This window comes from Mercurialis annua, linkage group LG7 (assembly GCF_937616625.2).
Source record: "Mercurialis annua linkage group LG7, ddMerAnnu1.2, whole genome shotgun sequence".
Taxonomy (NCBI): domain Eukaryota; kingdom Viridiplantae; phylum Streptophyta; class Magnoliopsida; order Malpighiales; family Euphorbiaceae; genus Mercurialis; species Mercurialis annua.
This window is the reverse complement of record NC_065576.1, coordinates 5,315,456-5,372,212: the sequence shown is the minus strand read 5'-3', so window position 1 is coordinate 5,372,212 and position 56,757 is coordinate 5,315,456. Positions and strand designations below refer to the sequence as shown.

Below are 56,757 nucleotides of genomic sequence, written 5' to 3'. Positions count from 1 at the left end.
CACGTCACTAAAATAATGGCACTATCATAATTTTATTTATTACTTGTCTACACTTTGGATAGTAATATCTAGTGCCATTATTTTAATGACGTGTCAAAATGTGATAGGTTAGTCTACAGACGACATGGTGAACTGAGTCTATCTAGAAATTTTTTTGTGTAGGTAATAATTTCTTTACTTAATTAAATTGTAGTAACAAAAAACCCTCTCTCTAAAATTCATCTCTCACTATTCTCTCTAAAAACCACATATTAAAACCATTAGTTTGAGGAGTGGTTTTTCGACATCTTCGACTAGAAAACCACCTCCTCTACTCTTTTTTTATTTATTTTTCAACTTAATAAAATTTATTTAAATAATCTTTTTAATAAATTTTATTTTTAAATCTCTCCTTCTTAAAAGTTGAAGAAACATATTTTTTAGAGGAGATGATTTTTTTAGAGGAAAAAACCACATCCTAATTGTATCTTGTAAATTTCTTCTAAAATCTAAAGTTTCTTTTGATTTTGAAGAAATTTAATTTTTTTTAAAGAAGGTAGTTTTTTTTTGGAGTTAAAAGCCACCTTCTAGCTTTAATTTGTGTTTCTTCAATTTGTTTGAGTTGGGTATTTAGAAATGTTGTACTTTATTTTCTTTAAAAAATTTAAGTTGGTGGCTAATAATGATATTTGTTAGATATAATTTCGTGGATCCACTTTGAAGTAGCGGATAGAGTTTAGGAGCAAGCGGTTTCATTGCAAAATAAAACAGGTTTTTTGGATTAAGACGCCGCTCTCTTGAAAAAGAGCGCCATGTTAGCAAATTTGGCGGAATTCCGGCTTAATCATTCTCTTTCGATTAAATTTTACTTGTACTCTATAGTTTCATTTGTTTTTATAATTATCTTGCTTGGTTTGCATTTGCAAAGATCATATATTTAAATTTTTGTTATATGACTTTTATTACCATATAAACTTTCAACATATTAACCCATCTTTCTATTTCGGGAAAAAAAATTGTAGTGTTATTTAGGCAAATTTAGAGTGCACTTAATTTTACATTCTTACTTTTTGTCTGTTTCAGTTTTATTCTAAAATTTATTTTATCTTTAAATATTACTTTATTTGATATAATTAATTCCATAAAAACCACTGGTCTAATAATGTGGTTCATGTTTTTGCTTCCAAAGCGCAACCCTCAAATTTCATTCAACACGTCAAGTATCTAACCCTTGCTTATGTTCATGACAATACAAATCTGCAAGTTTTAAGTTTAGAAAAAAAGTTTAAAACTATTAAACTCAAATATATAATTAATTGCTAATTTACTATTTCATTTCAATAAATTGATTGACTTAACTAGTTATACATATATATTTTGTATTAATCAACGTACGATCAATAAACTTTATAAACGTAACATATAATTTTATAAGGTTGTTGTTAGTCCAATTTTCTTACAAGCTTTAAAAATCTTTCTTTGCGAGTGATAAAAGAAGAAATAATTTAAAATTTACTTAGATTTCAACGGATTTGAGGAAAATTAAGGAATTTTAGATTTGAGCGTAGTCACTTCCGATAAAAAAAACCCCAAAAAACTAATTTCGTATTAATCTAGAGTTCAATTGTTTTCATTGAATTTGATAAATTTTTTTTTGGTAAGCCCATCCGGTTTTCAAGACTTCGCCCTGAATTTGATAATTTTAGCTTCTAAGCTGAGTTACTGTCTATCATTAGTGGGAGTGTGTATTATTGGGTACACGCATACATTTCTTTTTACTAAATATACCTTCTAATTCTGGCGAAGCAATTTTGCACGTGGCTCATGTAACCAATTAATTTCACATGCTCCAAGTTATGTTTTGTTAAAAAGGCTTAATTCCTTAAAAAACCCCCACCTTGTATTTTTTCTTCGTTTATACCCTGACCTTGTAAAAACACCATTTGTACCCAATTTTGGGTTTTTATGTTTCATCTCTACCCAAAAGCATTAAATTGTACTTTTTTCATTTGGAAAAGAGTTTAAAACATATTTTTTTCTATTTTAAAATATACAAATAAATCCTTAAACTTAAAAAATAATCAAATACATCCAAATAATTAATTATTTTTTTAATTTGATAAAATAATAAAAAATTAAAAAAAAATATTATTATTTTTAATTTTTTTGTCGGAAATATTTTTAAAAAAATTAAAAAAAATCGAAATATTTTTTAAAAAAATTAAAAAAAATTATTATTATTTTTAATTTTTTGAAAAAGATGGTATTTTTGTACTATTAATAACATTAATATATAATTCGTATATAAGTTAAAAATGAAGGATTGTTTTAAACTTTTTTTCAAATGAAAAGAGTACAATTTAATACTTTTGGGTAGAGATGAAACATAAAAACTCAAAATTGGGTACAAATGGTGTTTTTACAAGGTCAGGGTATAAACGAAAAAAAAATACAAGGTGGGGGTTTTTTAAGAAATTATGCCTGTTAAAAAGCAAAGCAGATTCTAACCTACAATCCGGCACCTATAACAAATGAACAAAATAAGCACCCACATGATTTATCTACATCTCAATAGAACAAAACTATTCACATTTAGAATAAAATTATAAACATTATTTTCGATCGTTTAGCTTTTATAAGTACGCAGTTGATCGTTTCGCCATTGCCACACTCACAATCGGGTATGGATGCGTTTAAATCGGGAACAATCGAGCTTGAATATTTCTAAAAAGTTCAAGTCTAAGCTCATCACAATTCCTGTTATAATTACATGATAGTTATTACAAGATTCTGGCTCATATATTTGATCTATGCAGACCAACTATACTTTCTATGTTATTATTAAAAATTAAGTAATGATAAAAACCGAATATGCATATAAATAGCATGTTAATACAATTTTAATTTAAGTTAATGTAAAATTAATTATCTAAATTTGGTTTAAGTGAACCGGATAAATTTAGACCAGACCTAATCATATCATTTTTTTCTTTTATAATTATCAATCTTTTTCTTAATTTCTGATTTCACAATTGATTTTCAGGATTGTTTGAAAATTAAATTACTTTCCTATAGAGATGGTGGACTAATTATCATCCTGATTCCTCCCATCTTGTTTCAAGGTTCTGCTAAGTAAAAAGTAACATATGAAAGGTGAAAAGAAAAAGGATAAAATTATAAAAAGAAAAGCAAAAGAAAAGACAATATAAGTGGTGGCACCAAGCTAGGCAAATTAATAAAAGGCAATTTCAGTGCCTAAATTTATATGATAGAGTCAATATTTTAATGAAAGAAGGACAATATCTCTATTTTTATATCGATTAATTTTCAAATTGTACATAATAAACGTGTTTAGCTTTCATAATTAATTTTAAAATAGAAAATATTATCTCAATTTAATTAAAATATCAAATATTTTCTCAAATCTACATTACCTTTTCTTTTATGCTCTTTTTCATTTCATGTTTTTTTATCTCTCTAACTTGAAACTTCAATTTCATTAATTAATTTCAGAATCTACTTTTGTCTTGGCATCAATCTCTAGAACAAAACTTGTTCATTGGTTCTCAAAGTTAGCAGTGGAATAATAGAATTAATGGAAATACTCAATTATGAGATTGAAAATGAAAATTGCATGCAACAAATGATTGAATAATTTCTTACGGGCTAATTTTTGATTTGGTTAAAGATAAGTTTTTCACACAATAATTGACTGAAATTTAGTGAGATAAAACATTAAAAATATATTTAAAAAAATTAGAGTATGTTGAAGATCGAAAAAAAATCATGACTTGCTTATCAAACAAATAGCAACTCAATTTCTTATATTCACTACTATAAACTATCCACCTAGATATAAAATAGATATACTCATGTAGAAATTTGTATATCAAAATCAATAAATTATGTATGTGAATAGAGTGAACATTCAGTCAGTTTGGTTTATCTTAAAACTGAATTAGTTGGTCGACTGAAACCTCAAGGCCAACCGATCAAATAAAAAATTGACTGAAACTAAAATATAAAAAAAATTAGTGATGTTGAAGATCGAAAAGAAAAACCATGACTTGCATATAAACAAATAGCAAATCAATTTATCATATTCACTATAAAGTATCCACCTAGATATAAAATAGATATACTCATGTAGATATTTGTATTCAAAATCCATAAAGTATGTTTGTGAATAGAGTGAACATTCGATCGGTTTGGTTTATCTTAAAACTAAATTAGTTGGTCAATCGAAACTTCAAAACCAACCGATCGAATAAAAAAATTGACTGAAATCAAACCGATTTAATAAATTAAATTTAAAATCAAATCAAACTAAATATGTTGATAGTTTGGCCAGTTATGCTAAAATTGAAAAAACCTATAAATTATGTATGTGAATAGATTAAACATTCAGTTGGTTTGGTTTATCTTAAAACTAAATTAGTTGGCCAATCGAAATTTAAAAGCCAACGGATCGAATAAAAAAATTGACTGAAATCAAACCGATTTAATAAATTAACTTTAAAACCAAATCAAACTAAATAAGTTGATAGTTTTGCCAGTCCTGTTAAAATAAAAAAAATAAAAAATAAAGAATTTTTATTTGTTTGATCAGTTCAGTCAATTTGAATATTTCACCATTGGGCCAAAAGCCTGATGGCATCCCTTTGATTGTTGAGAAAATTAGGGAATACACTCCAATTTTGAAAATATTTATATAGATTACCTCCCTTATTAAAAGATATAAAAAATACTTCCTCTTTTATTGTTATTTGTGTATTTACTCCCACGTGTCATTTTTAATTATATTTGCGCTGTTTCATTATTATTTTACGCCGTTTTATTTAAAAGTTTTCTTTTATACTCTTAGGGCAGTTATTGCTCATTATTTCCTGTTTCCCTCTTTTCTCTTCTCTTCTATTCTCTCTCGTTCTCGTTCTATTTCACTCTTTGTGTTTTCTGATTATTTGCTCTTCACTGTATCGTTTTTTGATTGTTGTATCTTCCATTGTTACTGCTCTATCATCTGCATTGTTCATCGGTGAGTGATTTCTCTAATTTTTTTTTATTTTTAACGGTTATGCTTTTGTTATATCTTAATTTTTGTTGTGTTAGATGTAGGATTGTGTTTTTTTTATGATTTTATTAGTTTTTTTTATCTTACAATATGAATTGCAAATGATTTTGTATTAAAAATTTGTGAATCTGTTAATGCATGTACAATTATTTGATATTTTGTTAGTTATTATCACTGATTTTGTTTTTTTATACTTTTTATCTCCAGTTTTTATTATACATTATGTCTGATACTGATTTTGATCAAACATTATCGGAATTCTTGATTCAATTGAAGAATCCTGACATTGCTCCTAAAGAAATGGAGGAAGCTTCTGATTCTCCGGTCCGTATGAGTTTGAGGAAAAAGACTATTGGTAGTAAACCTGTTGCTCCTAAAATAGAGAAGAAAGCAATAAAGAAATCAAAATCTGTGCAGAAGTCTGTTGCTGGAAAAAGGAAAGCAAATTTTGTGGTACCTAAAAGAGATATTAAGAGGAAAAGGCTTGGTACTGATAATTTGGATAAGAATGATTCATTTCAGGTATTTTTTTGATTAATTGTACTGATAATCGAATGATAATATGATTATAACATGATGACAAGTTGATGATAACATGATGATAGCGTTATGTTAGTATAAATGTGTATACTGATAATATTATGATAATATGCTTTTTGTGATAATATTGTGCAACTTGTATGTGTTCAGTTGTTTGGTAATATGATGATAATATAAAATATTTGTTTCTGTTGATACTCTTATGATAATAGTATGTCATTTTGAGAGTGTTGTTTTTTTCTGGTAGTTGTATGTGTTCAGTTATTTGATAATATGATGATAATATAAAATATTGCTTTTATGTTGATACTCTTATGATGTTTTTAATAGTTTTTGTATAACTGATGACAATTTTATGACAGTATGATACCATGATGGTAAGTGTACTGATAATCGAATGATAATATGATTATAACATGATGATAAGTTGATGATAACATGATGATAAGTTGATGATAACATGATGATAGCGTTATATTAGTATAAATGTGTATACTGATAATATTATGATAATATGTCATTTTTTGTGATAATGTTGTGCAACTTGTATGTGTTCAGTTGTTTGATAATATGATGATAATATAAAATATTTGTTTTCTGTTGATACTCTTATGATGTTTTTAAATACTCTTTGTATAACTGATGACAATTTTATGACAGTATGATACCATGATGATAATGATGTTTTTTTTATAATAATATTTTTGTATAACTGATAACATTATGATACCATTTATAATACTCTTTGCATTTGTGTTTATTGCAGACATTTGATTTGTTACTTGGTCCAAAGGATCGATTTGTCGGTAAAGTTGGAAATGCTTCACAGAATGCAGTGCTGAAACATATTAAATCGAAGCTTAGTGAAGATCAGTTAGCAACGTTCAAGAACAGTAGGTTTGGTGTCTTTCTAGAACTTGACAAAGATGTACTGAGTCTTAGACTCATACATGCCATACTTTTAAGGGAAGTTCATCACAGCAATTTGTCAGAGCTTTGGTTTCATTACGGTTCGCAGAATATGCGATTCAGTCTATATGAGTTTGGTCTTGTTAGTGGACTTGTTTGTGTTGGTGATGAGTCAAGGTTTTCTGGTCATTTTAAGGACAGTAACTTTTTTAATAAATATTTTGGTGATGTGAGCAAGATTACCCGTCAGGTTATTGAAGCGAAATTTAAAGAGGCTGTGTGGGAGAATGATGAAGATGCTGTAAAGTTTGCAAAGCTTTACATGGTTCAGTGTTTTTTATTGGGTCATCTTGGAACTACTTTGGTTGACGATCGGTTCATTCACTTGCTTGACTGCCCTGATTATGATGATTTTCCATGGGGAAAATATTCATTCCAGTTATTTGTTCAGTCTACTAAGAACAAGCTGTGGACTAAACATAATGCATCAAGTCAATCTGCTTTCTATCGTTTGTATGGTTTTCCGCATGCTATTCAGTTTTGGTTTTATGAAACATTGGTTTCTGTGCCTGAGTATTTGTGTACTTTGAGCAATGCTGCTGTTTATCCTCGATTACTGCGTTGGAGTCCGAAGGATATTAAGAAAATGCAGAACTTTGATTTTCAGGTTTTTGATGATGGAACTGAAAAGGTATTATGATTCTTATTTAACTTTTTTTCTTTTATTGATTTGTGTGTTATTTGTGAGCTAATTATTTTTTTATTTTTTATAGGTCTCAGTGCTTTCAAATATTGTAGCAAATGAGTTTGAGTCAAGTCAACTTATTGTTACTGGACTAAATTATCAAGGTCAAGTTGTGAAGCGAGCAAGAACTTCTGCTTCTGATTCTGAAGATAAAATATTGGAAGTGGCAAGGTCTGCTTGTATTAAATTTGTCCATGAATTGAAAGCACTAATTTTTGATAACAAGGCTGATTATTCTGATGTGGAGTGTGACGTTCGAAAGCGCATTTGTGCTTCTGTGGTTAGTTTTGAAGAAAATCAATTGAGTGATATTTTTGATGACAAATCTGGAAAGGTATGTGTTTTTATAATAACATTACGATAATAGTATATTATGATAACTGTATAATAATGTGAAAATACTGATACTTATATGATATTTTGATGCTCATCTGATAATGTGATGATAATCTGATAATATGATAATTGTATGATAATTGAATGATAACATTTTTGCATAAAACTGTTACTGTTTTAATATTACATATTTATTGTTAGCATTGCAATGATACCTCTATGATAATACTTAATTGTACTGTTATTTTTATGCTTTTTCATGAGTTGTGTTTTGCTGTTTTGTTAATGGCTTATATGTTCATGATAATGTTTTTAATTAATGAGAATATGATGATACTTTTATGATAATCTTTTTTATTTATAATTATATAATCATTGTTTAATATAGGCTGATACTGTAGAAGAACTGATATATTCTTCTGACGGTGATTCTGAGGTAAATATTTTTATATATATTTTAATAATATGCATTATTCTAATTATTAATTTGATTAATTTTCATTTTTGCAGACTGTTAATGAGAATAACAGTGGCTCATCGGAGGAAACTGTGAGTGATGATGATGTGAGTCATAAGGTTTTTAAGGAGAGTGCTGCGATTTTAAATAATGAAAATGTTGTACCTGTTTCTGAATCAGTTGGAGGAAAGGTATTTTTTTTATTGTTGTTGATTTCTTTATAATTAACTGTACATTTTACTAATTAATCTTTTTCTGCTATTAGTTTGATGCTGAGGTAAATGTTGAGGAAGTGAAATCCTTGTCCAATGATAATCCTGAAATTGATGATTGTGGTGTAGAAGATGTGGCTGAAGATGTGGGAGAAGCTGTGGCAGAAGTTGATTCTATTGCTGATGATTCAGAGAGGAATTTTGATGTGGATGCTTTTTTTGATAGCAATCCTAGTCAGTGTACTGATAAATTTGATGTAGTTAAGGAGGCTGAGTTACCTGACATAACAGAAGAAATTGAGGATGCTGATTTAGTTCAAAAAAGGGATGTAATTGGGGATGCTGAGAATGTAAATGTAGCTGATGATATTAATCAGGCTGAGAATTTTAATTCTGTTGAGCCGTTGGAGCAGGTCGACAATGTCAATTTCGTTGAGCCGTTGGAGCAGGCTGAGAATGTTACTGCTGTTGAGCTGATGGTGCAGGATAAGAATATTAACGAAGCTCTGGATTCCGTTGCAACTGAGCAGTCTATTAGTACTGATGGTGTTCCAGACAAGGAACAATTGAGTTTAAAAGAAAAGGAATCTGACTTGGAGGTATAAGCATACAAGTTTGTTAATTTTTTGCTCTCTTCCTTTTTTATGATATTGTAATGATACTGTTCTTTTTTTTATTTTTTGAGTTGTATGGCTACTTGTAAGTTAATTACATGATACTGTAATGATAATGTATTATCTTTATACTGTTATGATAATGTAATTTTATTATTTTTTAATTGATACTGTATTGATAATATGGTGTTTATATGAGCTGATTTTTTACATTTATGTGATACTGTTATGATAATGATAATTACATGATAATGTCTTATTTTTTACATTTATGTGATACTGTTATGATAATGATAATTATATGATAATATGTTTTGATACTGTTATGATAATGTAATTTTTTTATGCATTGAGTGTGTCATGATAATTATATGATACTATATGATACTATTATGATAATATGAAATATTTTTGATTATTTTTTATGTAACAGAATGTTTGTAGTGCTGCTGGTGAAAAAACTGATATGCACAAACAAATTGAAGTTGAACTTGAGATGCTTGGTGAAGTCTGTAGTGATGAGTTTATGACACCTCCTGTTGAGCAATCAGATTTAGATGTTGCAAAGACAACTTTAGAGAAGAAAGTGGATGATAATTCTGATACTGAGATGGATGGTCTTGCTGCTTGTGAGCTACAAGTATCTTCTATTGTGGCATCTTTGTCTACCTGGATTTCGAATGAGGTATTTATTAAATTTAGGTTTTGTTTATTTTTCAATTATTTATGCAAGATAAGTTAACTGAACCTTCTGTTTTATGAAATAAGGTTCCTAAAAAAACAGTTATAAAAGAAGAGAATGTCATTGCTGAACAAGATATACAAGTTAAAACAGTTACTGCTCCTCCAAGAAGGAGATTGAAAGTAATGTTTTTAAATTTATTTTATTTTTAATTAGATGTAATATTTTTTGATATTGTAATGATAATGCAATGTTTTGTTTTCGTATTGTAACAGCTTCCCACAAGGAAAGCTAGTGAAAATTTGAAAAAGGAGACAACGTTGACAAATGTAAAAAGTTGGGCAATTCCATCTTTTGCTTTACTGGAAAAAGTTCGAAACTTAGACAAACCTGAAAAGGTTAAATCAGTTGGTTTGGTGTTTGTAAATCGCAATCCGTTGCTCCTAGAAAGTGTGTCTGATATGTGTAATCAAGCATGGCTTTCTGAATTTAATGATTGGATTTGTGTTGGCACATACAAGAGGAAAACAGAACAGTAAGCTTTCTGTCATTTTCTTATTTTAATATGTATATTTTTTTTATCTTGTTGTGTATTTAACACAATTTTTTTGAATTTTTGTAGCCATGAAATTTATTATCCAAACTATAAAATTTTAAAACCAGTTATAAGGCTTGGCGGAGAGGAAATTCGTGTGAAAGATTTCTTTTTCAAGCTTCATACACCTGGAGCTTATTTGGATTCAAGTGTAAGTGTATCATTATTTGGATAACAATATGATAATATAGATTGATAACATTATGATAATCACTGGTGATGAAAACAGTGGATAAAATAATGAGATAATGTTTTCTGATAACATTATGATAATCTAATTATAACATTATGATAATATGTGTTTTTATGATCATAAATGTTTTTATGATACTTCTATTATTAATTGGTTTGTTTTATTATTTTATTTTCAGCATATTGACTGCCTGTTTGCATATTTGAGGAAGAAGTGTTTGTTTCTGAACAATGGTTACAGTACATGTGCAAATTTCTTTGACCAGTATGTGCAGAATGGGTATTTAATCTATAAGGAGGTTGGCGTGACTGAAATACCGCAGTTCTCTGAATTGTATAATATCATTGTTGGTGAAGATGGTGTTTATAAGAGGGCTTGGGGAGATGTGAAGAATGTACTGTTCCCAGTTCATCTTAAAGTTGATGGTGAAAATCAGGATCATTGGATTCTTGCTAAGCTCAGTTTTGAATATAGGACTTTTTTTATCTACAACTCTCGCAGGAGTGAGCTCTATGACAAGCATACTGCTATTGCTATGAATGCATATGCAACATTGATCCCATTTCTATTGGATACTGTTGGATTTTATGATCGAAGGGACATCGACTTCAAATCTGTTTATTATATGGGCAAGAAAAAAACTGATCCATTCGTTGTAGCTTATGTTAACAACCTTCCTGTTCAAGAGGATGCGTAAGTCTCTATCTTTTGGTCTTTTTTATATTTTTTTGAAATAGTGATTTAATGAGATAGTTTCATAATTATTATACCACAATGCAGAGATTGTGGCGTTTACGTTGCAGCTTTTGCTGAATACTTGATAGAAGGGAAGGCTATTCCGAGACAAATCAGTTGTAGTGTTGTTCGTGAGCGATATGCAGCAAATCTGTACATTTATGGAAGGTGGAAGATCAAGAGTGGATATATATCAAATGAATGTTAATGTTTTAGTTTTTGGTTTAGGCGTTTCATTTTGTTATTCTGTAAAAAAAAATGGTTGTGTAGATTTTTTTTACTGTTAATGACTTTTATTATGATGTAATGACAATTGTTTGATCAGTTTTATGATAATGAGATGATAAGTTTGTGATACATAAATGATGATAAACTGTTTGTTCATTATCAAATGTTTGGTTTACTGTGACTCATATGATAATTGTATGTTTAATATTTAGATGATTTTTATATATTTTAATGATTAACATATGATAATATTTTATAATATTTGTATATGGTTGATAATAAGATGATAATGTAATGATAATATTATGATAATAACATTCATAAATGATAATAAACTGTTGTCCATTTATCAGATGTTTGGTTTATTGTGACTCATATGATAATTATACGTTACTGTTATCAAATTTATGATTATCTGATTTTATATATTTTAATACTTAGATGATAAACATATGATAATATTTTATCATAATGATATATGGTTGATAATAAGATGATAATGTAATGATAATATTATGATAATAACATTATATTACTCCATCAGATATTGAATGATATTTTTTTATTTATTGAAAAATAGTACTATTGAAAATCTCAAATCACAGTTTTCTATCTGTTTTTTGGAATATTTTTACAAGTTTTACGATTATGTCCATAATATCCACATCTGCTGCACTTGTTTTGATTCTTTTGTTCTTCTGCTCCTTTTATTCTTCTCTTTTTTGGTCTTCCTGGCTTAGTTCTCCCTATAGGAGGTAAGACAATGATATCCTCAACCTCTGCAGTGACTTCCCATGTTTCTTCTTTAGGAACTGGGTATACAGTTTGTGCATATGTAGCAAGCATTGCTTCATTTGTGAAGTACTTTGAGCAATATTCAGTTGGGTCTTGATGTTTGTAGTTTAATACAGCAGCAGCATGTTTACATGGGATCATTTCTTCTTGATATCTGTTGCATGTACAAGATTTTTCCTTGATGTTAACAGTAGAGGTATCACCATTTTCAGTAACAGTGTATATGTCATCATTAGATGGCTCTACCTGATATACATGTGATAATGTCAAAAATATTAAAAGATAATAGCATATGATAATAGAATGATAATAAACTGATAATAGCATATGATAATAGAATGATAATAAACTGATAATAGCATGATAAGATGAAAATATTTCTAACTGTGATAAGAATGAATCCGTACCTCTATTTTGAGTGAATCTAAATAGTTTTGCCTTAGGACAGCATCATATTTTGAAGACAATTTTGTAAAGGTTCCTTTAGCAATATTTCTGTTCTTGTAGCTCCACCTTTGAACCAAATTTCTCAAGTATTCCATAAGCATCGTAACTGGTAATTCTCGTGCTCTATTTACTGCTGCATTAAATGACTCAGCAGTATTTGAAGTCATTATGTTGTATCTTTTGTTCACAGAATGTGAAACTGCCCACCTTTCAAAACCTGCATCTTTGAGATAAGCTGTAACTCCTGGATTTACGTTGCTCATTTCTGCCATATGAGTATTGAATTCTTCCTTTGTATAAGCTCTTGCTGCTGCTTTGAACAGGTCTTTAATTGTCTTCTGATCCTTTTTAAATCTGCTTTTCACGTTACTTAGTAAATGATATAAGCAAATATCATGTTGAACTTCTCCAGCAAAAACACTTTCTATTGCATTTTTAATACTCATATGTCTGTCTGAAATTATACACATTCCTTCCCTTACACCAAAAACAGTTTTGATTTGTCTAAAAAACCAATTCCAAGATGCATCATTTTCTGAATCTGTTATTGAAAAGGCAAGAGGGAAGATTTTTCCTGTAAAATAAGAAGCAAAATAAAATAATGATATTACGATGATACTGTAATGATATTATAATGATACTGTAATGATAATATGATGATATCGTGATGATAATGATATTAATCATACCTGCTGCATCAAGAGTTGAAGCTGAAAACAGAGAACCTCCAAATGGTCCTTTCAAAAATGTAGCATCAACAACCATAATAGGCATACAGTGACTCCATCCACTTATTGATGCATTAAGTGACATGAATGCATAAAGAAAAGTATGATCCACATTTCTTTGTAAGCTTACAACTGATCCTGGATTTGTTTGCTTCACCATGTGAAGATATCTCGGTAGTAGACCAAATGAATTTTCTGGTTTCCCTCTTAAAAGCTCTAGTGCAATTTCTCGACATTTCCAAGCTTTCCAGTAATCCAATTTAATGCTATAATCATTTCTCATGTCTCTGATTATGTCATTAGGTGTGTAAATTGTCTTGATATCCAACAAGTTTGACTTTATTATTTTTGCTATGGTTTTTGAGCTGACAAACCTCAGGTCTCCCATTCTCATCTCCAAAGAACATGTATGATAATTGTTGAACTTACGTACCCGAAACATTTTTGTATGACCAATTTTCGAGGCATAAAATTTCCAATCACAATGGTCATCTATGCATTTTAATCGGTACTGTCTTGCGCATGATTTTTGGACCTGTAATTATTAATAATATACAGTATCAGTTTTTTGTGAAACTGTTATGATAATAAAATGTCAAAATCAGAATATTTGAAATGTACCTTGAACTGAAAGTGTTCTTTTAGTCCATATAGGCTCATCTCTGATATTAATGTTTCTTTATCTGTGAATATACCTCCTTCTTCTATTTTCTGATTTGCTTGATTGGTTGCAACATGATCTTCATCAAAATCTGTTTCTGGAAGATTTTCTTGAAGTGTGCAGAGAAGATTTGCATATTCAATCATATCCAAATTTGAATAAGACATTTCTGTTTCTTTAGAGTTTTGTTCATCCAGTTGCGTTATATTGTCTTCATGAACAAGAAGTGAATTGTTTGCAGCTTCTGATGATGATGTTTCCAAAAAAGAAGCAGATTTATTCAATATGATGCAGATTGGATATCTTGTGAAGTTAAGTTCACTCTTCTTTAACTGTATATAGAATCTGAGACTTCTTTCATCTGCTATTTTGACTGGAGGATAATCATCACTGATTAGATATTGAATATCTAATTCAGTTTCAGTATCTTGAACTTGCAAACTTTGATATACTAATTCGATAAAACTATTGAATGTGCAGTTCATTTCCAATAAAATTCCTGTCATTTTGATGTCAGTATACTTTCCATCTTCAGTCCATTGCCCATCATGTTGCATTAGTACTTGGATAAATTCCATCCTGAAAATGATAAACAGATGATTATCAGTTGAAATATTATCATATGTGTATCACAATAACATATGATAATCTGATGATACTGTATCATCTGATAATCAGACTGTCAGATACTCATATGATAATCAGACTGTCAGATAGTCATATGATAATCAGACTGTCAGATACTCATATGATAATCAGACTGTCAGATACTCATATGATAATCAGACTGTCAGATTATCATATGATAATCATATGACATTATCATATGACACTCACAGCTTCAATATGACTATCTGATTATCATATGACTATCTGACAGTCTGATTATCATAACAGTATCTGACAGTCTGATAGATAGTCAGATACTCATATGATAACTGTCAGATAATCATATGATAATCATATGACACTCTCAGCTTCAATATGACTATCTGATTATCATATGACTATCTGATAGTCTGATTATCATAACAGTATCTGACAGTCTGATAGATAGTCAGATACTCATATGATAATCAGTTTTTGTCAGATACTCATATGATAATCAGACTGTCAGATAGTCATATGATAATCAGTTTTGTCAGATACTCATATGATAATCAGACTGTCAGATACTCATATGATAATTAGTTTTTTCAAATAGTCATATGATAATCAGACTGTCAGATACTCATATGATAATCAGTTTTTCAGATAGTCATATGATAATCAGTTTTTCAGATAGTCATATGATAATCAGACTGTCAGATACTCATATGATAATCAGACTGTCAGATACTCATATGATAATCAGACTGTCAGATACTCATATGATAATCAGTTTTGTCAGATACTCTTATGATAATCAGTTTTTCAGATAGTCATATGATAATCATTTTTTGTCAGATAGTCATATGATAATCAGTTTTTGTCAGATAGTCATATGATAATCAGACTGTCAGATACTCATATGATAATCAGACTGTCAGATACTCATATGATAATCAGACTGTCAGATAGTCATATGATAATCATATGACACTCACAGCTTCAATATGACTATCTGATTATCATATGACACTCATAGTATCAATGACTATCACATTATCATATGAGTATCAGATTATATGCATCACAATATCATATAAGTATTTTTTTTTCACATTATCATATGAGTATGAGTATATCAAATTATCACAAGAGTATCATTTGAGAATCACATTGTGTCATAATCAGACTGTCAGATACTCATATGATAATCATATGACATTACATTATCAGACAACATCAATATGAGTATCAGATTATCAGATGAGGATCACATTATCAGATTTGCATCACAATATCATATAAGTATCAGATTGATTTTTCTTATAGGTTAAAATTCAAATATCATCATATTTTTATAATCGTATAATCAAAAGAAGATAATATAAAAAGCAATTTTATTCACAAATATAGTCAATTACCTTCAAGAATCTCCGTTTTTTCAAGAGCGAGCTGTTTTTCGAGCAGATTATGAGGAACGAACTATTTTTCGAGATCTGGAAGTTGTTACAGAGATCTGGATTTAAGAATTTGCAGAATCGGAGAAGATTTTTCCAAAACAGAGAGCTTGAAAACGAGCTGTGAGAAAATAGAGAGAGAAAATAGAGAGAGAAATTTGAGAGAGAAAAGGAAGGAACCTCGTTGTTAGTGAAATTAATGAGCTTATATAGTGGAAGTAAATTTATAATTATAAAAGTGAGGAGAGTAAAAAAATAAAAGGTTTAAATTCGTGATGTATTTTTTGTAAGATTTCCGCGCTGATGTATATTAACATATTATTTTTGTATTTTAGGTAAATATGTATTTTTCTCTTGATTGTTTTGAGCTGATCTAGATACATATACCTGCCAGGCCACATTTCATGATAGCAGCCCAATCCAACGGATGATAATTACTTCACTCTGTGAAAATTAGTTTAGTCACATAAAAAATAAATTGATTTTAAAAAGAACAGTTTCTATGATTTTATTAATTTTTTTTGTCAAAGATATTCTATTTTAATTGTTAGTGGGGTTAACGGAAGTTAATGCTAGACATATTTTAAATAGACAGACTGCCCGTAAGTGTTGAGGGTTGAAATCTCTTAAAGCTAAATTACATTATTATTTGCTAGCATATTATAAGTGAAACCAATTTTGATATTCAAATTAACTTAGAGACAAAAACTAAAAATTAGAAACCTCTTTAACATAGCTGAAAAAGTTTATTGTATAAAACAGCAGTAATATTTCTTAGTAGAACAAAATTAAGTTTACCCACTTGACCAATGCTTCCAATTTTTTTTAGTGTTGGAACATTAATGGTCTCCCGTGGTCCTTCTTCATGTGGCAGTGGCACTTAGTCCTTTATATAACACTTATATATAAACATAATAAATTTGATATGTCAACTTGTGATTAAAAAATTAAATAATTCACCTTTAATTATTTTAATTAATTATAAATATTTTTTTACTTTAAATCACGTAAAAATAAAACTATACAATATGAATAAAATTAAAGATTTAAACGACCTAATTTTTTTAATAAATCTAAAATTGAAAATATTATTTTTATTTAATTAAAATAGCTGAAATTAAATTATTTAATAGATTCCAACTTCAAAGGCTAGATTGATCATTTGCTTAAGTTTTTACTAAATGCATGCTTTTTCTTCTTATAATTATCAAATACTTTAAAATTATTAACAAGAAATATTATTATTTTAAATTATATTCAGAAATACCACTATACAGCTATTTCCATAAATATGATTTTGATAAGGCAGTCAAAGGTTGCCAACTTATCATCCCCTGCCACGTGGGTATGTTAGGACGTCTCACATCATATTTTCTCCGCCGTCTGATAGCTTGGACCACACTATCTCTATATCCCAACAGTAATTAGGGACCCTACAAATCAGACCACTTTTCTTTTCCAACGTCCTATTCAAATCATGGGGGCCACTGTTTTTGCATGGAGGTCCTTTTCTTGCAAACAGAAATGACAAAACGCAACGAATAGGTTAATACGACGTCGTATTAGCTGACAAGAAAAGCCAAAAAAGGCTCGGATTCCTAGCGGAGATTGCCAGAATCTGAGCTTTGTTTGTGTGTTGATGTTGTCGATAAAATTTCACAATGGCCACACCATTGTGTGCTTTTGGCTCCACTTCCACGCGTCCCTATATTTTGCATTTGGCTTGCACAAGAATGAGACCCGCCGAGAGAAACCCATCTCTAAATATTGGTGCCCAAGCACACACTATAGGTGCATGTTTTCTATTTTTTTATAATTTTCTTTATTATTTTTAAATTATGAAATTTATTTATGTTAAAGTGACTGATTAAAAAATATGAATGTTACCGATGATTTATTGGTTTAGAGACCAAGAGTAAGGTACTGAGGTATAAAAGGTCTTGCATTCAAAACTTATAAATAACAAAAACATACTTCTAAAAAATATTTGAAGACGTAAAGCTTGTTGGAAAGAATAGATTTGAAAAATTCTTAGGCAGATTACGTGATTCGTAAACTAAACCAATCATATTATAACATTTCGTTAAAACAATAATGAAATTGTAATATCATCTGAACAAATTTATTACATGTTTATTAGAATTTGCGATTATTTTGATGAGGTGTTATAATATGATTGGCTTAGTGTACATATGACGTGGTAGACTTAATTTATCTATAAAATTCTCTCAAATTTGATATATGTTTAATAAATGATGCGGAAGACGAGCGATTGATGTTCAACTAATCAGAATTCAATTAGCACGTTTTACTTTTGACGAACATTATTTATACGTGACTAATATATCTGACACTTATTCTAATTTATAATTAATCCTTAGAAATTTACATTTAGTAAATACTAATTGTTGACAATAAAATGTTTATTATTTTTTTTAAAAAAATGTGATCCTATATGAATAAGAATTTCCGATTAATAATAGTGTAACACAACATTTTTCTAAGTAGTGTTGTTTTGCTGCTGCTGATATGGTCTTGTACCACACTGCATTGGTCAATATTTTGGTTTGAAAATACAGTTCTTCATCCAATGGTACAATACAAGTTACAACAGCTACAAAATTATGAATTTTAATCAGACTACTTAACAAAATTTTAGCTTCCTTTGCACTCTTCAAAACCCAAAAACTTCTATTAAATGTAAGGTACACTGTTCAAAAGTTGCAGAAACAAAAAGAAAAAACCAGACTAGGGTTTCGTTTTACACACTGAGCTTTTCTTTTTCCTCTTACATTAACATTTCATCTGCCCATCTGCAAAAATGTTGAAAATGGAGTTTCTTCTCTTCACCATCCTCCTCTTCTCCTTTCTGGGTCTTTCTGGTAAGCCAAAAAAATTTGTAAAATGAAAAAATAGAGTATTTTTTTTATCAATTTAGTTTATTTTCCATTTTCAAATTTGTTTCCTTGTTTTTTTTTTCAGGTGCAGGTCAAGAAAATGTTCAACTACTTCACCTCCATGACACAAATCTTGAAGTTTCTCAAGAAATGTCTAACTCAGGCCTCTCTCTAGCCATATCTGTGAGCAATGATGATCTTAATGGAGTTTCTAGCAGTGTTTTAAAGGCTGAAAATTGGCTTAAAACCCATGTTTTAGCTTACTTTCCTGCCACAAAAATTACTACTATTATAGTGGGGAACAATGGTTTTTGTCATCAAGAACATAACTTTGGTATGAAAATGATACTACCATCTCTTAAAAACATTTATTATTCACTTACTAGGTGGGGTTTGGAGAAAGAAATCAAAATTTCTACAGTGTTTGATATCAACTGTTTTCACCCAAAAGATGAGAAATTTACTCAATCTTTACTTCAATTTTTGCATGGTACAAATTCTACTTACTCTATAAAACTTCCTTCAAATTTCTCACCTTTTTCAGATGAATCTCTCAGTTTTATCTCTTCTATAACAAAACCCCTCAAAAAGTTTGAATCTTTTTACCCCAACAAGATTAATTTGATAGTTACCAAACAAAATCAGCAAAAACAACTCATAAAAACTACTAGAAACCTCATTGAAACCTCATTGCAACACCCCATTGAATTTTCAGTCCCAGCCAACATAGCCAAAAACCCTCACCCTCCTCTATCTCAACCAACTTCTGCTCCACCGCCGTTTAATTTCCCTTTCTCGCCGGAAAACCAGCCACCGCCGTTTGTGGGCCCACCTTCAGAAGGGCCATTCGGGTACTGTCCGCCTTGTAATCCAGCAACAGCTCCGGCACCGGAGGTTGGGGTGGCTCAGGAGCTTTGGTGTGTGGCTAAACCTAATGTTCCGGCGGAGACATTACAAGAAGCGTTGGATTATGCTTGTGGGGACGGTGGTGCTGACTGTTCTGAGATTACGCCACGTGGAAATTGTTTTTATCCTGATACTGTTGTGGCTCATGCTTCGTTTGCTTATAATAGCTATTATCAGAAGAATAAGAGAAATGGTGGGACTTGTAGCTTTGGAGGAACTGCTATGCTCATTATTAGTGACCCAAGTAAGCTTTTTTTTTCTTTAATTTTTGCCATTTTAAACCTTGTTGATAGCTTAATTTTAATTTGGATTTAAAGGGTGAACATTTGGTCGTTTCGGTTAAAATTGAATGGAATTATCCATAACCGGAGTCATTGTAATATTTTATCTTTTTAACCAAACTGACCAAATTGACTGAGTTGAATTAATTGAATTTCTAAAATCTTAAAAATATGAAATCAAACATTAATTTTAGTCAGTTAATTTAGTTATATCGATAAAAATACAAAGAATAATATTAATAAACCGTACCCACCGAATTAACTGAACTAATAGAAGTAGATCAATAAATTCGGCTAATTTTGTTTTGGTTAATATTAATTTGTCACCTTAGCTAGGTATTTAATTTTAAAATTAACATTTTTATCAACTAATCCCTTGAATTTGTCACTTTAAAAAACTGTAAGGGTTAGTTTGACCAAAAACTTGGGTTAGTTTATCAAAATTTAGAGTAATAAATAAAAATTAACAAGTGTATGAGACTATTTGAAATATAAAGAGTTAAGTATGGTGTAAATTGTTCATTACGTACAATTTTACGCGGCAAACTGATATTTAAGTCCTTAATTATGTGTTTTAGTAACTTGATGTAAAATATATTCTTGTTTCAGGTTTTCTTCATTGCAGATTTCTTCTCAGCTAGAGATAGGAATGATTCCATGGAAGCTGGAGATTTATAATGTTAGGTCTGTTAATTCTTAGTATTAGTATGTAGTGATTAATTAAGTAGTTGAAATTTAGGAAATTTAATTTTCAAGAAATTTTGTTGTAATTCTTGTTATTAGTCAAGTTTTTGGTGCACAAAATGAAGGATTAATGTTCTTTTGACAGATTAAATTATGTCATTTTCAATCTATTAGTCTCAAATTTGCTTCTTTTTATATATTTGATCAATGATCCTTTTTGGTTACTACTTGTTTTTTAGTTTCATGAGTTTTTTTTTTTTGTGGTTCAGAAAAGAAAAAGAAAAATGCTTTTGGAGGTTAAGACTGTGTAGGCATTTAGTCCTGGTAAAATGTATGTTTAGTCCCTTTACGTATTTGATGTTATTTGTCAAAAAAATGAGAACAATTTAGATTTTCTATCAAATTTATGCTTTTATGATACGAATTTTAGCTTTATTATATTAGTTTTTATATTTTTATAAATATTAAGTTTTCACTAAGGAATTTTAAAAATTAGAAGCTATTGTTTTTTTATAATACACAAAAATTACTCATTTAAGAGTGTAGGGTATATATATAACTTATATTTTATGATGGTATATTTAGCAATTTATGATTTGAAATTAAAATTGAGAAAAAATTAATATAACATGGTTAAAAAAATTGGAATTTATGTAAAACTTAATTTTAAACAGCAAAACTGTAAAATTATGAGGTATTTAATTTTCAAAATAGCTATTAAACAGTAAAACTCCAAAGATGTTATAACATTTTTTATTAAAAAATATTGCCATTTACACCCTCCGTCACTAAAGAACATAACCTATATATATGAACTCAATTTCAACAAATATGAATGTTTAAGGATTTAATATAAAAAATACGATAGTATAGGAACCTCAATGCGCATTATGTCTTGAATTTTGGGATCGCGTGTTGTGCTAAGCGCGTGAGATACAGAAAACGAAAAAAAAAATATCAAAGCCAGGTTTCGATCCTGGGACCTGTGGGTTATGGGCCCACCACGCTTCCGCTGCGCCACTTTGATTGTATAACTAATGAATGTTTTCTATTTAATATATTGTATAGTATATATTATTCTTGATAATCTCATTTTGTTTTCAACACTTGTTTTTATCAACTATCATTTAAATTTTATAAAATATTAAATTATTAACTTTTTTAATCAAAGTGACTTGTTGTTTTAGTTTATCCGCTCCCTCTATCCCATTTAAAAAATCTCTTAGTCATTTTAATTCTCACTTAAAAAGATACAATAAGATTAATTTTTTATTTTTACCCTTTATTTTATCTTAACGGTAAATTACATTTACAAGACAATTAATGATATGTATACTTCATAACACACTTAATAAGGTAAAATATAAAAAAAGTTATATTTTTATCTTTCTAAAAAGGTTATTTCTAAATGATACGGAGGAAGTATAAAGTAGTAATAATATTTTATTTTTCGTTATAAATTTAATTATTATTATTATTGACTATTTGACCCCTGTATATGTATGAAAATGGATTTAAGGAGCAATTTGCCCCCTCAACTTATAAGCAATGGGCAAGTAACATATAAATTAATTTTGTGAACAGATTAGTCACGAACTTGGTAACTATGGGCAATTAACCTCACTTGGGCAAAGTAGTTACAAATTGAGGAGGCACTGATGAGTTTATTTGTGATATATTAAATTAATTTATATACTATTAAAAATTATATAGATTTAGTCATATTACTGTAAACGGTTTGATTCACGTTAATATATAACTGCTGATTTTTCCTAGTTTAATTAATTTTGACAACAAAAAATGTCAATTCCATTTAACTAATATGGAAATCAGATCTATAATGGATCATTAATTGTAAATATGAATTAATTGTTCCTTGGCAGTCTGTATTCTGTACATCATATGGAAAATGTAAATGTAAAACGACATGAAAAAAGCAGTTGATTGAGCTAAAAATTGCAGTAAATGTTTATGCGATAAGCTGCCTGCCAGACACTGATATATCTTCAGCGTCCAACAAGTATTTCCAGTTAAAATTTTAAGATGTACAAAAGAGAAGAAAACAAAAGAACCTATACATAACGGCAAAATTAGGATATAAGATCAACAAAAAGTTCAATGTAAAATTAATATGATCATTGTTAGGGGGCGTGCATTCAGTTCAAACTGAACCGAACCAAATTTTTTTCTTTTAAAAAAGCAAAACCGAGCTGAATTTTAAGAAATCAAAAAAATTACAAGTCCAACCAAACTAGTCGGCTCGGTTGATTTTTTGGTCCGGTTCCACTTGAACCTACAATTGATCGATTCGGGTTGGTTCGACTTTAGCACACCCTTAATCATTGTTGTTCATTACTAGCGGGACTAAGGCCGTCGAATCCTCATTTTCAGCACCAACAGAATCATTGCTGGTGGCGTTACCAAGTAAAGCAGTGGAGTCTTGAGTTTGCCCCTCCGTGACATCGCTAATTCCTTCATTCTGCACATTAAAAAAAACATCTGAACTAAACAAGAACGAGCAGCCAAATTTTAGATGCTGAAGCTATCAATTTTCAACAACTTCCCAAAATATATAAAGATCATACACAATTATTCAACAGTATGATATTAAACCGTAAACCGTTCTTTGCAAACCTACCCTGTGTCGTTTTCAGTATTTACTTTCTGTAGTCCATTAATGATCCAGCAGATAGAAAGAGATCTTAAACACATAAAATGGTATAATATATAGTACATGTTCGTCAACAATTCATAAATCCAAATAATCGCCCAAAACTCTCCCACAAGCATTTTCTTGAAAACTCAATCTCTGACATCAAACATCAAACATCAAAATGGTTCAAGTCTTACACTAAAATTGCACAATTTCATCAAATTTGCTTCAACGCATAACACCAATGTTACACTTTTTTCTACAATCTATCTTTTCATAGCTTAAAAAAATGGAGTTTCTGCAGTGTCACGCCATATGACACGGTAGCAAACTCCATTTTGGAGTGAAATTTGGGCTAATAATCACCCATGGCACCTCAACTTTAGGGGTACGGGCGCTAAACCCCCTGATGTTTAAAAACGGGCGCTAAACCCCCTGAACTTTAAGGCGGCGCTCACTAAACCCCTTTTGGACGAAATATGACCAAAATACCCCTGGCGCCGTTTTTTTGGTCAACTGACTTTTTTTCCAAAAAAAAAAATAAATAAATAGTGGCGCCACGTCAGCTGCCACGTCACCAAACTACCCTAAAAAATTAAAACACCTAAAATACCCCTAAAACACCCAACCCAATCAAATCAACCCAATGAATTCAACCAAACCACTTTCACCCGAACCGCCATCACAACCACCACCACCGCCACCACAACTGCCGCCGCCACCATAACCACCACCGCCGCCGGGATCTGTTCCTCAGTGAGGAACAGATCGTGGTCTGTTCCTCAAGTGAGGAACAGATCGTCTGTTCCTCACTGAGGAACAGACGACGAGGGATTGATGATCGGAAAAAAATTTCGGTGTGGTCCGGTCGGGTGGAGGTGGTCCGGTCGGGTGTTGAGTTAATCTTTTGATTTAGATTGGGTTGATTTGTTTTTTTTGTCTTTTTCTAAATCAAATTAGGGGTATTTTGGGTGTTTGAAATTTTTAAGGTATTTTACTGACGTGGCAGCTGATGTGACAGTGTCAGATTTTTTTTGAAAAAAAGTCAGTTGACCAAAAAAACGGCGCCAGGGGTATTTTGGTCATATTTCGTCCAAAAGGGGTTTAGTGAGCGTCGCCTCAAAGTTCAGGGGGTTTAGCGCCCGTTTTTAAACATCAGGGGGTTTAGCGCCCGTACCCCTAAAGTTGAGGTGCCATGGGTGATTATTAGCCTGAAATTTGGGATGGTGTTGCAGCAAAACAGAGACAGCAAATTGAATAAGGATTCGAGAGATAATTAATTACCTTTTTAGCTGATCGATGTGGAGCACTAAATTCATAAAATTTACGCATCAACATTTCTTCTTCTACCTGCAAGTCATAGAACATCAACAAGTAACAACAATCAAAAATTGACAAAATTAATGAAATGAACATAAAGAATATCAGTCTAAAGTATAGTTTATAAAAGAATTTTCATATGCTTATCTGAAATAAATCCATACTGATCAAAATAAAAAAAAAATCAAATAAACAAAAAACAATAACCAAAAAGAAGCAACTAAACCTTGAGCTTATGCAATTCATGAGACATTGAATTATATGCTTCCATTAACAACTCATTTTGTTTCTCCAAATGTCTTCAAAAACCACAAAAAATAAAATAATCAATTTAATAATTGTAGTGTTCCACCAATTAATACACAATAAAAAGAAAAACAATAACAATAACAAGGGTATTATGTAATTCATATATGATATACATAAAACTTACTTCAGTGCCTCGGTACTGTGTCGAGGATCCATATCAAACCCACAATGTTGATGAAAGAGTAAGCAGTGTAGCAAAAAAAGAATTTGCAGCAGGTCCTGCACATAGTTTAAGAGACCGACTGTCATTACAGTTATACGACAATGTTTTGTTAAAAAATGTGAAAGGAAGCAGCCCATACCTCGAGCATATTTACTTCCAAAACAATTCAGTTTAAACTGTTTATACTAAGCACCAAAAGATATCTTCTCAAATTTGATTCCAGTTTATTATTAATAATGCAATTTAATGTGAAGCAGTATTATAAAAAGCAAAAAGAACTTTCATCGATCAGAGGCTGCAAGTACACGTCTATGTTCTTATCCAAATACGTCTATGTTCTTTTCCCGGTACACTACGACCAGAAATTAGCAAAGACAGCATTAAAAATGACTCCTTCATACATTTTCAAGGTGATATTTGTACCATATAAAAATTACAGGCCACATGCTATCATAATCCTCATATGATCAAAAGGTCTGAAACCATCGGTTGGTAATCCGAGTGATAGGATCCTAAAACTGATCAGTATATGTCTATAATGGGCAAGTTTGAGCATGTCACAGTAGAAGACAAAAAGAAGGGCTCATCTCCAAGTATTTCAAGGCCCACTCAATCAATTCAGTTTTGAATCCACTCCTCAATGTCAAAGTTAATAAAATCATAAAATTCATTTATCAATTTCAGTTTCGAAGATTTTCATAGACTTGCAACCTATGTTGCACGGAAACTATATGAGTCCCACGTTTTGAAGTTCTGTTTTCATTTTTGAATATATTTCTGAAATGAACTCTATATTTATGACCTATTATAAGAAGAAAAAAATTGTTCCTTTGTTCCCTGTTTCAACATTTTCCATTTTCAATACTACAGTACATAGGTTGTAAGTGTGCTGGCCACATCAGCCATGGTGCACCGATATTTAGAACCTTATACATGATGAATATAAAATAAAATTCAAAGAAAATTTCGGGCATTGTGTGCTCCAATTATATGCAGTATTTACGTCAAATTAGTTTTTAGATTTAGCATCCTTAAGAATTAAGATTTAGCAACAAATAAAGTACTGATTGTGGGTGATTCACAACTATGGCCCGAAAAGTATAAATGCAACTAAATTTCCTTCATTCCTTGACACCATATTAAACTACTGCAGTTCAATCATTGCAGGTAATTGTTAATGCAGAATCAGGGATATTAAACTCTCTGGGTCACTCAAGTCTCAGGAAATCTCAAAAAGGTCACTAAAGTCAATTTTCTTACAAAATGGTCACCGAACTATACCTTTTATTGCAAAAGAATTCACCCGTATAAAACGACGTAAAAACCTAACATTTTTGCTTATGTGGCAAGCCAAAATTACAAAAAGGAACATAAGTTCAGTGACCTTTTTGTAATAAAAGAAATAACCCAATGATTTTTTTGTAGTTCACAAAAAGTTTAGCGTTCTTTTCGTAACAATAGAAATATTTTTGTAATAAAAGGTATAGTTCAGTGACCACTTTGTAAGAAAATTGACTTTAGTGACCTTTTTGAAATTTCCTGAGACTTGGTGACCCAGGGAGTTTAATATCCCAGAATCAGAGAGAATAGAATTAACACTACGCTGGATCTTAACGCATTTCATTGCATTCTACAATTTAAGAACTTAAACACGCACTTGAATCATAGTCGATGAATTTAAACTTTAATACTATCATCAAAAAAAGGATTATAAAAATATGTAGGAAATTAGTAGTTAGCAGCTATCAATTAATGGCCAATTACTTTAGATTGAATTTGTCCAACCAGAATCATGATTCAAAACATGGCATCTGGACACTTTCTTTCATCACTTTGTTCTTGGCTTTGAACTCATTTCTGCATATCTCTCTTAAGCATTTAATCGGTGACTTTACAATGCAAAATTGCATATAATGACGAGCAAAATATGGCACAAAATAAAACACGCTGCAACAAGTGAGTACCTAGCTTAGCAGCAACATATAAAATTACCATTAAGTGATGTTAATCTGAGATGAAATTCCATCATCCATATTATTAACTTATTTCACTTGATCATTTTTGTTATCGATTTCTTTCTGTGTTTTTGGTCAGTATGTCAGCCATAGATATCTACTGCTCCGTTAACAAAGTGAAAAGAGTAGATGGAAACACACGTGTAGTTGTGACATTTGATGGAAAATATTTTCCTTATATAGAACACGTTTGTTAATTTTAATGTTGCACAAAGGTATATACAATCAAAAGTTGTATATTCACCTCCGTAACTTTTCCTGATTCTATAAATTCATGTTCACCAAATTAGTAACGGTTAGCACACTAACTACAGGATGTTTTTTCCTTCGTGTTTCAGTTTATCGGTAAGGTTTAATGTGAAGCTTGGCAGCACTGCATTAGTTTTGATAACAAGAGAAGTGAAACACGATAACCATAAAAATTTAAACACGATAGATCTATTATGCACCTTTTCTTCTCTATACTACTTCTCAAACTTTGTCGAGTATATTATGAGTTGAATCTCTAGTGTTCTACCTGTAGTTGCCGATAATTAACTTCTAAACTTTCCTATATAACTCAGCTAACCATGTTAAAAATGAATATCAGTGTAAAACTCAAAACAAATACTTACAATTTCTTTTTTGTGAAAACTTGGGTTAGGCTTAAATGATTAAAGTTTTCTTTTTTGTAAGAATTGGAATTTGAATTTACTTGTATGATGAATTAATTAAATAGACGAATTCACGAAATTAAGTTTTCAAAAATGTAATCTGAAAGAGAAAACTCACCGGAAATAGTAATGAAATCAACCTCCCCGTTTGGAGGAAGCGGCTCTACTCTATCATGATGATTCAACTGCCAGCTCCGATTGCGAACAACTCGGCGGCGCAATGTTACCTGTTGGTTTTAACGACCTAAGAAACAGTTAAATCAAAATCAAACTAAAAATTGAGGAAATTAGAGCAAAAGGAATTTAGATTCCCAACGAAATCGAAAAGGCAAGTAAATCAAAACTCAAGAAAAATGGTATCTTCAAAGATAAATCAAAAACCCAATAGAACTTGTAGTGAAATTTAGAAAGATGAAACTAAATGGCACTGTGAAAGGAAGGTTAAATTGATGACAAAAACTATCTGGGAAAACATATTGGAACTTTATTCTATTAAATTAAATATTAAAACTATTTTTATTAATTTATAAAATAAATTTTAAGAATATAATAATCACTTATGAATGGCCATCACACGTCAATTTTATAATCTCTAGAAAATAATTTTTAAAAATTATTATTTATTTTAAAACAATTATAATACTACTAATATAATACATTTTTATTTAGTTAATTATTAAAAGATATATAAGAAGATAGTGTATGTTTTTTATTTAATGTTGGATTAGTTACATATAAATTAAAATTTTAAAAATATTATATATTCATTATTTTACACCAAATTAACAGAAAAGGCCAAATCTTTCATAAAAAATTTACAAAAGTCTAAACCTTTTAATTTTATTCAATTTGTTTTGAAATGCATGATTTCGTTTCAATTTGTCCAACTATGCAATTTTGCTTATGTGGCGCTGATGTGGCCATGCCATACATCACCGCCACATAAGCAAAATTGAGTAGTTGGACACAATTGAAATGAAATCATGCGTTTTCGGGATAAATTGAATACAATAGAAAGGTTTAGACTTTTGTGAAACTCTCATAAAAGGTTTGATATTTTTTAGCTATTTAGCTATTATTTTATTATTACAAAATTATTTAATAAATAATTAAATTTAAAATATTTTTTAATATACTATACTAATTTTAATACTGATTTATTTGTTAATTTAAAAAATAACTTATATACCAGTATCACTACCTTACATTTATCCAATTATTTTTTAACTTATTACACTTTCACAACTAAGCAGTCATCGTCAAATTCTTCTTAAACAAATAAACTACCTCTTATGGAGTTTTCAAGTTTGTCCTTATATCATTAGTAAAAGAGGATCAGTAGCTCCTCCTCAGAAGGTGGCACTGACTTATACAGGTAGCGGTGGCGGTTGCCGGTAAGTATGCGACGACGAGTGGGTGGGTGTCCTTTAGAAGATTGGGTGGATGGTTTAAGTTTGGTTAGTTTAGATCGGTGGTTTTTGGTTAGTCGGGTTGGGTTGAGTTGAGTTGAGTTTCTTTTGCTAATTATAGACTTTTAGTGTTTTTTGGTCATAATTAAACTTAGGGAATTTCTTAACCGTTTTAATAATTAGGAACTTTTTTTGAAAAAATTAGAAAAAATATTCTCTTTTTAAAAATAATATATTTTTCTATTTAAATAAAAAAAATAGAAAAAATACTTCACCTTTTTAATATTATTATTTTTTTTACTGTAAAACATGTTTATATTATAATTATACATATTTTTTATTATTATATTACTCTAATCATATTTTTTTACTCTAAGCGATCATCTGTCACTTTTTTCTCTCTCCTTCTTCTTCTTTATTTTTTATTTTCTTTTTTATATTTATTCTTCTTTTTCGTCCTTCCTTCATCGTTCTGTTATCGTTTCGCCGTTTCTCCGCCGTTCTTTCATATTTGATTTTAGCGATGTTTTTTTTACTTTGTGGTGATAAATACAAGTTATTATAACTTTCATACTTGAATAAATTACTCTTGAAATTTTTCAACTTTAGATCTAAAAATCTGCTTAAAAACGATTTGATGATGAAAAAACAATTTTATGCACAAAAACTATTTTTTGCAAAAAAAAAAATAACATCTGATTATCATATGAGTATCATATCATTATCAAAACACCGCAGAGAAAACTATTTTTTTATAAAAAAAACATCGTCTAATTATTATATGAGTATCACTGTATTATCATGTATTTATCATAACACTGCAGGAAAAAAAGATGTTTTTGCAGAAAATAATGTTTGATTGTCATATCGTTATCATAATATTTTCATATAATACTGATATGATAATATTTATGGTACCTATATGATAATATTATAATAATATCTATGATAATATTGTTTTATAAACAGTGTTTGATTATAATGTTGTTATCATAACACTGCAATATGATAAGCAAATGATAATAAAGTATAATAAAATTATGATAATTGTATGATAACTTATGTAAAAAAATAAATTACATAAGGATTTATGATAAAGCAGATGATAATAGAGTAAAATTATAAATATTTTAATACGCAGAGAGAAAATATAAATCTAAAAAAAAAACGTGAGATATTTCCTAGTGACTTTTCATGTTAAGATAAAAAGAACAAATATATTTATTTTAAGGTAAATACCTAAATTTCCCAATTTCGTATAAGGGGATCTAAAGCTAGTATCCATGCGTGAATGTGGGCTTATATAAGGGATTTTTAGACAAATACCTATCAAACACCTATTTATTCTCAAAAATACCTTTTGACCAAAATTAGTTAAAATTTACGGATTGACCAAATTTTTTTACAAAAATATTTTTTATTATTTGCAAAAATACGATTTCAGTTTACTAACGGTAGACTAACGGTTTACTAAACATCTATTTACTGTAAGTTCACTTACAGTTTACTAATGGTCTACTATCGGTTTACTTAAAAATCAATTTACTATTTTTTATTTTTTAAATTATAAAATGTTAAAATGAATTATTACTTAAATCACTAAAATTATTGGTGTACCATTAGTAAACCATTAGTTAACCAACAATAGAACCATTACAGATATACAAGTGAAAAACAAAATTACATAAAAAAATCAAAAGCATCATCAAAAAATAATTATAAATTTACCAACGGTTAACTTAAGGTTTACTAACGGTGTTACTAAAATTAAAATTATTGGTTTACTATTAGTAAACTGTTGGTAAACCAACAACAAAATCATTACAATCATAAATTACAAAATAAGATCACAAAACATAACAGTTTAAACTTTTCTCGTTCGGGCGAAGACTCCATTTTTCTTCCAGTTTGGATTATAGCAATGTTAAAGGGATGTATAATACGTTTTATCGGTTAATTTTTAGAAATCTATTAGAAAATTTTAGGAATATTTATTGGTTATCTTTGGGTTACCTAATAGTTGAAAGTTTAACCTATCAGTAAAATTATCTGATAAATATTTAGTAAACCTTTAGTAACCTATTAACAAATGAAAAGCAATACTATCCCGATTTAAATTATTTTATTATCGGTGAATATTAGGAAACCTATTAGTAAATTCTTTTGGAAATTTTGGGTATCTTAACACTATTTTTTATTTTTAAATTATTAAATGTTAAAATAAATTATTACTTAATTTACTAAAATTATTGGTGTAGTAAACCATCGATTAATCAATAATAAAACCATTGCAGATACACAAGTAAAAGAAATTACATAAAAAAAATCAAAAGCATCACAAAACAATAATTATAATCTTACCAACGGTTAACTCAAGGTTTACTAATGAAATTACTAAATTAAAGAAAAGTTAATTTACTAACGTCTACTAACAGTTTACTATTGTTTTACTAAAAAACGATAGAAACATTAAGATGTAACCAATTCATGAAAAAATGACATTTATCTGTTAATTTAAAATTATAAAAACGATAACAATTAAATTTTGGAGCAAAAACTGATATAAAAAAAATTGACTTTATATGCCTTCTAAATTCTCTTCTTTTCCATACGTCATTATAATACTCCTTAGCCTTGGCCATTTCTTCAAACAGTAGCTTTTTTCCTTGGCCAATACTCTTCCATAAAAATGATTATGTAGCAAAAAAAATAATAAATCCACAAAATGAAACCGAAGAAAGAGAACTCAAACGCAAGGTAATAAGCATACAGTGCGCTATACTTTTTTTAAACCAAACAAAAAATCAAGAGCAGGAATTACAGTGATGGCGACATTATCGTCGTGGAGGATCAAGACAGCCAAAGTACAAGCGAGTTCTTGGTTACCCATTGTTATAAACCCCTTTTGAAGATTCAATTATCTGCGATTATTGATGATTGAACATAAAATTAATGACACCCTCTGCCGCAACAAAAACAAATCAGCCGAATAAACATGGATAATCCGGCCTCAAATTCAAAGCGCCGCCATAACGAGGAAGAAATTTCTTAATCACCGAAAGTGACATTGTTTATGCATCATGTCCGGAGAGATCTCAGCAAAATCGGTTTTCCATTTGAATCGACTGAACAAATAGCTTTTCTCTATTTAGCATCATAGATCGTATTTTTCAAATCTTGAACAGTAAAGAAATCAAATAAAAAGATAAAGAAGAAAGCAGGAAGAAAAGTGGGATATTTTTGCAAGGAAACACGCGCATCCGTATTAGTGAGATTATTTACGTGTTTGGTGGTGTAGAGTCTAATTTCCTCCTTATATAACGATTGTGTGAATGTGGGCTTCTGATTTAGACTTAGTTATATGGATATTTTCCCATTTCAAAAAGAGTAAATGACAAAACTATTCAAAAAAAGGAAGAAAATAACAAAAATGCTAAGTTTGCTGAAATATTACATCAACACCTAAAAAAATTGAAACTTTACATTCAATACCTTTCCAATGAGTATGCAACACATGTCACACTCAAAACAAATGAAAAAAAGTCAAAAACGTGTCAAAATTGGTCAAAAACGCGTCAGAAACGTGTCAGATCTGCGTCTGACGCGCGCTCAGACATGTGCTTGACGCGCGTGTCAAAAAAATGCATCAGTCACAAGTTAAACGTTCAAACATGTATCATTTATGTATCTGTTATGTATCCACAATGTATCAGAAATATTTTTTTTATCATTTTTCCTTATTTTTAAAACAATTATAAATATATAAATACACACACACACACACTTATATATATTATTTATATTTATTATTTATATGCCTCTAAGGTATATGTATAATATATTTTAAATTAAAAGATACAATTTATTATATATTTTAAAAATACATAAATTATGTTATAAAAAAAGTATCTATAAAAAAATATGTCTTCCAATTACATGTTCGATGCTTGCATTGTTCTTTTGTTAATTACTATTTTAAATTTTGAAATAAATAATTCATTTATTTAAATTCATAAGAGCTGTATTTGAGTTGTATATTTAACGCGTTGAATATATAATTTACGGGTAGTTGAAATGTATCAATAACATATATTAAAATAAAAATATGCCAAATGCTCTGTAAATTGAATAAAATATTAATCAATGGTATGTATTAAGGATATCTTTATCATGTTTTAATTGTATATGAAAGATGTATCTAACAAATACATCTAAAAAACATATATATAAATATTCTGTGAGCTGTTTCTGATATGTATTGTTGATGTATCCGAGATGTTTTAATTGTATAAGAAAGATGTATCTAAAAATATATTTAAAAGATATATTAAGGATGTATATATCATGTATAAATTATATATCAACGATTTGTCTGTTTAATACATTTTAAAAATATATCTATCATATATATAAATTATTTATCAGAGATATATCAAATATGTATATAAAATATATATGTAATACATGTAATAAATTTTTTGATAAGTCTTTGAAATGTATAAATGTTAGTAATAAAACTTAAAAAAAGACAATAAGAAAAAGGTTTCGAACAACGAATATGTATCAAATATGTATTGCAAATGTATTGGATATGTATTTGAGGTGTATCGTATATGTATCATAGATGTATCAAATATGTTTTTTAAATATCTTTTGTATGTATAAAATATTCATCAGTTGATTCAATTAAATCGATAAAATCAAAAATAACAAATAAAAAATAAAAAATTTATCTTATTTCAATTAATTAAACTTCAATTTACTACATCTAGTTCACTTTTCGATCCAAGATTTTTTTTTAAAAAAAAAGATTAACTCATGTATGCGTCGATTAACTATTTTTCTTAAATAATAAATTTATAATTATCTAATATATCAGAGATGTGTCGAAAATGTATTAGAGATGTATTAAAAATGTATCAACAATGTATTCGTTATATAAAATTTGACAATATTTTATTTAAATAATACATCTTAATATATATTAAAAAATACATCTTAAATACGTAAAAAATACATAACAAATATAATTTTAATAATACATCTACTTTATTATGAATCAATTTTTTTACAACACATTAAAGGAATCATTCAAGGATAGTGTACACATACTTCTCCATAAGTGACTGAAAACCAAAAAACAGAAAGGCAAATTTATGAAACTGTAAGAAGTTTGAAACATTCAAAGTGTAATATTTTGAGGTACAAGCTTGTCCATGCATAGAGCATCTTAGCCATGCCACGTTGGCAAATTGTGTTGATGGGAGCTGTTGAAGGTTGCAGAATTATTGGTATTTCTGTTCCACATCTCCACCACCTTAATTAGCTTAATTAAGAGCAGTCATTCAAGAAACAATAAATTAAGCTTAAAAGAAAATTATGCTGAAACTAAATGGGCTTTTATAATTAACCAATTTCAGTTAATAAACAAATTCAAAGCACAAATTCAACCAAGATAGCATGAGAGATTGTTGAACTTTCATATTTTTTGTGCTGAAAAAGTTGAATACCCAGATAAAAGAATGCAACTTTTTATCAAAACAAGCAGACCCAGAAGCAGAATAAGAAGCTTAAAGAGAAATTAAGTAGAAAAATAGTAAAGAGAAACAGTGCTCCGTCTTGAGCGCTCCGTCTACGCCCAGGCGTTTGGGTGATTTTTCTCTCAGTGGTCCTTCCAGCCCCTCTAGAATCGCTGAGTTTTATCGTATTTTTGACGAGTTTGAAGATAGTAACAGCGGCAGATTTGCTTTTAATTTGGAGGAAAGACCTGGTACGCCTAGATCTCCGTTGCCGAAAGGGGATGAATTCGCTTTTGATTTCAGGTCTGAGTTAGGAGAAGCTTCTCTTTCTGCTGAAGATCTTTTCGACGGAGATAAAATCAAGCCGCTGACGCCTCCTCCAAGACTACAGTACGAAGACAGGAGTCCTCTTTTATCGTCGAGATCGCCGCTAGCTCAATGGAAAAAGATGTTTCATGAGGCTTTCTCGCCGAGGAAGAAGAAAGATTATTCATATCCATTTGCTACAGCTGCTGAAAATACTCGAAATCAAAGAGGTATAGATAGAAGTCCGGCGAGTTTAACATCTAGGGCGAGCCGCCGGCGAGCTGCGAGATCGTTGTCTCCCGTATAGAGTATCTGAATATCCATGGAAAGAAGAGGAAATAAAGTTACAAGACAACGCCAAAGAACACTTTACCACTGCTCAGAATTTGAAAATGGTGTGGAGAGGGTGAGATTGAAAAGATGGAAAAAGTGGGTTGATTGTAATTGGAATGACACATGTAAGGTAGGGATGCTTCTCGTACAACATGTAATATAATCCCGTTATTAGTATTTTAATGTAAACAAAAAGTTAGCACAGTTGAAATATTTTGACAGCCTTAGCAATTTTGTAATAAAAGCCCGCTATCAGCCCATATGTGTAATTTTCTCTTTCAAAAAGAGAGAGCCTATATCCTCATAATTAGAAGCCCACATTCACACAATCGACCACAGAATCCTAATCAGATGGGCTGATAAGTTCTGACTCAACAAAGGAGATTAACAAAAAAATGAAAAATGAAAATTTAAAAAGTTTGATATGTTGACCTATTCTTTTTATTAATTAGCCCTCTAAACTTGTTTTTATGAAATAACTAGACAATTTCATTGGTAGCCCCCGAACTATCTTCTTTCTCCTTAAACCATCTTTAAACTTTAATTTATACCTCAATTAGCCTTAAACTTGTGTTTTATATCTTAGCTGTCCATATTAGTTCAGAGCTATTTTCGTCAAATTTAATGACACGGCGAGTCATTTGAAGTCCTATATGGACGCCACTCTTTAAATTTATCTCGAAGAGTCACATTATAAAAAAAAAACAAGAATAACGTCCATATTTAACTTCATTTGACAATGCCACGTCACTAAAATTGACAAAACGTTCGGAAATGATGCAAAAGATAACCAAATTATTAAATAAACATTAGAGAATATTGGGAGCACGGATTAAATTTAGGGACGGTTCAGAAAAGAACGATAATCCAAAAACACTCAGTGTAAATTATTCGATTTTTTTTTTGATAAATTATGCGAATTGATGGTTGAAGGTTAAATATATATCAGAACTAATTTGGTGCAGATTCAAGAGATCATAAATGAATATTTTTAAATCCCTAAAGCTGCTATACAATGCATGGCATGGCAGACGGCATCTCAATATTTAAAGAGATCAAAAAAAGAAAAAAAAAAGATCCCAAATTCTTTAATTTTCTTCTCTTTAAAATATATAAAGCCTGGCAATTCAAAGAAAATGATCATAAGAACCAAAAAAATAGCACCCCATGGCTCTTTTCTGAGTTTTTTTTAATTGATTCGTACAAATTGTCTAATCCTCAAAGAAGATGATGATGACGGTTCATGTGACTGTAATAAGAAAAATAAAGCTATTATTACTCTTTATTTCTTGTACTTTGTTGGAATAATTTTGATTCCTGGCTGCTGCTGCTACTTTTCCACTTCATAAGGGCTATATATTGTATGTAAATAAAAGCCTATTTATCAGGATTTTTAGGACCACTTAACTCTACTTTAATTTAGTAATTTGATACTTTGTAACTAAAAAGAGTGCAATAAAAAAAATCCGAACCAAATCGAATATTTTTGTTTTGGTTTGGTTTGAGATATAAAAAAAATCAACAAATGTTTATTTATGTTTTTTCAATTTGAGATAAAAGATTAAACGAGTTGAAGTTTACGGTTTTAGACAAGATCACCCGCAACTCGTCAATTTTTAGTCATTTTGCAACTCTCCTAATCTTTCGACTACAATTGGAGATGGAAATCAACTTTTATTATAAAAAAGTGACTATTTCGATTCAATTTTTTCAAAAAATAAGTTTCTGAAATTTTAATTTATTAATTTTTTTTTATAATTGAAATTGTTTAAAATCGAATGGAAACCCTGCCTATGCATGCTAATAAAAATAAGTGATGTAGGTGGAATGTTATCTTATGTCATTAATCAAATTAATTACAAAAATTATTATTATAATTTTAAAATATTGATGTTATTAAATTTTGACGGAAATAGTTTTGAAATGACATCAGAAAAAAGTTAAATAACTCAATTACAACATAAAAATTTAGGTATAAAATAGTTAACAATTAAAGTTTAGTGATTATGATGGGAAAAGAAGAAAAGTCGAGGGACTATTATCGAGATTACCCTGGGTTTTCTCCATTTCCCGCATAGAATTACAGTTCAAGTTGCAATTTGTTTTTTATTTGAGATCAGTTCAAGTTGCAAATTCATTGAACTAGTTTAGGAAGAATAAAATGTAACACAAAGCATGTCAGAAATGTGATGATTTTTTTAGAGGATTACTTTTTAAATTTTTAATGTAGCATTTTAAAACAATATTTACCACATCATTACTTCACCATCCTCTCATATTTTTAAATACTTTTCTTAAAATTCCCATTGTATTTAACTCCATCATCACAATCTGCTGCCATGTGCCTGCCTATATCAATTAACGTGTTATTTATACATAAAATTCAATTCTTTCGAGTTTGTTTAAAAATAATATTTTAAATTTATCATAAAAAAACTAATCTTTTAATTTTTTCAGCAATAGTGTGTTTTTTTGCCAAAATAAAAGGTTAAATTGTTTATGCCAAATATTAAACGTTATATATTAATCGCAATGAAAGAAAAAGGTGGAGATGTTATATAGGAATTACCCTTAATAAATTACTTTTATTTTACCAACTAGTATAAATAGCCAATTAATGTTTTAGTTAAACATTACTTGAACTGCTGACATAATGGTTGCACAAAAAATATTAATCTATAAAGAAATATTACTCCCTCCGGTCCATAATATTTGTCGCATTTGAGATTTCTTTTGGTCCATAATATTTGTCATATTAGAGTTTCAAGAAACCATTAATTGCTATTTTTTTAAAATTATCCCTAGCAATAAATACTTTATAAGTTTAAAAAAACTAGTCAAACATAAAATAAGTGGTAATTAATATGGACAATTTAGTAAAACTATACACAAATCAAGATATATTTATTATTTTTTTAATTTATGTGAAATGGTCAAATGCGACAAATATTATGGACCTAAAGGAGTATAAGTATAATAATACCTATTTTAGCTATAAAGAATTATCATTATTCCCATCCATTAAATGTTGAGTTTACAGAAATAAATTTTATAAATTTGATAATCCATCCGCAAAATAAATTGTGGACATTGATGAATTTGTAGTTGATGTATTAAAAAGGAATATATAATATTTAAATTTTATTTTAAATTTTAATGTTTTATAATTTTCATAATTTGTATATTAAAAAAATAATATAAAATAAAAAAAAAAACAGAATAAAATGGAATAAAATAAATATGTAAAAATGAGGATAAATCGAGCTGGAAAGAGATAAATTATGTGATGAAAAGTATAGATAAGAGATAATGTTAGGCAAAGAGTGATCAACGATCAACTGGTCACATGGCATGGGTCAAAGTCAGTATATAGAACAGAACACAAGATGACATGCATTCACAGTTTGTGTTTTTATTTGGCAAAATATATATCTAAGTCCATGTACTTATCCATTTTTTACATTGAATTCCTATACTTTTTTTATCAACATTAAGTAGTTACACTTTTTATTTTGTAGACTGTTTATTAGTCACGGAAATAAAAAGTGTATATTTCATACGTGTTAATGCGATTGAAACAAAACATATATTCATTTTTACTTAAATCACATTAAAATTTAGTTCACACATCGTTTTTATTCAAATTAAATATTTTAATAGTGTTTTTTAATATGAATTGACATCATTAATATTTTTATGACAAAACTTTCAATGTTTATGAATTTAAAATTATAAGGACTCAATGTCAACAAATAAAAATAAAAATTTACAAAATTCACATACAGTTTCTAAAAAGTACATATGTGCAGTAGAATTGAATTTGTTGAACTATAAAGTTCTAATTCAACAAAAGATTAAAAATGAAAGGGAGCTGAGCACACTATCATAGGTATGTGTTAAAAAGATTAAATAATGAGAATATGATACAAACACTGGTAGGTTTATATGGATTTGAAATTAATTAATTTATATGATACATTGGAGACTTGATTGAAGCATTGCATGTGATGCCAAGGAAAAAGTATATGAGATTGGATAAGAGAATTAAAAATTATCGTAGACTTGTGGTCACATTTTATTTCAAGAGAATAGAAAATGTCTATAATTTATAGTAGTATTTTGAATTAGATCTGCTAAATTGATGGAGTATAAATTTAAGTCTTAATTAATTGTCAATAAGTTCTAAGTTAATTGGTCAAATTAGTGGGTAAATATCTATAAAATAAATAATGCAGCGGCAACAATAGCCAATAGGCTTGAGTCCAAATTAGGCTAAATTTGAACTTAAGATGGTTCACATTTTAAAGTTTCAGCTTGAACTCGAACTTGAACAATGTTTGAGCTGTTCGAACTCGAATTTAATTCAAATTCAATAAAAATAATTTTTATAAAATAAATATATTTAATGTATTTTAATTTTTTCTACTATAAAATATAATTTAATCAATTAACATAATACATTTTTAAATTCAAAAATATGAAATTAATTTTATTAAAAGTAAACTATTATTTTAAATTTATAAATGATCCGTTTAAATTCGCAAGTCTCACAAGGCTCAACCATCAGTATTCGAACTCGGCTTAAGATGAAACTCGGATAGCTCGAACTCGACTCGAACTCCTAAACAGCAACAATAACAAAAAAAAAAACAGTGTAATAAAGAAAGAAAGTGAGATGGAAGGCATTATCATCGAAGAACGTAAGAGGGCGATGGATGGGTCGTTATCTTGTACAGAAACCATACTTCCCTTTCACTAATCTCACTTTTGTATTTCATAAAGGAAACACTTCAAACCTATGTAGCACGGAAACGGAAACGGGAAACGGAAACGATACGAAACGGAAACGGGGAAACGATAATTTTCAAAAATAAAGGACACGAAACGTGGGGGAAACGTGTAAATATTAAAAATATAGGGGTATTTTTATAAATTTTAAATTTTTATATATACATATAAATAAATTTTATATAAGGCATTTTTTAATAAAATTATACAAAAACTACTATATATTTAAAAAAAAAAATCATATAAATAATCAAATCTAACAGTACTAATATAAAAAAAAAATTGTTCCCGAAATAATAAATAAATTTAATACTAAATTAAAAAAAAACCTAAATCACAATTTTTCAACGTTGTTGTTGTTATTCTCCTTTTCCATATTATTGAAATTTGCATCATCATTAATCACCATTGCTTCTAACTCCGGTTCATCTAAAGATAGATTCGCAAATTGAAGGACACCCACATCATTCATACCTCCAAATTCATCTCCACCAATATCCCACATCTTTGTCTTTTCATCACTATACTCTGAAGAATTTCTTGATAAAAGACGAAGATTGTTGTGAATAAAAACTAGATCTTCAGCACGTTTTGGATTTAACTTATTTCTTCTAACTGAGTGGATAAAAGAATAAGTACTCCAATTTCTTTCACTGCAAGAGGAAGAAGTAGGTTGTCCGAGAACTTTAAAAGCTAACCTTTGAAGAAGTGGAGCATGTGAACCATAACTTGCCCACCATTTTAAAGGTTCCATGTTAGATCTGCTCCCAATAGAATCCGGATCTCCAAAAGGCCCACTCTTAAGTGAAAAATTAGCAAATTCATCAATTGTTTTGATACGATCTTCGTCACTTGAAAATAGTCTCTTAAAGCCTTTGACCCTTTCAACAGAGACTTCTACATCCATATGAGGGGGCGTCCTATTTTGTCCTTCTTTAAGCCATTTGTCGCTATAGTATCTTTAAAAAAAATCAACATTAGTAAAGAATTAAAATAATAATCAAAATTAAAATAAAGTAAAAGAATTAGAAAACTAATTTTGGATTTAAAGAATGAGCTAAACAATGAAGAGGAGTGCTACTCTTTGCCCAACGATCAACAAGAATTCTATGAACGACAAAGTAGAAAGATGAAAAATCTGTCGATTGAATATTTTCATGCTCATGAATCAACATTTTCACCTTTTGGATCATCAAATCCCACATTTCATAAACCAAATGAAGACATGGTTTATTGGTGTCACATACTCGAATTATCTCATAAATTGGTCCAGTAAAAAAATAATATAATTAAGCTTCGCCCACCAATTTTCATCTAAAATTAGATCTCGAACAAATCTCGCTTTACCTTGATCATCAGCCCGATATAGCATCCATTGCTCACTCAAAACCATTAATTCAAGAGCACGTCTTATAAGTTTAATTCTTTTAAGCATCACAACAATAGAAGCAAATCGGGTATCAGCAACTGAAAGCAACTTCAAAGAACTAAATCGATTGAATATAGCTAGTCTCATCGAATGAGTCATGATAAAGTTCTTGATTTGTAAAGCATCTCCATGAATTATAGTTATCCAATGACATTCATCATAGACTTCTATATTATTTTCAACATTCTTGGCTGCACATATATTTTTCAAAGCAAGATTGAGAGTATGTACTACACATGGAGTCCAGTAAATATGTGGATACATACCTTCAATGATTTCTCCAGCAGCTTTACAATTTCTTGCATTGTCAGTAATAATTTGAACCACAGATTGATGGCCAATCTCATCAATAACTTCCTTAAGCAAATCAGCAATAAAATGTTTATCCTTCACTTCACCAGAGCAATCCACAACTTTAATAAACATAGGACCAGAGTCACTAACCACCATCACATTAATTAAAGGCCTTCTTTGTGGATCACTCCATCCATCACTCACAATACTAACACCTTTTTCTCCCCATGTGCTTTTAATAGGTTCCAATAACCTTTCCACGTGTGTTTTCTCTTGTAGCAATAAAGTAGTCCTCAATTTATTATATCCAGGTGGCACATATCCTCCTAATGAATGATTAGCAGCAAATGCAAAAGAGCTAACATAATAAGGATTTCTAGCAAAATTGAAAGGTAAACCCCCAGTATAAAACATTCTTGCTATTTTAGCATCTAATTGATCTCTATGTTGCATGTCAAAAGCTTTAACAAGGTCAGATTCCTGAATTCTTCTTCTTTTTGAAGCTTCTAAACTACTAGATTGGTTTATGGGAGATGGACTCGTTATTGTACTAATAACCGGTAAAGGAACTTGTTTAGGTTGAGAATTTAAACTTCTTGTTGCGGCTTCTTCATCTGCTTTTCTCATTTCAGAAAGATCATCAATTTTCACTTTTTTACAGGTACCAATTCCTTTTCCACTAATTTTTAATAAATGACCTTTTATTTTAGTATAAGTCCCTTGCTTTTGTTGACCACAAAAATTGCATATCCACTTCCAATTTCCCCCTCCTTCCCCTGTTTTTTCAATTTTTGTTACATATCTTCACAATGGCGTATTATCTTCTTCATTACTAGTTTGTGTGGATGACACGCCTTGACTAGAGCTAGAAGTTTGATTTTGAGAAGAATCCATGCTAAATTAACAATTCAACACAAACCTGCAATAAAAAAAATTGTTAGGGTGTAATTTAATTTATAAATTTATATTATTTAAAAACACTTGCTTGACAATAATATATACATGTGTACTTGTATTTAATAGAAAATTAAATATTTATATGATAGAATTAGGGTCTAAATCATAATTTAAAATTTTATTTGTGTAGTTTATTATGTATGTCATAATTATTTCAGTTAATATTTTATTATAAGATTAATCTATAAAATTAAATGTTAGTTTCTATTTATTTTTAATTATTTACCAATAAATCTAATATATTCTAAAAATTATAAATCAATAACGTATATTATTTTCTTAAAGTTAACCTACAACTATTTTTTAATACTAATGAAACTTTACATTATAATCAATTTATTTCATTAACCCGCTAATAATTTGATATAATCTATAGTTTACTAACTTGATAACTTACAGAACAAACTAAACTTAAGTAATAATGAAGCCCAGCCCATGATTATATTTATTAACCCTGGCAAAGTTTTCTTCTCTACTTATATTATAAATATAAGTACAGTTAAACGGACATGCAACACCGGCGACGAGATAAAGAAAAAAAGAAAGTAGAGATTTTAAATCTATTTTTCTTAATTTCTAGATGCAAACATTCAACTTTCTATTAATTTTTTAAATACCCAATTCAATCTTCGATTAATTTCAAAATAAAGGCATATAATTTTTAAAATTCTTACCTTTACGAGTCGACGTAGCGGTGCCGGATTCCGTTCAGCTATGCAAATTGAGATGAGCAGGGGACGTGAGAAGATTTAGAAGAATGATAAGAAGAATTATGAGAAGAATTGCTGAAACTAGTAGAGTATTTATAGAATTTGTTTTTTCAGAATCTCAATTTGCATAGGAAACGGATTCTATACTTTTTGTAATTGCAGAAACTTGCCCGATACGTGCAGGATACGTTTTGTGCCGGTGTCCTTCACGTATCCGTTTCTGAAACGGATTGAAACTGGGAAACGTATGCTGAGTGGCGTTTCCATGCATCATAGCTTCAAACTCATGCATGTCAGATTGCCTCTCTTTTTGATTCTCTCTTTAACTTTAATTAATTAATACTAACAATATTCAATCAGTCTTTAAACATTTTAATTCTTCAAGTGGGGGCCTAGCATTTCTTTCTTGAATTCAAAGAAACAACTAAAAAAGAAAAAATAATTAAAAAAAGATTCAATCTTTTTAACCAAACAAAAACTTAAAGTTGTTTGTTTTTTGTTTCATTAGTTTAATTATACTTTAAAACTAAAAAGAAGGGTTCTTGCTTGATGGGTAATGAGCCTATATAGTGAAGTAAAAAAAGCAGGATTAGGGTGGTGGCGGTGGTAATGGTGGTGGGGCGGTGGTGGTGCTGATTCAAAGGTAAAAAAAAATTTAAGAGAGAGAAGGGTACTAGAGAGAGAACATTCTTAGATTTGGATTTTTGTGGGTTAATGTTAAATATGCAAGAAATGGTGGCTGTCAAAAAAAGATTTTAGATGATAAATTGAGGAACAGCTCAATATTTTGATGGGAAATTTTTGGGTTTTTGTTGGGTGGATTTGGTGTTATGTGGGGTTTACTTCTTTTAGGTTTTGTCCTGCAGGTAACCTAATTGGCCCCTTGTTAGCCTCTCATTCTCATCTCCATGCACTCAACTTTGTCTTGTTTTTTTGTGTTGTGTTATTTATTATCTTCTCCCCATTTCCTTTGCTTATTTGATTCTTCTTCTTGCTAACTTTGCCTAACTCAGTTGTGAAAAAAGATTGGATCTTTTGGTTTGAGACATTATATTTTTGATTTGGATTTTTCAACTTTTTGCTTAAGAGTCATCTTCTTCAAGGTAAAGTTCAATTTTTTTGAGTTTAGATGCCAATCAAACTACTCTTATTTGTTAGTATCTTTTTGCTTCACTTGACCTAGCTTTAATGTTTTTCTAGTTGGTTAATATGTTTTTAGTGCATTGGAGGTGGATTTTACTTGATATTAGTCAATTAAAAGTTAAAACAGTTTCTTGATGTGATTTTGTATCAAATTCTTGCATTTCTATTAGAAAAATGACTGGTTTTGTTGGTCTCAAGCTGATCATAAGTTCTTGTGGATGAGATTTTTATAGCATATATTTTTAAAACTTTTTATTATTTTGTGTGTGTGTTTAAAGAATATAGTATGTTCTTAAGTTGATTTGTGTGTCACATTCTTAGATTCTATCAAATCTTGCAAATTTGGAAACATTTTTGTTGGTAGTGATGCTCAATCTTTTCTTTAGAAAACAACCCTTAAAATTGATGCTTTTTGTCCACTCTTTCGGTGGTTCTCTCAACTAATACCAAAATATGCTGTTTTCTTGTTTGCAGGCTTACATTGAAGAGCTCTTCAAAGGATTTTCTTCTGATTTTTAAAGAGGAATTTGGATTTTGGGGTTTGGGTTGTGGACCAGAATAAAAGGGTTTAATTAAATTCTTAGTAGCGTGTGCTAAGATCCATCCATAAAAATAAAATCCTAGAAGCATAAACAAATCAAATAAGGACGGTGGTGTCAGTTTTAAGCAAGTGGGTGTGTCTCTTAATGTTTTAGTTTATATGAAATGTGTGATAGTAAGAGAGTTTTTAGGCAATTTCTCCTTAGTTAAGTTAACCCTTATCTTGAACTTTATTGCCAATTTTTGAAGCAAACTCACTCCACTTTGTGAAAAATCACACTATACCACATTTGCTCATTTCTTTGCTTCCTCAACTTAGCCTTGTTTTGTGGGCAAGATTTGGTTATTCTTAGAAAAGAAACTTGTTTTCCATTCATCCTTTTCTTGCCTATTTTGAAGTGTTCCTAGTGAGTTTGTTCACTAAATTTGTGGATTTAGTGGAAGTTCGGAATCGGAATCTTGAAGGGGAAATCGAAGACTTGATTTTTGTTCGTTGAAATGAAGTTCATGAAACTTGGATCCAAGCCTGATTCATTTCAGGCTGATGGAGACAATATAAGGTGAGTTTTAGATCCCTCTTTTTGGCATCTACTAATTTCATAGTGTTCTATTCAGAAGTATGTATCCAATAGTATTTGAATAGACCAATTTTTTTTGTATATTTGCCTATGTTTCAGGGTAACGAAAACCTTAAAAGGGAAAATGCTGAAACGAAAAATAGCGAAATCATTTTTTTGCGAGAATATGTTAAATATAAAGTTTTGGAGTTCTAAAATCGTTTTTGGAAATGGAAATGAAATGCAGAAACGTAGTATTCGATAAGTTTCCGTTCAACATAGATCTTAACTTCTCTTTTGATTCTTCTATGGATGTTTAGTTCCATCTTGTGATTCAAGTATACACTTCCTTCACTGAAAACGAGTCCTTTCAGTTTCATTTACATTATAAGTTTGGACTGTTTTGAGAAATCATTGCAAGCTATATACTTTTTGGGTTCTATTTGTTATCTGGATTCTGTAAATGTTTTACTATTCAGTATCATATGCCTTTGGAAGTACAAATGCAATTAATTTTCAGGTGTCTCTCTTTGGCTCTAATTAACAGCTAATTCTGATTTTAGTGCTTTTTGGAAAGTAAAAAAATATGAGAGTGATTCATTTCAAAGACCAAGTGTTGTCAACATTTTTTTTTATCCCGAACAGTATATTAGCATGAGCAATCAACTTTTTCTATAAGCTGTTTTCTCTGTTAGTAACTAATCAAAGCTGAATTAATTTGTATGAAGTTTGTGACCTGAGTGGAAGAATTTCTACTTATGCAGGTATGTGGCAACTGAGCTGGCTGCTGACATGGTCGTCAACGTCGGTGATGTAAAGTTTTATCTCCATAAGGTATGTAAAAACCATGTTATCTTGATTTGGATATTATCTGTTGAATAAATTACCAGTCACAGAATAGCTAACATATCTTTAGTCATGTTTCTAGCTCGCTAAAGATATTAGACTATTAGGAATACGGAACATTGTTCTGGTCTTGATCACTAGAACTGTTTTTTTTTTTTATTTGAAGCTTGAACATTTTCCAAGCGGTAAAAATGGATCCCTAAAGATGCAGAGTTTATTCGTCCTATGTTATTTGGAAAGAAACGCTAAAGCAGAAAACAGTGAAACAGCATTTTTATAAGAATATGTTATAAATACAGAGATTTCTAGTCTTAGAAGTGTTTTCAGATTCGAACTGAGATGCCGGAATATAAGCTTCGAGAAGTTTTTGTGCAACATAACATTGGCTAAACTTGCACTTTAAACTTTTGCTATTTGCTTATTGGACATGCTTGTTTGACTCTACTAATTTCTTAAACACTTCTGTAGTTTCCAATGCTGTCAAAAAGTGCACGTCTGCAGAAGCTGGTTGCAAATATAAATGATGAGAACAGTGATGAAATCCACATCCAAGATATTCCTGGTGGACCTGCTGCATTTGAGATATGTGCTAAATTCTGTTATGGTATGACGGTTACTCTAAATGCATACAATGTCGTTGCAGCTCGCTGTGCGGCCGAGTACCTTGAGATGTACGAAACTGTGGAGAAAGGAAACCTCATCTACAAAATTGAAGTCTTCCTTAATTCCAGCATCTTCCGCAGTTGGAAAGACTCGATAATTGTTCTTCAAACAACAAAGTCTCTTCTTCCATGGGCCGAGGAATTGAAACTGGTCAATCATTGCCTCGAGTCCATATCTTCAAAGGCTTGCATTGAAACTTCCAAGGTGGAATGGTCATACACTTACAACAAGAAAAAACTTCCATCTGAGAACGGGAAGGATCCTATATGGAACGGCGTAAGAAAGCCGCAGACAGTTCCTAAAGATTGGTGGGTTGAAGATCTTTGCGAGCTTCAGATTGATTTATATAAAAAGGTAATTACAGCCATCAAAACCAAAGGAAGAATTGCAGATGATGTAATTGGAGAAGCTTTGAATGCATATGCGTTGAGAAGATTGCCGGGTTTTAGCAAAGGCGTGGTACAAAGTAGTGACGTCATAAAATATCGATCATTGGCTGAAGCCATTACGTGGCTTCTTCCCACAGAGAAAGGCAGTGTTCCCTGTAGTTTTATGCTTAGGTTATTAAGAGCAGTCATTCTGTTAGAATGTGGAGAAACAGAAAGGAACGAACTAATGAAGAGAATTGGCCAGCAGCTCGAGGATGCTACAGTAGCTGATCTATTGATTCGATCCCCAACAGGTGAAGCAACGGTATATAACATTGATATTGTGCAAGGTCTAATCGAGGAGTTTGTCGCCCATGAACGGAATGCTCAAACAGATTTTCCTACGGAACATGAGTTTCACGAAAGCAGAAGCCCGAGGTTGGGATCAGATGCTTCCCGAATGCAGGTAGCAAAGCTGGTAGAGGGCTATCTCGCTGAAGTAGCACGAGATCCTAACCTACCGTTATCAAAATTTGTCAATCTTGCAGAAAAGGTGTTGAGGTTCCCAAGACCATCCCATGATGGACTTTACCGTGCCATTGATATGTATCTTAAGGTAAGCTCCTGAGCACTGAATTTCCTAGTTCCTTATCACTTTCCTCTAACTGTATAAAGTCCGCTTATGTTGCACAAAATCTTGTCAAGTCTTGCATTTTGATATTTCATTTCCGTTTTCGAAAACGCTGTTGAAACTCCGAAAGTTTATAATTATAGCTTATTCTTGTAAAAGTATGGTTTTGTCATTTCCCGTTAAAAATATAAATTATTGTCTTTAGTTCATTCAAATGGCCAAGTGGGAGCTAATTAACCCATTGCATAAGTTCAGGAATCGCGATTACCCTTTGTCCATTTACTATCATCTGCTAGACTTTAAAAAAAATTAATTTTGTGTGGACATTATCTGTCTCCAAGTGCAATAATTGACTGTTATTTTTTGGTGTAGGAGCACCCTGGAATCAGCAAGAGTGAGAGAAAGAAAATATGCAGGTTGATGGATTGCAGGAAGTTATCAGCAGAAGCCTGCATGCACGCGGTGCAGAATGAGCGGCTTCCATTGCGGGTTGTTGTGCAGGTTCTATTCTTTGAGCAGGTCAGGCAAACAACACCATCGGCTGGCAACAGCACTCCAGAATTACCCGGCCCCATTAGGGCATTACTCCCCGGCGGGTCTCACGGAAGCTCGAGGTCTACTACAACCAACACGGAAGAGGATTGGGATGCAATTCCTACAGCCGAAGATATCAAGGCTTTGAAAAGTGAACTCGCTACTCTACGATTAGGTGGAAACAATAGAAATGCAAATGCTGCTAAAACCGATGCTGAAAAGGTTGCAGCGAATAAAATGAAAGGTTTAGTCATGTCGAAACTCATGTCGAAACTGTGGTCGGGAAAAGAACGGAATGGCGATATGATTAGTAGCACGGATACTTCCGAGAGTCCTGGTTCTGCTAGTGCAGAGGAAACAAAATCTACCCCTTCGAGAAGCAGGAGACATTCGTTATCTTAGTTTGTAAAATGATCATTCAATTTGACCGTTAGGAAATTAGGACCTGCTGACTTTTTCCATGTGATTTTTCACTGGAAACAAAATTTTCACGCAAGAGCCATGTTAAAGCAAATGGGACTGATTTTTATTAGAAATTGACTGTTGAAGTGATGAACTTTGATAAATGCTTTAGATTTTGATGTACCATAACCACGAGAATTTCAATCAAATGCAATCAATTTTCAAGTATTCACTGAATTATGCCAAATTCAAGCTCCAATTCAATTATATTATACAAGCTCGAAGCTGAAATCGGATGGATTTAAATTTTTAAGTTCGAGCGACATCTTAGCTATTCAAATTTAACTCGATTTGAATACAGAATGAAATCGGTCATTGAAAAATTATTTTATATTCCCTCCGTCGCAAAACAATAGTTCACTTTTCTCTTTTCACACAGTTTAATAAGCATAATTAATGCTTCAACTTTTCACAATTTTATATTTATTTTTTCTATCATACTCTTATTAAATGTTATGTCTAATTTATTTTGTAGGCTATAGTAAATAAGAGTAAAATGGAAAAGTCAACACTTTAAATTGTGATTTACAAGTAATGTGGACAACTATTTAGAAAAAGAAAGAAAGAAAGTGGACTATTGTTGTGGGACAGAGGGAGTATTCAATATTTCACCATAAAAAAGGAATTTCGATCGATTAAAACATACACTTAAATTTAGAGCTATATAAAGTCAATATACTAAAAATATAAATTATTAATTATTTTATATTTGTATTATTAATTATTTTATATTTGTAAAAAATTTCACAAGTTTCTTTAATTGATACTCGAGTTAGACTCGTAATGCAACTTGAGTAGTTTAAACTCGAACTAGATTTGAATTTTTTCAGATGAACTCGGGTAGCTCGACTCGTTTACATCTCTAGATTGAACTTATTATATGCAATTCTTAGAACAGTTTAGTGTGTTACGGATTTAAATTTGGGATTATTTTAAAATACTTCCTTTTAAAACATTGTTTACACCGGCGCAAAAAGAGCTCATATGGGCTAATTCGGATTTTTGACCCCAAATGCCATTAATTATCCTTTTATTCTTATCTTATCTCAGCTTAGTATTTATCTTATTTAGTTATTATCTTATTTTTAATCATTATTTTAGTCATTTAGCTTAGTGTTTATCTAAATAAGAGATTATATCTCATTAGACTAGATTTTCTATTCCAGGGTTTGTTCCTATAAATAGATAGTTTTAAGTTCGTATTCTCTACAACTCAAATCAATCAAAAAAACAAACTTCAAAGCCCTGCGCTTTACTATCCCCAACCCCCGCGGTTAGTTAACTTAGGAGTAGGAGTAGTTTAAATATTAATCTCGTCTGGGTTTGTTAACTTCCAGATTAATGTTTTAATTTAGTTTAATTAAACCATGTTCAGCTTTTCGGAACGAACCGGTTAAAGCATCGAGCTGTAACGTACCCATCTATAAATTTAAAGATTCGAGCTTGAAAATATTTTTCTGCGAACTTCTTTTGTTCGACTCCACTGGGGACGCGTTTATGGTGAGCACAAAAACTGGAACAACGAAGGAAAGTTACAGGTGCACTTTTTAACATAGCCGAGTCCAATCCGAAGTAGGTCGCCCATCATTAGGCGATTCAGACTCAGGCTTGGAGGCGATCATGGCAAAGGATGACAAGTCAGGCTACAGCTGTTTGGGGACTTACGCACCCCCCGCTGGAACAATGACCGTCGGGTTACAGCTGCTTGGGGAGCAACGCACTCCCCGCTGGGACAACGACTGTCGATCTCAGAGTCAAGCATCTGAACCAAGTACATGATGACGAGACGAATGATGTCTGCAACCTACCTCCCACTCGCCTCTCACTATCACGTGCCGATTTCATAACCATGCGTAATAAAGGTAGCCCAAAAAAATCGACGGGTATTTGACGAGGCGATGAATCAAATGGATGAAGCCATCAAAATAATTTAACGGGAGAAAAAGGCGGATTTTGGTAGGTTAACGAGTGCTGTGGAATTATTAGTTAAAGTCTTGTTAGGACAATGTATCGCCGAGTCTGCCAATAAAAAGGCCGAGTTGTCCCAAACACCAAATAAATTCGGAGTTTAAGGAGTATCGGTCGAGAAAGGCGTGACACAATTGTTGCGTACCGAATTATTAATCGGCCGAAATCTGGAAGCATACGCAATGTATCTTTGTTGGCCGATCAAAGACTAATTTTGGCAAGATATTGATCCGTATAATCTTGATAAAATTAGACACGTTTTTTACTTATTTACACCTTTGAATAATAATATTACAAGATTGCCATTATTTTAATGATATGTCATAATATGATAGATTTGGTCTATGAATAACGTGGTAGACCGAGTCTACTTAAGAATTTCTCCGGTTAAATGATCGTCCAATTAAGTGAAAGTTGGGGATTGAAAGAATCAAAGTGGGTATAACATGGTGACATGGAGATAAGGAACATATAAAATCAAGTAAATCCATAAAATGTGTGGTTTTATAATCGGCTTAGTGGCAGAGTTATTTAACTTGCTAATGAGTGAATTATTTTTACTTGGCAATTAATTTCCACCTAAAGTTGGTCCAGTATATGCACTGACCCTATTTATCCCGGTGTTAAATCAATGTGGCAAGGTCATCGTTCAAGAAATCGAATGGTATATATAATATGCTGCAGTTGTGCAAAATCAAGAGCTAAAAATTTATGGCCGAGTTAATATTTGTGGCAACGGATATCACAATTAATTATTGTCTCGGCTAAAATTGGTCGCTTGTTACAAATGGAATTTCAATTTTTCGGTCTATGACCGATTAAAAAATGATTTTTGACATACGATAAAATTCGTTTCTTCATATTTCTTGACATTCAGCCAAAAAAATGTGGGGGACATTGTTTATATTGGCCCAAAAAAAGCTCATATGGGCTAGTTCGGATTTTTGGCCCCAAAAGCCATATTATTCTTATCTTAGCTTAGCATTTATCTTATTTAGTTATTATCTTATTTTTAGTCATTATCTTAGTCATTTAGTTTAGAGTTTATCTAAATAAGAGATTATATCTCATTAGACTATATTTTCTATTTTAGGTTTTGTTCCTATAAATAGCTAGTTTTACGTTTGTATTCTCTACAATCAAAAAACAAACTTCAAAACCCTGCGTTTTTCTATCCCCAACCCCACCCACGCGGTTGGTTAATTTAGGAATAGGGGTAGTTTAAATATTAATCTCGCCTGAGTCTGTTAACCTCCAGATTGATGTTTTAATTTAGTTTAATCAAATCCTGTTCAGCTTTTCGGACCTAACCGGTTAAAACATCGAGCTGTAAAGTAACAATCTATAAATTCAAAAATTCGAGTTTGGAAATATTTTCCTGCGAACAAATATATTTACACATTTTTAGCCTACTTTTTGAAATTTCCCTCTTTACCCTTTATTTAAAATATAATATCAAAAATATTCTACTATATATTAGAGTTTTATCTCATTTTATGCTATTTGATTCTTATAGCCGTCACACTTTTTCTCTCCTCAAACAAATTCTCTCCACTTCTCCCTCCCAATCAAATTTATATCTCTCTTTATTGCTCACCCTATCAAATTTTTTCTTCCTCTCTTCTTTTTTTTGATCGTCGCTTTTTTCCATCCCATCATCGCGCGCCTTCCGGTGGATTTCTCGTCGTGGTTTTTCGCCGTCGTGATTTTTTCGGTGGATTTCTCATCGTCGCAATTCTTCCAATGATTTTTTCGTCGCCGCGTTTCATCCGATAAATTCCATACATTCGGGCATATGATTGAATGACTCCATGTCTAAATACCAATTTTTTACTGCGAATGTTTTTGTTTTATAATTAAATTTTTGTGGACTTTGTCCATTTTTATTTAATTGAACCATTATTAAAAAATACAAGAAAAAGAGATATAATGCATCAAAAGTAGACTTATCATAGGTCCGAGTTTCCGTCTGCTCCCCGTCTGCTTTTGTTCGGACTTGGACAATTTATTTTTGTCTCAAGTTCGGACATTTTATGAACATGTTTGAATTTTATTTTTAAATATTTTTTCAAACAAGTTCAAATTAGAAGGATCGGAATCAGGACTCCAAATTAGAAGGATCGGAATTTTTACATTCGGATATTTAAAAAAAAATCAAACGGCTGTAATATGGTGTAAATCTGTAAATTTTCTATTTTAGGGGCGTTTTTAACCGTCCCTATAGGAAAAAAATCCATCCCTAACACATGTAGGGGCGGTTTCTATCCCTACTAATAAAACCCCAAAATCTATTTTTTTTTATTTTTTTTCGGCGAGGAGGGACCCTCCCTAGTTCCGCCCCTGTATACTCCTTCCGTCCCATAAAAATAGAAAAAACAGGCACTCTTTTGTCCCATAAAGATAGAAACACATTTATTTAATTTATAATAAAATTATCAGACTACCTTCATAATTTTATTGCATGAACATTAAATGCAATAATATTATAATGCTTCACTTTTAAAAAATTTAAAGGGCACTATAGGGATATTTGAATATATCAATCATAATTAATGAATTTTTTAACTCTTGCAAACCCACTACTTTTTCTATTTTTATGAGACTAGAAAAGTAATATATATGATCCACGGGTGCCATGTCAGATTTGAATAGTAAATATAAAATACGAACCAGACTTGAACTTGTATTCAAATCTGAATAGATCTGGCCCGAGCCCGTCCAAGTCCGGCCATGAACAAGCCTAATCAAAAGGCCTCTTACAGCTGAAGCTCGGATTCATTCTTACTGTGAATTGACTCGGACACTTGGACTATATTCAGTAATAGATCAACTTAAACATTTGAAAGGCCCAATTCATTCGTCTTCACGATGTATCCTCATCCAAGTGATTCTATAAAGTTTAATTATTTAAAAAAAACTCACATTTAATCTTTTTTTTTTATACCATAGCTTAGAAAAATTGTCACATATACCCTTAATATTATCTTTATGTTTCACCTCTACCCCAAATTTTAAAAAAAATATAATTTATTGAAAACAACTAAATATAAATTTATTTCATACTTTTTTCTATTAAAAAAAACACAAACAAATACTTCATTTTTAAAAGCGTTCAAATAAATCCTAAAACTAATTAATTTTTTAATTTAAATAAAATAAAATAAATAAAATATTTTTTATTAATTACAACCTACAATCATACTCCGATTTAAAAAACCACTAATATTATTTTTTAAAAAAATCTATTTTCAGAGCCACCGCCGTTGGAGAAGGAGGAGCAGCCATGGAGGAACAGAAAAGGAGAAACAGATATGTTCCTCCATGGAAGGAGGAACACTGTCTTCCTTTCCTGGAAGGAGGACGGTGGCGGTGGGCGAAAAATTATTTTTTAAAAAAATAATTTTATTTAATTTTATTTATAGAGTTTTTTACGGTTTTAAAATTTGATAGCAGATTCTTAAATCGGAGTACGATTGTAGGTCGGGAATGATTAAATAATTATGATTAATTTTATTAAAGAAAAAAGTGTTTTTATATAATTAATAACATTGACGTGTAATTATAATATATGCTAAAAATGAAGGACTATTTTAATTTTTTTTTTCAAATGAAAAGAGGCAAATTTAATATCTCGAGGTTAGAGGTGAAACATAAAGACAACGTCAAGAGTATATGTGACAATTTTTCTAGGTTAAGATATAAACGAAAAAAAAAAATGTGAGTTTTTTAAGCATTAAGCCTTCTATAAACAGTAACAAGCAAAATAATTTAAATAACAAACCAAAAATTAAAAAGCAATTATTCAATAACAAAATAATCTCTTTGTTCCAACACTTTTTTTTATCACAAATACTTATCTATTTTTAATAAATTGTAATTTTAAAAATTAATTATTTTATATTGACTTTTTAAAATTTTATTATTTATTGATATTATTCTAAAAAGGTGAATTAGTCATAATATTTAATAAAAAAATAATAGAAAAAAATGAATTTAATTTATAAAAATAAAGAATAATATATATTCTTAAATTATGCAAAAATAATAAAATAGATGATTATACTTAAAACGGATGAATTATACATTTGAAGTATTATTTTCAAGAGTAAACTAGTATGATTTTCCTTTTAATCAATGTTACCATATCTTGCAACTTAGCATGCAGTTGAAATATGTTATTTAAATGTACGTAAGAGATATAAGATTCAAACCCCATTCGATTATAATTTAAAAAAAGTAATGCTATAAAATCTAACACTTTTAACCCACCTTTTTTTATGCCGTCTGACGTGGCAATTAAAGAGTGGATTGATAATTTTTTTTTGAGATATATATTTTTGGATGGGAATTTGACGAATAAAATATTACTATAAGTTGGGTTAAAAGAGTTGGGTTATAAAAGTGGGTTTAAAATATATTTTAAAAAAAAATCAGAATACAAAAAAGTAATTAAAAAATTAGAAATTAGGAAAGATGCTCCTAAGATTTGGTCTGAACAACATTAGTTAATGTGGGTTGTTCTCATTTTTCTTGCTTATATGCTCTCTAATCTTCAATTATGAACTTTTAAGATATGAAGGCAATGCAAATAGACCAAGTGGGTTGCTTCAATAAAGATTATATTATATAAACAAATCATTTAATTTACCTTGAGACAATGAAATCTCTCACATCATACACTATCTAGCACCAATTTTTATTTTCTCACTAACCAACTTCAACTAGAGTGTTCAAATATGGATTATGTAAATCATGAACTCTGAATAGGATAGCATTTCTAGTGTAATATTGATCATTCGAAAGATTTTAAATTTTTTGGCTCACTTTAAAAATAAGTTTTTTAAAAAATTTAACCTACACAACTCAAGTTGTACACTCAGTCTTCAATAAATGAAAGAAAGGAAAAAAGGTAAGAAACACTAGCCCTAAAAAGGAAAAATTATACATGTTACGTAATTATTGTGCTGCGTTATTTATATAACAAACTAATATGATATATTAAATGTTGGAGTTGTTTATAATAAATATATGATCATTTAAAAATTTAATATTTTATATGCTATATTTATTTGTTAGATAAATAATGTGCCACAACAAAAATAATTAATAGCTAAAAAGATCTCCTTTAGTCATTGACTTGCATAGAAGACTAACAAAGATAAGAGAAGCATAGAGCCGACCAAATAATTGACTATAATTTTGTGTAACCTTATTTCCTTTTACCTAAACCACTCACTCACTAATCTTTTGAAGGTAAAGAAAAAAAGGAGTAACAAATTAAAAGTGATACTACACGTAGATATTTATATAGACTTTATGATCACCTCATATATAATGATATATTACGATTTTTATTAATTTTATTCACGGATGACGTAGTTCTTTAATAAACCAAGCTAACTGGTGTTTCAAAAAAATATATTAAAATAAAGTATTTCAACTTAATT

General features: G+C 30.2%; 6 protein-coding genes, 1 non-coding gene and 1 pseudogene across 10 annotated transcripts; 4 read left to right on the top strand and 4 right to left on the bottom strand.

The window, feature by feature from the left end:
* Nucleotides 1-4,941: 4,941 nt before the first annotated feature.
* Nucleotides 4,942-9,044, top strand: LOC126655644 (uncharacterized). The gene is made up of 6 exons (XM_050349886.2): nt 4,942-5,572; nt 6,357-7,190; nt 7,273-7,578; nt 7,969-8,016; nt 8,091-8,228; nt 8,303-9,044. Exons 1-6 carry the CDS (start codon nt 5,273-5,275, stop codon nt 8,852-8,854), a joined length of 2,178 nt encoding a protein of 725 aa, XP_050205843.1. The 5' UTR covers nt 4,942-5,272; the 3' UTR covers nt 8,855-9,044.
* A 2,861-nt stretch (nt 9,045-11,905) lies between these two features.
* On the bottom strand, nt 11,906-14,484 carry LOC126656685 (uncharacterized). Its single transcript, XM_050351294.1, has 4 exons — nt 13,888-14,484; nt 13,228-13,801; nt 12,499-13,112; nt 11,906-12,337 (listed from the first exon to the last, which is right to left on the bottom strand). The coding sequence occupies exons 1-4, from the start codon at nt 14,482-14,484 to the stop codon at nt 11,906-11,908; spliced, it is 2,217 nt and encodes a 738-aa protein (XP_050207251.1).
* Nucleotides 14,485-18,748: 4,264 nt separating this feature from the next.
* Nucleotides 18,749-20,921, top strand: LOC126657780 (glucan endo-1,3-beta-glucosidase 13). Its single transcript, XM_050352553.2, has 3 exons — nt 18,749-18,854; nt 18,955-20,019; nt 20,666-20,921. The coding sequence occupies exons 1-3, from the start codon at nt 18,794-18,796 to the stop codon at nt 20,695-20,697; spliced, it is 1,158 nt and encodes a 385-aa protein (XP_050208510.1). The 5' UTR covers nt 18,749-18,793; the 3' UTR covers nt 20,698-20,921.
* A 774-nt stretch (nt 20,922-21,695) lies between these two features.
* Nucleotides 21,696-21,767, bottom strand: TRNAM-CAU (transfer RNA methionine (anticodon CAU)). Its single transcript has one exon. It is a non-coding gene; the product is annotated as a tRNA-Met (tRNA).
* A 1,032-nt stretch (nt 21,768-22,799) lies between these two features.
* Nucleotides 22,800-28,189, bottom strand: LOC126654517 (uncharacterized). Of its 2 annotated transcripts, XR_007632632.2 has the most exons (6): nt 27,972-28,189; nt 25,147-25,241; nt 24,940-25,012; nt 24,678-24,743; nt 23,379-23,549; nt 22,800-23,219 (listed from the first exon to the last, which is right to left on the bottom strand). XR_007632632.2 is itself a non-coding variant. In XM_050348403.2 (5 exons), exons 2-5 carry the CDS (start codon nt 25,176-25,178, stop codon nt 23,076-23,078), a joined length of 315 nt encoding a protein of 104 aa, XP_050204360.1. In that variant the 5' UTR covers nt 25,179-25,241; nt 27,972-28,180; the 3' UTR covers nt 22,800-23,075. The 2 variants fall into 2 exon arrangements, 1 of the variants encoding a protein (XP_050204360.1); XM_050348403.2 differs by lacking the exon at nt 23,379-23,549 and having other exon boundaries at nt 27,972-28,180.
* A 6,309-nt stretch (nt 28,190-34,498) lies between these two features.
* LOC126656683 (uncharacterized) lies at nt 34,499-35,536 on the top strand (annotated as a pseudogene).
* Nucleotides 35,537-40,468: 4,932 nt separating this feature from the next.
* On the bottom strand, nt 40,469-43,710 carry LOC126655601 (uncharacterized). 2 transcript variants are annotated; one of them, XM_050349837.2, is made up of 3 exons: nt 43,563-43,710; nt 41,904-42,850; nt 40,469-41,167 (listed from the first exon to the last, which is right to left on the bottom strand). In XM_050349837.2, the coding sequence occupies exons 2-3, from the start codon at nt 42,556-42,558 to the stop codon at nt 41,106-41,108; spliced, it is 717 nt and encodes a 238-aa protein (XP_050205794.1). In that variant the 5' UTR covers nt 42,559-42,850; nt 43,563-43,710; the 3' UTR covers nt 40,469-41,105. The 2 variants fall into 2 exon arrangements, with proteins under 2 accessions (XP_050205794.1, XP_050205791.1); XM_050349834.1 differs by lacking the exon at nt 40,469-41,167 and having other exon boundaries at nt 41,176-42,850.
* A 365-nt stretch (nt 43,711-44,075) lies between these two features.
* On the top strand, nt 44,076-49,446 carry LOC126655600 (BTB/POZ domain-containing protein NPY5-like). 2 transcript variants are annotated; one of them, XM_050349833.2, is made up of 5 exons: nt 44,076-44,464; nt 45,216-45,841; nt 46,603-46,672; nt 47,153-48,331; nt 48,719-49,446. In XM_050349833.2, exons 2-5 carry the CDS (start codon nt 45,780-45,782, stop codon nt 49,280-49,282), a joined length of 1,875 nt encoding a protein of 624 aa, XP_050205790.1. In that variant the 5' UTR covers nt 44,076-44,464; nt 45,216-45,779; the 3' UTR covers nt 49,283-49,446. The 2 variants fall into 2 exon arrangements, with proteins under 2 accessions (XP_050205790.1, XP_050205789.1); XM_050349832.1 differs by lacking the exon at nt 44,076-44,464 and adding an exon at nt 44,495-44,701.
* The last annotated feature ends 7,311 nt before the right edge of the window (nt 49,447-56,757 follow it).

Excerpts from the sequence above, each read along its gene's own strand:
- LOC126655644 (XM_050349886.2), top strand. The coding sequence starts at position 5,273 with ATGTCTGATACTGATTTTGATCAAACATTATCGGAATTCTTGATTCAA. Across the intron at positions 7,191-7,272 it reads TTGATGATGGAACTGAAAAG|GTCTCAGTGCTTTCAAATAT; the intron begins GTATTATGATTC and ends TATTTTTTATAG. Across the intron at positions 8,017-8,090 it reads CTTCTGACGGTGATTCTGAG|ACTGTTAATGAGAATAACAG; the intron begins GTAAATATTTTT and ends TCATTTTTGCAG.
- LOC126656685 (XM_050351294.1), bottom strand. The coding sequence starts at position 14,484 with ATGCAACATGATGGGCAATGGACTGAAGATGGAAAGTATACTGACATC. Across the intron at positions 13,113-13,227 it reads TTCAACTCTTGATGCAGCAG|GAAAAATCTTCCCTCTTGCC; the intron begins GTATGATTAATA and ends CTTATTTTACAG. Across the intron at positions 12,338-12,498 it reads TAGATTCACTCAAAATAGAG|GTAGAGCCATCTAATGATGA; the intron begins GTACGGATTCAT and ends CATGTATATCAG.
- LOC126657780 (XM_050352553.2), top strand. The coding sequence starts at position 18,794 with ATGTTGAAAATGGAGTTTCTTCTCTTCACCATCCTCCTCTTCTCCTTT. Across the intron at positions 18,855-18,954 it reads CTCCTTTCTGGGTCTTTCTG|GTGCAGGTCAAGAAAATGTT; the intron begins GTAAGCCAAAAA and ends TTTTTTTTTCAG. Across the intron at positions 20,020-20,665 it reads GCTCATTATTAGTGACCCAA|GTTTTCTTCATTGCAGATTT; the intron begins GTAAGCTTTTTT and ends TTCTTGTTTCAG.
- LOC126654517 (XM_050348403.2), bottom strand. The coding sequence starts at position 25,178 with ATGGATCCTCGACACAGTACCGAGGCACTGAA. Across the intron at positions 25,013-25,146 it reads CACAGTACCGAGGCACTGAA|ACATTTGGAGAAACAAAATG; the intron begins GTAAGTTTTATG and ends TGGTTTTTGAAG. Across the intron at positions 23,220-24,677 it reads CACATCGATCAGCTAAAAAG|AATGAAGGAATTAGCGATGT; the intron begins GTAATTAATTAT and ends TTTAATGTGCAG.
- LOC126655601 (XM_050349834.1), bottom strand. The coding sequence starts at position 42,558 with ATGAGAAAAGCAGATGAAGAAGCCGCAACAAGAAGTTTAAATTCTCAA.
- LOC126655600 (XM_050349833.2), top strand. The coding sequence starts at position 45,780 with ATGAAGTTCATGAAACTTGGATCCAAGCCTGATTCATTTCAGGCTGAT. Across the intron at positions 45,842-46,602 it reads GCTGATGGAGACAATATAAG|GTATGTGGCAACTGAGCTGG; the intron begins GTGAGTTTTAGA and ends CTACTTATGCAG. Across the intron at positions 46,673-47,152 it reads TAAAGTTTTATCTCCATAAG|TTTCCAATGCTGTCAAAAAG; the intron begins GTATGTAAAAAC and ends ACACTTCTGTAG.